This window comes from Rhinolophus ferrumequinum, chromosome 7, assembly GCF_004115265.2.
Source record: "Rhinolophus ferrumequinum isolate MPI-CBG mRhiFer1 chromosome 7, mRhiFer1_v1.p, whole genome shotgun sequence".
Lineage (NCBI taxonomy): Eukaryota > Metazoa > Chordata > Mammalia > Chiroptera > Rhinolophidae > Rhinolophus > Rhinolophus ferrumequinum.
Genome location: NC_046290.1, coordinates 950,039 through 1,020,482, shown reverse-complemented (window position 1 = coordinate 1,020,482; position 70,444 = coordinate 950,039). Strand labels below are relative to the sequence as shown.

General features: G+C 53.5%; 2 protein-coding genes across 4 annotated transcripts; one reads left to right on the top strand and one right to left on the bottom strand.

The window, feature by feature from the left end:
• Positions 1-28,145: 28,145 nt before the first annotated feature.
• On the bottom strand, positions 28,146-34,111 carry NDUFS6 (NADH:ubiquinone oxidoreductase subunit S6). Its single transcript, XM_033110912.1, has 4 exons — positions 33,928-34,111; positions 32,983-33,036; positions 28,976-29,098; positions 28,146-28,322 (listed from the first exon to the last, which is right to left on the bottom strand). The coding sequence occupies exons 1-4, from the start codon at positions 34,060-34,062 to the stop codon at positions 28,257-28,259; spliced, it is 378 nt and encodes a 125-aa protein (XP_032966803.1). The 5' UTR covers positions 34,063-34,111; the 3' UTR covers positions 28,146-28,256.
• A 138-nt stretch (positions 34,112-34,249) lies between these two features.
• On the top strand, positions 34,250-36,810 carry MRPL36 (mitochondrial ribosomal protein L36). 3 transcript variants are annotated; one of them, XM_033110914.1, is made up of 2 exons: positions 34,250-34,774; positions 36,383-36,810. In XM_033110914.1, the coding sequence occupies exon 2, from the start codon at positions 36,396-36,398 to the stop codon at positions 36,714-36,716; it is 321 nt and encodes a 106-aa protein (XP_032966805.1). In that variant the 5' UTR covers positions 34,250-34,774; positions 36,383-36,395; the 3' UTR covers positions 36,717-36,810. The 3 variants fall into 3 exon arrangements, with proteins under 3 accessions (XP_032966805.1, XP_032966806.1, XP_032966804.1); XM_033110915.1 differs by having other exon boundaries at positions 34,250-34,784; XM_033110913.1 differs by lacking the exon at positions 34,250-34,774 and adding an exon at positions 34,958-35,548.
• Positions 36,811-70,444: the final 33,634 nt, after the last annotated feature.

The following is a 70,444-nucleotide window of genomic DNA, read 5'->3' as shown; positions in this document are numbered from 1 at the left end:
GCCTTTACTCCACAGCAGCAAAGTGTCCACCTCTAAATGGACCCAAGAATCAAATGCCTGCTCAGCTGGCAACACACAGAGTATATGCACAGGTGTGTGTGCACACAAATGTGAACACCCACACATGCACACTCCCATGTGCCCTCACACCTGAGCATGGGGGTGCCCACATGCAAGAGTGTGCATCATTCCCCAGGCACGCACTCTGGCATGCGGGCACTCCCCTGCTCACACCCTTGCACACATGCACACACACAGTCTGCCAATAAAAGGGCGGGTGACTGGAGCGTTAAAATGCTGTGTGCCCAGACCCAGGGGGAGGGTCAGGGTTGGCCAAGCCTGTCGAGTGGTGCATCACAGCTCACACCCAAAGCCCACCCCGAGAGGACCATCTATGGAAGATAAAGGTACTGGTTTTGTTCGGACACTCGTACCAGCGCTGCTTTCCACAGACCAGCCCCTCTTGCTCTCCAGCACCATCTTCTGGACCTGGCTGGAAACTGCCCTCCCGACACCACCCTCAGGGACGCCGGACAGAGAGCTCAGAGTTACGCACACAAGTGTCAGCGACTTTTGTTCTTAGAATCGGGCAGTGCTGGGTGTGAGTGTACACTGAGTGTGTGTGCACTGAGTATGGGAGAGTGAGTGTGTGTATGTGTGTGTGCGTGTTTAGGTGTATGCATATGTGAGTGAGCGAGAGTGAGTGTGTGTATGTGTGAGTGTGTGTCAGTGAGCATGTGAGAGTGTGAGCTTGTGAGAGTGTGAGCAGGTCCATGTGTGTTAGGTATGAACACGTGAGTGTCAGCGTGCCTGTTTGCGTGACTGTGTGAGCAGGTGTGTGCATCGTGTGTGTGTGCATGTGTGAGCATGAGAGTGAGTGTGCACACAGACACGGGTACTGCGGGGGCTGAACACTGGGGCCTCGGCTCTCCTCACAGTCGGTAAGGGAGAGTCTCGTCACAAGAGACATTACCATCTTACGTAATGTAATAATGGATGTATAATCACACATGTGACTGTGTGCAGTCACGTGCATGCACCACGCACGTGTAATCACATGCATGTAATTGCATGTGTCATAGTGCAGATCAGCAGTGACGTAACCTGAACATGTGGCTGTGGTCTTTTAGCTACATGTGTGTAACAGCACACATGGGATCATGTACATGTGACAGCTCCATGTAAACACATGATTGCCTGGGGTTAATCCACGAGCGGCCAATCATGCAATGTAATCATGTGAGTCTGACCACGCAGTGTAATTACACACGTGTGATCACATGCGTGTAACTGCTCACGTGCCATTTTATCGTATTCTGGGGGGGCACACGGGAGTCCCAGCTCCTTGAGGGGAGGGGTCACACGAGGTGGAAGCACGGAGAGGGTCATGGAGCCGCCTCAGCGTCTCTGCCACCGGTACAGCACACCAGCTGAGCAATGGGACATAGCACTGAGATAATAAATCAACACCAGAAACCAAAGTGAGAGAGAACGCTCTAAACGCACAAGAACGTGCCTCTTCTCTTTGAACACCTAAAGGAGCCAGACAGCTGCACCCAGCGTCCCCTGAGGATGACCTGACAGATCTCCGTCCCCCTGGGCCGCGGGACACTCAACGCCCGCCGCTCTAACAGCCCAAGGGTGTGGTGAGCAGCCCTACTGGTGGTACCACAATCTGCATGTGTCTTTATGGCACCGTCAGCAGGTGTCTTTACGGCACAGTACGACACTGCTCTCTGGCACGTGGTCGTCCCCCGAATTTTTGGCTCAATACCTGCAGCACCTCGTGATCTGAGCTCAGGCCGTGTTAACAGACAGGCCTCACTGTGATGGAAACCCGAGAAATTGCCACCCAGGAGGCGAGCAGCTCTGGAAACGCTGCTTTTTCACATGGGCTACAGGCCTGCATTTCATTTCGGGGATTGGAGCAGACACAGGTCAAGTCGCTCAACATGTTTATCAAAAGGAAACGATGGCAAAGAGGGTCTAGAGTGGGCTCTGCCCTGGGGGTTGGAGGGGAGGCTCCCCGTCCTGACTGATCCCAGACTCTGCCATTTGGGCTCCAGCACCACAGTGTGAGCCATCAGCTGTCGCTTCTGCTGAATCACTGAGAAAGACAAGACCCGTCTGATCAGCACCAGCCAATCGTGGACCTGTCCAATCTGGGAATGTCCATGGACGCCACTGTGCTTCCCACACTTGGGGACAGTTTCCACTTCCCCCTTACACAGGTGTCCTCCAGCTGGGTCCCGCGTCACACACACAGGCCACCACTGGCCGCTGGCCCGGTTAAGCAGAGAGGCCTTGGTGAGCAGGTTCTTCAGAACCACTGTGGGACAGCCTGACCTGTTCGGGCCGCCAGGGAACCGGAAGGCCCTGGGAAGCACGGGGGTGGGGGTGGGGGGGTGGCTGTCCGTCCTCCCGAAGGTTCAGTGCAGTTCACAGACGGCAATGCTGAATGCCCAGTGCGGGGCCAGCCTTCCGTCTCACACCCGCACGCATCCCCGCTTCCTCGTCAGAGAACAGACGGTGCGAAGGTGGCCCCGTGGTCACAGACGAAGCAGTCACCATCTTCACTCCTCAAGGACCCGGGACTTCTGCTGGGCATGGTCCCATCGTTTAGTCAGCCACCCAAAGCTGTGTGTGGTGGGAATGACTGCGAAAGCTGGGTTGGAGAGATCTCACACTTGTGTGAGGGCGCGGATCAATGACGGTATTATGGGGTAGTCATCAATAAGCTAGAGCAACGCTGCCGTCTGTCGAGACCCGGTTACCAGGGTAGTCGTCATCTCTCAGGTGGGAACACCGTCCGTGGCTTTTCAAGAAACAGTGATGTTGGGCCAGCAGCACCTAGAGGGGAGGGGACCCCTGTCAGTACTTGTCCCTCAGATCAGAGCCAGCAGGGCACCTGGGCACTGACGCCAGCATGGAGGGCACTGGCTCCAGCACCCTTCAGGATTCTGACCACGGATTTGTGTGTCATCCAGCAGAAGACGTGGGACATCTGTATACCTGCACCAACAGCTGTCAAGTGAATCTCAGGAGCTTCCCCCTGGAAAAGACACGTTGAAAACCCAAAAGACTCTGGGGAGGAGAAAGAGAGTCACCAGAGGGTCGTAGTCAGGAGGGCAGAAAACGTTCCCAGAGGCCTAACATCTCCGTTTGGACACCGGAATGTCAGTTTTTCAACTGTGAAATCATTGTAAAAGCAAGGATTCTCAGTGAAAACGGGCAAATACAAAATACCACTTTAAGAGCTCATTGCACAGAATTGTCAAATGCCACCTTCAGAGAGAAGAAAGAAAGCATTTCCGGTTGGACTCTGCACCAGACATGTTCTGTGCTCACTGGGTTTGCCTCTGTCTTGTCAACGATTGGTCTGTTTTTCTCACTGGTTTACTCCCACCCACCCCTACATAACAGAGGCTAGTTTTTATTCTTTTTAAATTTCTCACTGTTGTTCCTACAACAGTTAAGGATTTATGCCATGGTTCCCACAATATTCCAGGGCTTGGTTGATACAGTTGCTCTGACGTGCACATAGCAAACACATTTCCTGGTTCACTGCAATTTGTTACTTTTTTGACTGGAATTTACAGAATGTAATTTATTTATATTCGTAAGAACACATTTCCCTCCTCAGTTGCATATCAGGATATCACTTTTTAAAATCATTTTGATAAATTTTTAAGCCATAATGGAATTTATAATCTAGAAAACTTCTCTTTAAAAGACTGTAAATCACACCTCTTCTACCCTGAAAAATTGTTTTTGCTTTGCCAACACATGTGTAAGATATAAACAATAAAAGCTACCTTATAAAATATCGTCAAGGTACCTTTATAATGATATAAAAACCAGTAGTCACCTAGGTCGTTTTCATTGTTAAGAGGTGTCCAGGGATTAATTATGTGCACAGTGCAGGTTGCTTAATAAAACAGAAAGCGTTTTCCCGGCTTCAGAGCTGTCTGGAATCCTAGACAGGTGGAAGCTTTCCACCCACGTCTCAGCGCAGCGGGCCTCAGTGGGGCCTCAGTACGTATGAACAGTAAGAGCAAATTCTCGCCCACGAGTCACTTTCGAAAGCACTATGCAAGACTGTGCAGTGGCACTGACTCGTGCTCTCTGGACCATTAACTCAGTCCCCGGACTTGAAAGGACGTTTCGTTTCGCAGAACCTGCCTTCTGAACGCCGTGCTGGTGTTTCTGGGAGGCGGAGGGGCTGCGTGTGGTGTGAATAAATGGAGATTATTCTCACGTCTTTCATATGCAGGAGGCTGTTTATTTACAAATGAATGCAGAGCCCACCCTAAAGTCAGAAGGCTGCTCTTTTTCAGACACAGAAGTCGCATTTGCCCTTCCAGTATTCTAGGTGCTGTCTGGAAAATGCGAGAGCACAGGTTTAAATGAACCCAAGGTGAAGTCTACTCGTGGACCGCCCTGCACCATGGCTTCCTGTCTCTGTCATTATTTGGCACGCCCCCACATCTAAAGAAAACAGCTCCTTTTCTCCTGCACCCCCGCGAGGCCCCTCCCTCTGGGAGCGCTGTAGCGGCGCCTGCCGGGCTGCTTGGTGCCCCCTCAGTGGCTGCTCTGAGCCCCTTTGGAGGCAGATTCATGCGCGCACTCATGCATGCCTGTGGCTGCGTGTCTGCGTGTCTGGGAGCTGTGGTGGCGCTGACGGCGCTGACAGCGGGTCAGGCCCTGTTGGGCTGTCTCCTTGGGGCCCTGCCTGCCGCCCGCCCAGAGACCCCTCTGTGCCCTCCGGATGACAACACTCCCCTTTCAGCCTCTCCAAGGGTCAGCCAGATAACCCGTCCCAAGAGGCCTTATCTTTGTCCTTCCTCCCCTGCTGTCCCCTGAGAAGGGACAGAACCCAAAGGGCCCACAAAAGAGAGCCGGGTGCGGGGGTGAGGAGGAGGCTGTGTGGGAGCGGGGGCTCCAGGCCAGTGTGCACGAGGTCCTCCATGCCCACCGAGCCCGCTGGCCAGCCCTGCCCTCCTGCGGCCCACACCGCTTATCCGCGTCATTCATTCGCACTTCACACCGGGTCTTGGATCAGTCAGGATGACAAACAGGATGATTTCCTGGAAATGACAGATGACCTGCTCAGGGGACCTCAGCCTTCCCCAGCGGTGAGGAGATCCTGCAGGGCACAGCCATCCCGCCCACCCCACGGCCTGCGTGGCTCCCCTGTGCCCATGTGCAGGATTCCAACGCTGCACCTGACTTTCCCTGGTCCGCACTGGCCAGGGTCCCTCCCAGGGCAGCCCGCGGTGTCCAGGCCTTGCATGCCGTGTGGGGCATTGAGCATGTGCCCGGCCTGGTGACAGGTCACCTGGGGACCACTCGGCCCTCAGCTCCCGCGTGTGACCTGTGACCAGAGCTCTTAGTGCCCTGTGTGTGACCACAGCGGGAGTGGGGGGGTGAGGGGGGAAGGGCTTGAGGGACGGCAGGAGAAGAGGGCCTCCCTCACTCCCCTCACCATGGACACAGCCCAATATCCCCTCTGCTCTTTGGGCTGGTATTAGATTCCGCAAACAGGGGGGCTTAAAACAACAGAAATGTTTGCTTTCAGTTCTGGGGGCCGGAAGTCCAAGATCAAGGGGCCAGCAGGATTGCTTCCCTCCGAGGCTCCAGGCAAGGGTCCCATCCAGACCTCTGCCAGTGGCAGGTGGTTCCCTGCAGTCCTGGGTGATTCTTGGCTCACTGCAGACTCTGCCTCTGTCTCACGTGGCTTCCAGATTCCCTGGATAAGGTCACGTCGACCTTAGGGCCTCCTCTAATCCACTAAGGCCTAATTGGAACTTGATTATGTCTGCTGAGACCCCATTTCCAAGGCAGGTCAGGTTCACAGGCTTCACGTGGACATAAGTTTGGGGGTCACTATTGAACCCAGCCAACTTGCCTGAAGCCCTGACAAGCCCTTGAGGCCCTGAGCTCAGCCATCGTCAGCCTCAGGCCCTTCTCTCCACACCCCACGTGGGTACCACCTCCTGTCCCTCCCAAGGCCTCAGCAGGGTGGGTGCACGTCACCCCTGCTGAGGCCTTGGGAGGGGCAGGAGGTGGTGCCCACGGGGTGGGCTACATGTAGGTCGTCCCCAGGCTTCAGTCGGGACACAATCCAGCACCGCTGTGTGACCTCTCAGGGTTGATGTGCTAAGATCCTGGAGGGGGTTGTACACGCTGCAGCAGGAGTCGGCACCAGGTCTGTCTCCTGCACCACCTGTCCCACCGAGGAGGCAACTCCCACCTTCCCATGAGACTTGCTCCCCCGCACACCCGCCGGCCTCCCCACCGGCCCTCATCCACACACTGTTGTCTAGTCCTAAACAGTGTTTCCTTCCAATGACCTGCAGGAAGACAGGTGCTAAGTGCACCCCTGATGTCATTCTGTATGAGCCAGTTTGGGTGGCAGAGAAGACATGGAGCAAGGACAATGGTTCAACAAGGAACCAAGTGAACGTCTTGTTGCCACATTAGAGAGAGTAAGGGCGGTCATGTATTAATTAAAGAGGAGACTAAACAGGACAAACCTTTGGAACGGGAGACATAACATTTAAGCGTAAAATCAACATGGTGGGGGAAAGGTCGCCGAACATCAAGTGAGGCTTAACACTCATGCCTCCCATCTTCGTATCGATCAATATTACATTTTTCCAGGCTAAAATGCAGCAGCAGAGTTATGGCTGACCTTTCCCTCACCCTCTGCCCTGTACACAATCACAGCCAAAGAACAAATGACTTTATAAGCCACAGAATTTTTCTGATGCAAACCCCCTGTGAGCTGAAATCTTCCTCAAAATCTATTTCGTTTGAAAATAGGAAGAGGGAGCTTTCCCTCTAATCAGACACGGGAGGACGCCATCCCCCTGAAAAGGAAGTCAACACCTAAAAAGGGTCTGTCATCGCCACCAGTGGCACAGACAGGACTGCTGCGCTACCCGTCCTAAAACCTGACCAGGCAGTTCTACGAAGCCAGCCGCTGTCACGCACACGAGTGTCACATGCACGCAAATGTCACACTCACGTGAGTGTCACACGCGAGCTCCCTGCCTTTGTGAGTGGGGTCATCAGCCAGCACCACGGTTACCACGGCGATCAGGTCACACCTTTTCCATCTGAGAAACTATTTAGGTCACTGTTCAAAATACTGCCTATGAGCCGAGAGGAAGGCCCCACCTGGGTAGGAAAATCCGACACCGTCAGGATGGCACCACCCATGGGCTGAAGGGAAGACTCCAAACCAAACCAGTTTAGATTCAGACGGATTTGGCTTCACACCCTGAAAGGAGGCCTTTGACAGTTCCATGTTCGATGCCTCCGGGACCCAAGGACCTCCTTATTTCATCAGCGTATTGCACATGTTGGTTCTAAGTTCTGAGTCCTGGGTCCATGGTCCGCTCGGCCAGGCTCTCTGTCTTCAGGCTGCTGTCCCCAAAGCCTCCTTGGTAAGATGACAAGGACATGAATCACGAGAATTGATTTTACCAGGCTTTGTGAGTCACAATAAAATAAAAATAATTTCCCTGCTATGAAAACCACTTGGATTTCTGCAGATCTTAGGAGTGTCAGCTAACGCCACATAGAAACTGACGGTGTGACAGGATGGTGGCCTATGCCTTTGGCTCCTGTGGGTGAATTTGAAAGGGCACCCCTTACTTCCAGGGGACAGAGGCCTCAGGCCCGTGTACGGATGGGCAGAGAGTCCCCGCCTGGATGGAAGCCCACGGGCTGGAGCAAAGGGCACAACCAAACACCTTGGCCCTCCTGGGCCTCTGTCACCCTGGGGTCTGGGCCCAGTCTCTCCGTGGGAAAGTGAAACGCAGGCTGTGAGCCCAGGAGGTGAAGGGCAGTGCCTAGGTGCAGGCCTGAGTGCGTGACCCTCTGATAAAGCAGGACAGCAAGTGGGAGACATGGGTCCACAGAGAAACAGCATGAAGTGACCACATAAGATGGAGCAGGAGTGACGGGGCGGCCAATGGCCCAAGCGAGGGAGGGGTGGTCACCAAGGTTTGGTGGGGTGGAGTCTTGGTAGCTAGTGACTTTGTCTCAGGTAGGCTACTAGTTCCGGGCTGGCCGCTTGGCTTTAGCAAGGAGCACGGACCTCTCTCCATCCATAACTAGCACGTGGGTGCAATGGGCTCTGGGCTCCTGAGTCACTATGTGGAATCTGGTGCAATAACTGTGAGTCTGAAAAAAACACCCCTAGTTTTTTGTTTCTTGCAAATGATCATTACAGGACAAATTCAGCTTCGTTTAGCTAAGCCAGGTGTGAACCTCGTGAAAGTACCTTTTCTTTCAGGTCTTGAGGGTTGAGCGGCGTTGCACACAACAGCTTCTGGGACGTCCGCCATCGTCCCTGCGTCTTGCGGGCTGAGGCGAGCCCCTCAGGCTTCTCCAGAACAGCTCACGGAGAAGCTGAGCAATAATATGCTTTGTTAATTATGCAGATGTTACAGCCAACCAAACCACCACATGAACCTGGGGTCACTGCTGCACAGAAATGGTCCTCAGGGGTCACCTGACATCCACTGATGCCATGAACCTGGATCGAAAGTTGATGAAGACCCAGCAGCTGGACAGGAAACGAAGGGAAGGAAGAGTGGCTCCTGCCCTGGAGACTCCCACTAGGAAACACAACCCCCAAAAGCCACAAGGGCAAGGACAGGGAGCCCTGCACAGGGCACAGTAGGGGGCATAGTGGGACCTGACAGGGTACAGCAGGGACAGAGCACCCCAAAGGGGACCCACAGAACGCCCAGGAGGCAGAGAGAGGGTGGGAGCAGGACCTGGCATTTGGGACATGGAAGAGCTGAGACGTGCGGACAACCGGAAGCGCAGTGTGCTAGCTGTGCAGCCCGGGGCCCAGAGGGGGCCCCTCTGTGCAGGCAGGAGGGCTTTTTACACAGCAGAATCATAGGATGGCATCTGTCACCTGCTGCCCTAAGGAGAAGATGCAAAGCCCTAAAACAGGAAGTGCAGGGTTAGGGGTGGGGAGGGGCTCACGGTCCTCAAAAGTGCTGGCTTTTGTGGGTTGCCTGTTTTTAGGGTAAGAAACTGGGTTATCAGGTCCTTGGCCATCAAACCCTACCTGGCTCAGCAGGTTATCAAAGTCCGTGGAGCAAATAGTATTAGTGTGAAGACCAAGGTTCTGTGGGACCAGGCCATGGAAATAGCCAGCCGGGAAATCGTGACTCACTTGTGTGGGGTCTTTAATGATAAAAAGTCTCCACAGGTTTGTCTTTTTAGAGCCTCACAGCTTATTTCACCCACTGGTTAAAGAAAACAATTTGTCAATAAAAGGAGAAAACTTTAAATTGAGTGTTTCTTTTGTTTCTTTTTTTTTTTTTCGATTAAAAGTAAAAGTGAATGCTAGAAATCCAAATTATGAACATAAAAATACAAAGAAATGATGACAGTTTCTCTGGCACGGCATTTTATTTATATAAAATCGGGATTTAGTTGATAAATATTTTTGTTCAAGCCAAAAAAAATCTTCAGAATTTTTTTCTAAATTCTAAAATTCGATGGATTAGAATAGAACTAATTGTTCTATTTGCAAACTAAATGGGTCTTACAAATAATTATGTTTGGCAAGAAAATGTGCCTTAAAAAAGTAAAGATCTGGTATATCATGATTTTTCTTCTTTTAAGCAAAAAAAAAAAAAAATTCACACGAAAGGTGATGATTGGTTTGTAGTCCCTCATCCTTTGTGAGGCAGTATATGCGGACGTCCCATTCCTGGTCGTTAGGATGCAGGCAGGACCGCCTGTGACTAAGGTGTAAATGACAGAGGCCACCAGAGCACGAAGGGGCCATGTAAGCGTCCCAGTGCCCACCATTCGTACTCAGCAGCCAGCCAGAATCAGGACCTTTATTTACAATTATGGGACATTGAAGTGATGCTAAAGTCTAAACACTGATCAGACGTGACTAAACTCCTGCAGGTCTCCCACAAAGCTGCCACATTAGGGTCTGAGGAGAAGGCCAGCAACATTTCGTAGTTGGGATTGAAGAAAAAAAGAAAAATACACCAATAAACACAATTCCTATTAATGGCTGTATTCTATTTTTAGATGTGACATTTCACTTTGGGTGATGCAAACGGTGAGATTTCATGACACCAAGTTTTCATCTTGATTTTCTGCAGGACCTGTCATGACACTGGAGCGCCTGTCCCAGCACCTTTCAGGCCTGCCAATGCAGTCACACCATCCCCTTATAGAGCCGACCATGCACATGACTGCTGTGCAGTCTGCAGCCACAGTGGCCTCTGCCTAGAGAAGGAGGGAGGGATGGGGCCCAGGGAGGCGGACCTCTTTATTTCCCTTCCCTTTCCTTGTAAGCGGGTCTGCAAATAATTTCTCATGTTGGAAAAGACGCAGCTCAGGACTTGATTAGAGTCCCAATGGCCAATTTCCCCCAGACCCCGAGGTGGGATCTGACTCTCAACAACCTCCCTGCCCCCACCCCCAACCCAAAGGTGTCCCCACTGTCCCACTGAGCCGCCTCCTGTCCAGCCAGGACTGTTTGGGGACTCTAAGCCTGATTTGCGTTCTATTTATTCACAAACTCAAGTGCCTGCCTGGCTGCATGTACTTTCCTCTTTTGATAACATTATAGAATCTAAGAAAACAGATCGTGCACCCTTATTTTTAATGATCTAATGAAATCTCATTTTTAATCACCTGAACAAAAAGGTTTCAAGTGCATCAGATTGCCTCTCAAGGCCCGAAGAGGTATTAACGGGCTCCAGAACCAATTACCTACACTTCCTTTTTACTTATTGCAAATGTGACCTTTTGTTAGAATTTGATTGCGAGTTTCCTGCTGTGAAGTGAGTAACCATCCAGCGTTGCTCTGCAGAGCTCCCCTCGTCAGGGCTGCTGTTCATTTTAATTCCTCTGATGGCTGCAGGACAAGTAAGTAAGTGTCTGGGACCCGGTGCCATAATGAGAGGAACCCAGGGCCGTGTGGCCCTTCCAGTGACAGACCCAACACCCATGACATGAGTGGAGAACACCATCTGCCATCTGCCTGGAGGAAAGCAAGACCATGTTCTGCATGGGGCTCGAGAACCATGGGACCACTGCACAGATCCCGTTGGGGCTGAGGCGGGAGCAAGGGTGATGGACAGAGGAGAAACGGAGTCCGGGCCTAAGGGCATCCAGGTGGCAGCGACCTGAGAGGCTTGCAGGACCCGAGTATGGATGGAGCCCGTGGGGTCGGGCCAGCCCTGAGGATCAGAGGATCCCACAACAGGACGGTGTCATGCGGGGTGTCATGCGGGGTCTCTGGTCCCGCTCCCCACATAAGAACGCAGGACATGGTGAGGCCAAAAAGGAACACCCACAGAACCATGGCTCGGGGAGTCATGCCACTATATTCCCGCTGGCGGCTGGGTTGGAGACACAGGAAGCAGGAGCGATAGGATCCACAACCCGCCGTCCACTTCTCTGCCAACCAACCTCACTTGCTTAACTGCAATCTGCCTCTCTGCAATCTGCAATCCATAATCAGCGCTTCCTAGCTTAGCCACGGCGGATGTATCAGTGGCTAACGGCTAACCGCTAACAGCTGACGGCCAACTAGTCACAGTTGATGACCATCTACTACCCGAGCCACCACCTTTCCACGTGAGGCCGAGAGCCTGGAAACTGCACTCCTGGCTCTGCTCCCACAATAGGCTACGAGTCCCCTTCCTGCCTAGAGCCATTTCCTGATTTCCTGGGTGTGCTAAAGCTCTTGGCTTCATGGGCGTCCTTTCCTAGCTGCTCCCAAGTGTGCACAGCGGGCAGGGGAGGGGTGTTCATTTGGGGTGTTCAAAGTCATGTGAAGAGGAGGGCTGGGGGGCACTCTGGGTGGGGTCAGCTCCTAGGGAGAATACTGGAGACCAGGAGGGACCATGGGGCTGGTGAGGGACGCTTCCTGAGCCCACCCATACCATCGCAGCCTGGCCCAGGGCACCGACAGGTGGGCAGCCGCAGGGCAGGTGGGGAAGGGCCTGCAGGAGACAGAGGGCAGGACTGGACCAGCCCGCCTGTGGCTACTTAGCGAGCCATCTGTCTCCATCATGTCCTCAGGTGGCCGAGCAGGAGAGTGGGAAAGGGCCTCCCCACCTGGGAGCCAGGCTCTGAGCTTGGGCCAGAGGCTGCTGGACGCTCCTGAATCCCGAGAGGCTGGGCTGAGCCACGGGCTGCACTGCCAGGGCTCCATGTTATCAGCGGTCCGGGGCGAGCAGCACAGGTGAAGCCACTTCAACAGCACACATGTGTTGTCTCTCATCCTGGAGGCTGGTGGTCCTGAGGGCTGGCTCCTCCTGCAGCCTCGCTCCTGGGCGTGTGGAGCCGTGTTCTCCCCGTATTGTCACACGGTCGTCCCTCTGTGTGTCTGGGTCCTCATCTCCCCTTCTCATGAGGACACCAGTCTTACTGGATTAGGACCCACCCTAATGACCTCATTTAGCTTCAGTTACCTTTGTAAACAGCCCGTCTCCAAATACAGTCACATCCAGAGGTGCCAGGGGTCAGGACTTCACTATATAAATTTGGGAAACACAGTTCATCCCTAGCAGATGACACTGGGCACCACCGTCTGGCCCACTGCAAACACCCTGAGAAGGTACCACTTCCTGTCAGATCCTGTAACTACGGAAGAGAAGCACAACTCTGAAGGATAAAACCTTGTGTGAATCTTAGAAATGGACACGTGAGGGTCACTGAGCACTCCAACCCCCACTTCTTCTACACACGCAGGTTCTCAGGTGCATCAGAACAGCCCCCGGGGTGGGCCATGCTGTGGGCGTTGACGGCCTCCACACATGGAACACCTCGGCCCCCGGTTCTGGAACCCAGATGCTGGATGGCCTGAGCTGCCCACTGGACTCAGAGTCAGGTTGCCGTCAGGAAGCACGAAGCGGGCTGCCTCCAGGGCAGCTGCCTTTCCCTGAACTGGGGGGGTCGCTGAGGGTGCATCACTCTTCTCTCTAAGTCCGGCTTTTTACCCATGCAAATGAGTCCCAGGGACCCTCAGAGCAGGGTCTGGCCCCCACACCCTGCTCCAAGGACCCCCCCCAAGAAGTCCTCTTGCAGCCAGCACAATGAGGGGGGCAGGAGGGACATGGACGGGCAGGTCTCTGCTGCCACCTCCTGTGCAGTCATGTCCAGGAGGGGTGGGAGCCAGGACGAAGGTCCTCCTGGGCCTCTGCCTGCCCCACACTTCGTCTAGCTGTTGCCCGAGTTCATTGTGTCCAGCCCTCACGGCAAGTCCTGCGTGGGAGGGTCCCGCCTCTCCCGTGGTCAGCCTGCTGCACCCCCTGGACCTGGGCTCTGAATGTTTTGTCACTGTGGTTGGCAGTGTTGGTGCTGCTCAGGCTCACTCACGCTTCCTTAAGTCCAGTCATCGACCTCTTGGCTCAGTTCTCACATGGTGTCAAGCCTGTGGCTTGAACATGAATAGGGTGGGTGGGGGCTCGTGCCGAGAAGAGCTAATCCATAGCAGGTGGGATCTGAACTGTTTACTCTAAACCGAGACAGGTGACACCAATCTCTCGCTTGATTTTGCTCTTCGGGATATATTTTAAGCATTTGTAACCAGGGCTTTTAGAAGATTGTAAATTTTTTTTTTTTTTTTTTTTTTTTTTACAGAAATCACTGATTCGGACAGTACAGTTTGGTTAGCCTCTCAGAGCAGCAGGTGCCTTGTAAGGGAAAGGAGGATAAGAGAGTGACAAAGGTCCCCTTTGGACATCTTGCCCCGAGCCACACACACCAGGATGCATGAAACCCCAGCTGCTTCCTTCGGAGGGAGACCCGTCGACAGTCACAGCTGGGCTGCAGCTTGTGACAGCTCTAGGAGAAACCATTTCAGTCCACGTCCAGAGAGGGACCGAGACCCCAGGTGGCTCCAGAATCTGCAGGAATCAGCCGTCAGGACAGGAGGGCAGGGTGCCCACCACACTGCTGGAGACACACCCTTAGCAGGAAGGCAGGCTGGCAGCCTGGAGACTCAGGAGGACCCCACGCGAGGGGGCAGAGAGAGATGGGCAGCCGGCACCCAGAGACGGGACGTCTGTGTGGTCAGTCCCGGTCAGCGGGGTCAGAGTGAGCACAGGGACAGGCCACGTCGCAGCCAGAGGAGCAGAAGGCACAGCCGGCCAATGACACTCATGCTCAGGGCACAGCCCGGTGAGGATGAAAGGCTGTGAGCGCCCTCTTACCCGCAGGCAGTTTCCTACGGAAGCAGGAGACCCTGAGCCACAGCTGCAGGCGGAGGGGCTTCGGGGGGATGAGGTGACAGGCAAGCCCAGGCAGATCTCTCTGGGTCAGAAGCCGAGGCTGGGTGGGGGCGGGCAGCGGAGAGGGAGGGGCCTGGCAGGGGCCTGCACAGGGCCTGTGGGCTGCAGCCCTTCCCAGACCACCTGCTTCTGTGTTCCAGCTAGCTGACCCCACCGAGTACCCCAGGGCCACACCTACCGGCCCTCTTCCCCTCTCCCAGGGCACGGTGAGGCCCCAGCCAGTGCAGCATTGGGAGAGATGCGTTTCTGGGATTTTCAGCGAGACAAGGGAGTGGGTTTTGCCCGGGAGAGCTTTACCCGGAGGTTTCCCCATGGAGGCCCTGGGGCTGCGGGGCTGAGCCTCAGCTGCATGGTGTCCAGCAGAGAACACACGCCAGGTCCCTGCTGACACAGCAGACAACCTTTGGTCGGGCACGGCCTCCAGAGCTCACGATGGCCATTTGCGCCGCAGAACAAGCCAGCTCCTTAACGAAGCCGCCATAACTCACCGTGAGCAGAAGGCACGGCGCACCCACACTTTCCAATGCAACTAAATCAGCAGGGGCGGCAGCGCAGGCAGGCCTGTCTGGGGGAGAGCCCACCGCCCACAGCCCGTGCGCGCGGGGGAAACAGAAACCTGTCCAGGAAGCACGGCGCCCACACCACAGCTGTGCTGGACAGTTAACTCCTTCCACGTGACAGGACATGAAGAAGTGAGAGGATGAGCAGGTGGCCCTCGAGGGTTACAGCCGCGAGTCGTCATCTGGACGGGGAAAGGCCGCTTCCTGCGAGCTGAGGCTCCTGAACAGGAGGGGTGGTAGGGACCCAAACACAGGGTCCTGGTCCCCAGTGCCTCCTTCAGCTCTCTCAACTCAGGCCACATGCTTTAGAGGGGTTCTCGGTGGCGAAAGCAGCAGACTGTCTGCTCCCGGAGAGATGGGACTGTACTCTGACCCCCACAGACACTGGAGGGTGGGGACAGTACCTGCAAGCCTGGGTCCTTCCTGCTGCCCTGGGGACAGCCCCACCCACCCCTTCCAGGCCTGGACAGGGATGCAGGAGCAGCTGTGTCCAGATGCCCTTTCCAGCAGCCCAGGAGCCAGGCTCTCTTAGCTGTCCCTGCGATGGTGAGGGCACCTGCCTGTCAGCCCTCAGACCCTCACCCTCTCCCATCCTGCACTATCTGGGGTGGAGCCGCCCTGGGGACAGGGAGAGAGAAGGGCTACCTCCCCCGCCCCCATCTGGGGCGTCAGCTCCTCCCAGGCTGCAGCTTCTTCCATAGGGGCCCAGGTGGCGGGTGGGCCTGGTAGGAGCACACACCGCCTCCTTGTCCGGTTTCAGCCCTCCCACCACCATCTGCGATCAGTTCTCGTCTTGCATGTCTCCCTTTGGAATCTCAGGATGGGTTGGATTTTCACTGGACTCCGACTGGGACACCAGCTGAGTCACGGCCTCCTTCTGCCAACGGCCTGGCTAACCTGCCAACACAGGGGGAGAATTTCAATCCGGAGAAGAGCAGACACTGGTGCAGGTAAGCTGGCCTCAGGAGCCCATGACATAGGGCGCAGGGCTGCGAGACCACCTTGGATTAGCCAACAGCCAGCAGGGCACCCAGATCTGGGCGGGGCCGCCTGGAGGACGCCCGCTGAGCCCAGACCATTGCTATCCAAACATGGCCCCAGGCCACTGTAGTGGGAGTGTTTGTCACACAGCATTACGGTGGGGATTTGGGAATTGAGAGCTGATACACTATTTGAAAGGATGTTCTCCTTCACAGAAGATGCTGGCCCAGCCCACACTCAGCCGACAGGGCAGCAGGCTGCTTGGTGCGGGAAAGAAACGGCACTGCACACAGAGGCCGGGAAGCCGAGTGTCATGACACTGACTCTGGCCCCGCGAGGAAGTGCACTCCAGTGACCCTTCCGTTGCACTTCAAGGGGCCTTGACTTATTAAATCCCACAGGAGGTGTTGTTGATGAAGGCAGGTACTGGTCACAGTAAATAAAGTGTGCCCAGGCCAAGCAGAGTCACCCAGGACCAGTACCAGACCTATGAAATCGCAGCGAAGTGCTTTTGGGGAAATAAATTAGAAGCTTTATGATAATTACATTTACGTTAAATAAATGACCGCATCGCGAAGTGCTAACCAAATTAGTTACATGAGTTAGTGAGAATGTGGGGACTTACAGAGAGGTGATGGCTGAAGGTGCTGGCCAAACCCAGGCTTACAGAGTGTGATGGCCGGCCTCTGGTTTGTAGGTGGACAGCGAGTGGGCATGTCCTTTGCTTCTGTCACGTACGTACGGAGACCTTATCGATGTGCTTCGTGTGAACACAGTGAAACCCCACCGTCGCCCTGAGTTCAGAGGACAGACTGGCGTTCTCCTGTGAGGATGCCACGGCATGCCCGGCTATGACTGCACACTTGCTTTCGGAGAGCATTTGCTCTCCTGTGCGACAGGCTGTGTTGGTCACGACGGCCAGGCGCTCCTCTAAGCACTGTGTAGGTGTTAACTCATTCAGGTAACTGAGAAAGAGAGCCCTTCTAAATGCGCAAAACAATCAAGGACTTCAAAGATTCAGAGTTTTGCTTGTTTTTGTTTATTTAGGGCTTGAGTGGCAATTTCAACGACGTGACATCCTTTCTCAAAGACATTTCTCCTTCCGAGAAATGTGCTTTGTTTCATCTTCTCCTGGCCTCACTGCTACACCAGAGTGAGTTTCCAGACTGCGTCACTTTCTGAGCCGCAGTAAGGAGATGTGAGCTGACATCACAGCTCCCCTGAGGGGCGGCCACCTTCTGAGGGTATGATGGTGGGCGACGCGCCCGTTTTCAAGAAGCCGGATCCTCCCAGGGCATTGAAACGAACACTTGTCCACCATATGCTCTCTGGGGAGAAGGTGGGGCAGAGCAATGCCTCAGGCACCAGTGGTGACAGCAAATACCCAGCCCAGTGGGCCCAGCTGCTGTTGGCCCCATGGCTTCTGGCACCTTCCGTGGTGTATCACCAACTACTGGCCACTAGGGGAGGCCCCACGGGCTCTAGGACCCTCAGAAGCTGCTGCCCTTCAGCCTCTGGCCTGGTGGTCAGCAAGGTCAGCCAGGAGCAGTGGTTTCCAGAGAGCCTTCTAGAACATTTCTGGAGGCAGCTTGCTCTCATGGGGCTGGCAGCTCAGATTGCAAAGGTGTTTTTAGTGTCAGCCAAGGAAGGTGATGCGAAGTACGAAATCCTGGTTCGGAGACCATTGTGGGTGTATGTGAATATGGCATGTATACATGTGTGTGCTGTGTGTGTGCACAGTGTGTGTGTGTGTGTGTGTGTGTGTGTGTGTGTGGATGCTGTGTGGTGTGTGTGACACAGAGGGAGAGTGACAGGGAGAAATTTTAAATCAGCCCTCAAGCTGATTGTTTGAGCCTAGTGATCTTCAGTGCCATTTACCATATTTACACTCTGGGGGTTCATGTATGAGCCCTCCACACACTCAGGCAAATGAGGCCCCCACAACTCACCATGCTGCGTGGGGCACATGGGGGTGTGCTGGCCGCAGAAAGGGCACTGCTGAGACTGATGCCGGGAGACGACTCCAGCCAGCAGCTCAGGGACAGCCCACCAGGCCAGCTGGGTGTTGGCAATCTGTCCCCGTGCCTCTGGACACATGGGAGATTCCTTGGGTACTGCAGCTCCCTCGTCTGTAAAGTGAAGACACTCCTACAGTGATGCAAGTTCTTTATAAAAGCCACACTTGCCTAGGAACCTGAGAAAACACAGATAATAAGAATGATAAGGGACATCGTTTGGAATTTTTAAGGTCAGTGACTATGATGGGAAGTGTTGATTTCATTTGTTTTTTGTGGAACTCAAGTAAAATAAAACATTATGAATTAGCAACGCCCTCAGATCTGCTGAACAGCACAGCTGAGATAAGCATGTTGTGAGGTCAGTTAGTAACGTCCGCGCAGTGCACGAAGCCTGGGTACACCGAGGCAGAGGCTCCTGCTCCACCCTCCACAGCCTCTCCTCTCTTTATAGAGCATTTCCTCTGAACTGCACAGGAAACCTCCCCTCACAGAGGAGGCAAAAGACACAGCCTCCCATCTGTCAGAGACTCCAGAGGGCAGGACCAGGGTTAGACGCTGCTTCATCATTTAAGTCAAAACACGTCACCCAAACTCAGGAGCCTGGGGCCCAAGTTTCTCAGATGTTTGTCTGTGTGATGACTTGTCTGATCTCTGCTCACCTCACTGACTGCAATCTCCACTGGGCAGGAGATGCCTCCCCAGTGTGTCAGGACCCTATATCACAATCGGCGGTCTCCAGATATCTGGCCCTGTGTTGTTTATTCATGTCACTGTGTTCTTTGACCAATACACGCCCATGGAGACCGACCAAGGATAATGCCCACCATTCTGCTTGGCTTCGTCTGAACATTGAGTTCAAGACTGGCACTGAAGATCACTAGTCTCAGCAATATATTTTTAGTTTCATAGACAATAAAGGCAAACTGGAATGTAAAACACAGCTCTCCCACCAGCCCTTTAGCAGAGGAACTGTTTCTTCAAAAGATTCAGTGTGATTATTTCCGGTCAAGATGGTGAAGTACATAAACACTGTGCTCACCTCCTCTCAGGACCACAACAATTACAACTAAACCACAGAACAACAACCATCATTGAGAATCACTTGAAGTCTAGCTGAACCAAAGCCCTACAACTGCAGACATATAGAAGGCACCTCAAGACTGGGGGTAGGGGCAGAGACACAGAACAGGTTGGTCCCACACCAGCATGTGACCATTAAAAATTGGAAGGTTATATCTCAGCTGCGGAGGTCCTCCTGAGGAGTGAGAGGTCCCAGCGCCACACTAGGCTCCTCAGCCCAGGATTCCAGTGCCAGGGAGAGAAGTCCTCATAACTTCCGTCTGTAAAAATCAGCAGAGATTGTGACTGAGTGAGACGGAGGGCAGCTAGTGTCCCAGGTTCCTCTTAAAGGGCTCGAGCACGGACTTACTCACTGATGGGCTCACTTTCTCTGAGCTCCAGTGCTGGGGCAGCGGCTCAAAATGCACCAGGGAAATAGAAAGAGGAACTGAGTTGTCTGGATGCAGGGCAAGAGCTGATGGAGCAGCTTTGCTCTGGATGGAGGAGCTGGTGAGAGCCATTGTTTCTTTGTTGAGCCCGGCCTCTCCCTGCGTGCAGACGAATGTGGGTCTTAGAGCTGAGTCTCCATCAACCTGGCTAACACTGTTCACCCTGCCCTGGTGATTCCTGGAGACCCCACCCCACCCATCATTCAGGCACACTCAAGCCTCTTCCAGTGGTTTTTCCAAACAAATGGCCTGCCTTGGCTCATGCTGCAGACTTTCCTCAAATCTCTCAAAGGTTCACAAACCTCAAACAAGCAGCATCTGGCTTTGGCATGTCCCATACCTACAGTTGAGCAGCCCTAAGCCTGGATCTAGCAACAGTTGGCCTCAGTTCACATTTGGCCTCCTGAGACCATTCCAAGCCCAGCACAGGCAGTGGCCATCTGCAGATTGCTTTGCGGTACATGCCAGGTGGCGCCAGGCAGGGCACAGGCTGCAGCTGAACTTGGCCTGCGGTAAGGTCCCTCCCAGGAGACCCCAGGCCTGGCACACCCAGGGGCAAGCTTCAGTCCAAGCCAGAGCGTCACCCAGCCACCTCTGAGGAAGACACACCCAAAGGGCAGACTGGACAGGCACAGAGCTCTGTTACAGTGAATCCTGCTCTGTAAGGTCAGCCTTTGCACAATAGCTCCTACATTGTAGTCACAGCCTATCCTCACAACCAATTGGCCTGAGGGTCAATCTCATCCATTGACATGCAAACAGCAACTAAGGCTCAACTACAACAGAAGGGCACACACAACCCATACAAAGGACACTCCTGGAGCACCTGGCTTAGGTGACCAGGGAGACTGCGCCACTGGGTCCCACAGGACACCTACTACATAAGGCGACTGTACTAAGACCGGGAGACATAGCAGCTCAACGTAATACATAGAAACAAACACCGGGAGGCAGCAAAAATGGGGAGACAAAGAAACATGTCCCAAATAAAAGAATAGAACAAAGCTCCAGAAAAAGAACTAAAGAAAATGGAGATAAGTGATCTACCCGATGTAGAGCTCCAAACACTGGTTATAAGAAAGCTCTCAGGGAGAACTTCAACAAAGAGATAGGAAACATAAAAATGGAGACAGAAAAGGAAAAAAGAACCATTCAGAAATAAAGTATATAATAATGGAAATGAAGAATATATAGGGAATCAATATAGATTAGATGAAGCAGAAGACTGAATCAGTGATTTAAAAGATAAGATAGGATGAAACACCCAAACAGAACAGCGCAAAAAAATTTTAAAAAATGAGGGCAGTTTAAGGAGCTTATGAGACAACATCAAGTGTACCAACATTTGCCTTATAGGGGTACCAGAAGGAGAAGAAAGAGAACAAAGAGCTGAAAACCTATTTGAAGAAATAATGACTGAAAACTTCCTTAACCTGGTGAAGGAAATAGACATACAAGCCCAGGAAGTGTAGACTCCCAAAAAAGATGAACCCAAACAGGCCCACACTGAGACACATCACAATTAAAATGCCAAAGTTTAAAAACAAAAAAGAATCTTAAAAGCAGCAAGAGAAAAGTAGTTAGTTACCTACAAGGAAGCTCCCATAAGACCGTCAGCTGATTTCTCAACAATAATAGTCAATATAGTCAATAATAAAGAAATAACTACGTGTAGTACCAGGTGGGTACTAGTCAGGGAGATCACGTCTCAAATTATGTAAATGTGCAACCACTATGCTGTACACCTGAAATTAACATAAAATAATATTGATCGTCTACCATAATTGAAAAATTAAAAAGGGGAGAAAGGTGAAGAGAAATAAGAGGTCCAAATTTCCAGGTATAAAACAGATAAGTCATGGGGATGTAATGTACAGCACGGGGAATATAGTCAATAATATCATGACAGCGTGGTACGGGGTCAGATGGTGGCTGGACTTAGCACGGTGATCACTTTTTTAGGTATAGAAATGTTGAATAACTATGGTGCACCCCTGAAACGTAATATTTGTTAGCTATGTTTTAATAAAAATCTTGAGAAAAAAAAAGATTCAGTGTGTCCAAGAAGACAAAGAAGGGGTTGTGGCCCCAGTGGGGTGCACTGCACAGACCCCCATGATGGCTGCCAAGGGCAATGGGTCACAGGGTGCCAGGACCACAGGACAGAGAGAAGCACGTCCAGGGCTGCCACACACTGCTGGGCAGGAGGAGGTGGCCCAGGTGCCAGACAGCACCTTCCCGTGGACACAATCACCGCACCTGGAAGGTGACCTTAGGCTGACACACATTGTTCAAAAGCACGGCTGTCCCAGAGTCAGTCCTCAGCAGTCTGCTCCTGGCCCTGGCAGCTCTGCTGCAGCCAAAACCCAAGACCTACCTATACAATCAGAGGGACACAATAATGTCACATGTCAAGTAAAATAAGTAGATGTGGACTGCACTGCTATCTGACTCTGCCAAAGAGCCCAAAGGGAAAAGCCAGAGCAGAGGCCCCAGGACACCGGGGGCAATGCCCTACCCGGGCCACGGCTTTTCTCTGTGGCCTCCCTCCTGGAGGTGACTCATTTCCCAACCTTTCACTGACTGCGCCAAGTTCCCTGAGTGTTTGAACCAAACCACCGTCTGGAGATCGTGGGCCTGCTTCTGACTCTGCTATTTCTGATTTCACAGTTGAGACAATCCTATCGCCCGCCGTGTGACCTGATTCCCTCGGCCTCCCCACGTCCTGCTGCAGACGTGATGAGCAAAGGTCCTGTGGTCCTGCCCGTCTGCCCTCGTCCACGTCCGCCAGGCACTGGGCTCAGGCCGCAGACAATGTAATGCCCACAGCACCCTCAGAGGAGAGGTGTTTATGATCCACATGTTAGACCAGGAACTGAGACCCACAGACATGACAACTGTCACACTGGTCACCATTAAGCCAAGCTCTACCGTGGTGTTGCGTGTCGTCCAGGTCCCCAGTCAGAAGTTAGGGTGGCGCTCCTGGGCCAACCTCCCTCCCTGGTGGGAGAGGTGGGTTTTAAGGCCATCTGGCCAGGAGCCATGTGTGCTGTGAGTGTTCCTGGAAAAGAAGCAGGCTGTCCCCACTGACTGCTGTCCTGCACACAGTTAGTGTGACAACAGCCATAGACAAGAAGGTGCCAGGATATGGGCCACACACCCCCAGGCCTCCCCAGACGCAGCACGTCTTTCAAGGCTGCAAACAGGCTCTCTTCACTGGAGTCACTAAATTATGAAAACGCCAGAAATCCCCAAAGAGAGAGATCCAATAATTATTGCAAAACAGGAGAAGGAATTGAATGTGCATAAAAAAAGCCCAGAACTTGAAGGCAGATGGCTGAGATAATTTTCAATATTGGATCTGCCCGGTGTCTGTCTTCCCTTTTTTATTTCCTAAGGTCTACACGGTGACATGACAGCCCCCAAAGCAGACCAGCTACGTGGAGATTAAGTTGTTATAAGAGTTCTTAAGACTCCTAATTCATATTTTATAAGACTCTGTGCATTTGGAGAGTGATCAACTGAAATTTAATTGGGTTAGACGTTATCATTTTAAATTTTAAATAACTGCACAAAAATGAAATTTAAAATCTGCCCGTGTCTAATAAATTAGTACTGTAATACTGATATTAGCCTCTGAGGAACCATTCAGCATGAGTAGAGGGGCTGCCAGCGGGGCCGGCCATCAGTCAGGCAGGGACGCCAGGGCTGTGCTGTCAGAGCATCACCTCAGTTCACAGTCAGATCCCCCGATGATCCAGAGCACCAGTGGCTCCGTTTTATGAGAAATGCCAAAAGAAAATGCTGACTAGCTATGCAAGTCAGGCGCAGGCAGGCCCATCCAGGAGGGTCCCCTCGTGGACCCCTGGCCAGGCCAACCTTCCCCAGGTAAGGAGGTGCTTCCTGAGAATCGGCCTAGGATATGCCCAGTCTGCCGGAGGCTGTGTCCTCGTGGAACCCAGCACCCCTGTGGCCGTGGAGCTCTGTGGGCAGGGAGTAGCAGGGACCGGTCTTCAGTCACCGCCTCTGCGCAGGCCTCCCCGTTGGTGACCCGGACTGGACGTGCTGCTGTGCTGGCCAAAGGAAACACCTCGGGGTGGGAGGGGAGGCAGCAGGTACTGCCAGACGGCAGCCCCGCAGGGTGTCCCATTGAGGGACACTTGGAGAAGGGGGCTGGGGGTGTGGGGGCGAGGGGGGTTAGGACTCCAGGCCTGCGTGGGGTCAAGGCCAGGGCCAGCCTCCTGCAGTGGCCTCCCGCTGTTCTCATCCTGCAATGGAGCTGCTGCGACTGGAGTCTCCCCAACCGCCCTCCCTTTCCCGGGGCAGGTTTGAGCGGAAGCACTATTTCCACATGGCAGTGGCCTCCCTGTCACAGATACATCAGGGTGTCAGCGACCCGCTGGGACCCAGGGGCCTCGGTTATGCACCACTGCCCTCTGGTGGATAGGCCGGGGCTCGCGGCGCCCACACTCAGACCCCGGCCCAGGTAGCCGGTGCTGGCGCGCAGGCCAGGGCCACGGAGCAGGTGTCCGTGCGCAGCGGGGCGTCTCCTGCGCCTGCCTTTCGGGCAAGGATGGGTTTGTATTGCTCTGTCCCTAAGTTATATCAGAACCCCAGGTCAGACGTTTACAAAGCCACTCTGGCTGTTGGTTGGAGGGGCGAATCTGGGGAGACGAGGACGAGACCCCACGAGGGCGCACAACCCCGCCCACAGCGGGTGCGTCACAGTCACTGGAGCTATTGGCGTGGAGCATGTCACACAATGTGAAGTGAAATGCTCCCCTCCAATCAGTCCTCAAAGAATCACTTCCGCCCCGGACGTGCAGGCGCGCAGGCTTCTCAGAGGAGCGGGTCATCTCACCCGCGGGTTGGAAGAGCGGCCATAGAGCTGCGAACACTCCGCGGCTCCGTTCACCGGAGGATGACCCTCTGGCCGCGTCCAGGTGCTCTCTGCATCCTCTCCAGAAACCGTCAAACACACGTTTTCATGTGTATTATGTTATCACAGGGAAAGTAATGTCTGTTTCAAATAAAGCGCTCCAGGACAAGCACTGTCACAACACTGCCAGTGTGACAGACTCTCCCGGATAAAAGGCAAAACAGCTGCACAACGTGGGTCCAAGAAAAACCTGAAATTAATCATAATGAACGTCAATTATAATTTTATATGTACATATATACAGTCATAAGAAGCGGAGTACAGCGTAAGGAGTAGAGACAGTGGAACTGTAACGGCTGTGTGCCATGTCAGAGGGGTAGTAGTTGGGGGAGGCGGTTATCACTTTGTGAGGGGTGCAAATGATACCTGTCTAACTATTACATTGTTTTCTGCACCTGAAACTAATTTTTAAAAAAAAGAAAGCTTTTCTCCTCCTGCGAAATCGCTCCAGCGTCCCAGAGGAGGCAGTTGTGTGTTGTGGTCTTCCGCACTCCTGGTCACAGGAGAAGACATGAGGAGGCGCTGTCAGCGGTGATGGGGGAGGCAGGGTCTGCTCATCCCAGCCACCCAGCCCCGCACAGAATCCTCTGGGGTGGGGCCAGGCCCCTCACTTCCACACCCCCACGGCCGTGCCTAGGTTTGGCCCGAGAGAGAAGCCCCAAGACTCAGCACTCCCAGTCTTTCCCACCCCTCCAGGGACCACCTGCCCCTCAAAGGAGCCCCCACTCCCATACCTCTTCCCACTCGGTGCCCTTCCTCTCTGTGTCTGCCCCTGAAACACCTTGGGTGGCTTTTGTCCCCTTCTCCTGGACTCCAGGGCACCCCCTGCACCCCACCAAGTGGAGAGGTCCTGACAGGGACAGATCTGACCTCACAAGCCGGCCCCCCCGCACACCCAGCTTTCTCCTGTCCACGCTCATGTTTCCGTACCCCGTTCATTCATGGTCTGTAATGATGTCTGTACTCGATGCCCAAAGGAGAAATGAGAGGGACTGTTGGGCAGGTTTCCCAATTCATTATCTGTCCCCGGTGGCTTCCCAGGCTTCAGGCATGGGCAACTGCAAGCACATGCTGCCCCACACCCCAGTGCTGCCCGCCACCCTCCCTGCTGGCCCCTGCTGACGTCCAGAGTCTGGAAACCACGAGTACCTGTTCCTGGACATACATGGCGAACGCTGACGCTGCTGGCCAGCTGGCTCAGTCCTCAGGGACGTGTCCTCTCCCTCTCCCCTCACCAGCGTTATTATTGATTTCCTGGAGAAAACAGATTAGGTGGGGTAGAGAGTCACTTTGCTAAAAGGCTTGCTATAAAGATGATCCTTCGACAGGATCCATTGGTCGAGAACGTTCTCCTGCCCCCTGCGCATGTTTGTTACAATGCAGCCGTCACAGGACATCTGCAGACACATGCAGCCCCGTCTGAGCAGCCCCTACATGCAGGGACGCCCATGATGGCTGTGTCCACGGCCCTGACCAGCTCAGAACATACTGTCTTCCTCTCAGCTGCCAGTACTTTCATAGGGACACTTGTGATTGCAGAACGTGGCTCGTATTGACTCCAGGAGCTGCGGCAAAGGCGCCCTCCCCTGGGAGGCCCAGGGGCACAGGTAGCAGGTGCGGGGACAGAGGGGAGGAGAGTGCCTGACTACCTGGACCGTGGTGGAGTCCGCTGCCAATGGCCCTGTGACTGCAGGCAGGCTTCCTGGGTGACCATGCACCTGGGACATCTCCCTTAGCGGGCACAGACTGGTGTGTTTGAAACTGGTCTTTTTTGATGCAATAATGCACTTTTCTTTGTAAAAGTCAAGTGGTTATAATTTTTACTTCTATTTTCAGCGAACCCTGAAGAGGAAAGTGAGCCCACGTGGTCTGGGGGGCATAGGTCTGCGCTGAGAACAATCCTGCTGAGGTCCCAGGGGTCCAGCCGGCCATGCCACTAATACAGGCTCCGGAGCTGCACCTGACCAGGCCTCCCCGTTGGCCCACCTGTAAACCGGAAATAACATGGCCGGCATGCTCGTGGGGACAGACAGTGGGGGACACCCAGTGCCTGCTGGCAGTCCCCAGGTCAGGGCCTTGCTGGACTCAGACATTGTCCCTCAGAGCTGCATGATGGCCCCACACCCCCCACGGGTGGGACCACTTCTGGGGCGGAGCCTGGACTTGGCCGGGGGACCCCAATCTCCTCTGCTGTGCCCCCTCCAGCTGAGGAAATAGCGCGTTTGAATGCCCCCAGCCTAATGGGTTCATCTGCTTCCATTTGGCTTCAGAAATAAGTTATTTCATTTTTATGTCTCAAGATTAACTGGTAGGTGCAACCTTTTGACTTTCTTGTGCAAATTACTCAAGTTCTTGTGTCTATTCAGACTTTTCCATCAAGAGGAAGGCTCCTCACTTGTCTCCTGGCTCCCGGAGGGCAGCTGTCCCCTGCACACACTGCAGAGTCCCAGAGGAGGCAGCGAGCAGTGATACTTCGTCTTGGCATCAGGCCCAGGTCAAGGCACCTGGTCTGAAGGGCCGGCCGGGGCCACAGAGCCCACCTGGCTGCACACCTGATGAAGGTCCCCCAAACAGGCCCCTCCCTGAGTCTCCTGGGCCCTGGCCATGCAGGCCCGGCCTTTGTCTCACCCACTACAGGAATGGGAACTTGGGGGAGGTCACAGGAGGCCCTGCGAGCATGGAGGCACACACTGCACTGCTGGGTGCACATGGGGAGCTGGAGGGAAGCCTGGAAGACGCTTCCTGTCTCCAGGGCGACCGAGGCCCACGACCTCAGACCTCTGGCTCGTGTGGGGGGTTCCTTTCTGTGAGAAGCGCCCAGCCCCAGGCATTGCATGGCTAGCCCTGGACTGCCCGGTGTCTAAACCACCAGCGTCTGTGGGACAGAGGAACTACAAATACTGTGAAACCAGTAACAGGCACAGTAGTCAGCCCAGGGGCCCTTCCCCATGTGGCGGGCCCGCTGGCACCCCTGGCATGACCAGACAGACGAGGGGGCCCAGAGGTGGCCTTCGGGATGGCACTGAGCACAGGCTGTTACCCCTCAGTGACCTGAGCACCTCACCACCTCGGTTCATGCTGTGACACCTGGGACTGTCACCGGGCTGTCCACACACCCGCAGACTGGAGTGCCAGCAGCTGTGGGACTGCTCCTCCCCGTGGGGGCAAATCTGTGACATCAGGTGAGCGGTTCCCTGACATCAGGCGCCCCAGCCCCAAAGCCACAGAGCCTTGCTCCAGCCCCCCACAGCTCCCATTATCCAAGCACAAAGTGGGAGTTGGGGGGAGGACTGGAGCCCTTCTTTTGTGGGAAAGTGCATTCCGATTTCCTAACAGTCTCGGGGACCAGTGATGCTCAGAGGGGAAGGACCAGAGCTCGCCCCCCGGATGACATCATGCCGGACCCCTGCACAGAGCGGCGCAGAACCGGGAGGCCGGGGCTCCGCTGCACGATGGAAGCCCAGGCACGGCCACTGCATCTGAGAGCCACTGCTGCCTGGTCACTTACTGCAGACACGGCGTCTGGACCTATCGTTTCTAAGGACAGACTGAAGGACGGAGGTCTGGTGGTGGATTTGGGACGCCACCGTGTGTGACCACAGCAGTTCCAGGTTTGGGAAATATCAGGAATTGAAACTGTAGCTGAAGGGATAACTGTAGAATTTTCTTCCTGTTTCTCTCACCTGCCGGGGTGGTCACATGGATTAAAGGACATGCTACAGAAGCATCGGGCACACGCAGGGGGGGGGGGGGGGGAAGATCCTGCTTCAGTCTGTGCTTCTAAGTGACGCCGTTTTCAAACGTCTCTTCTGTGAAAGAAACACACTTGAGGGCGGCCGTCCTGGAGAAGACGCTTTATTGGCACCAGGACACGCTTGCACAGCGCGAGCATCTGCCTGTTTCACACTAACATGTAAAAGGACGCGGCCGAGGCCCAGGCCACTGGCTGCCTAGTGGTGCTGCTGTCGGAACTGGAGGCCGCAGTAACCGCACGTCCCAGTCTTCGTTTCTTTGTCCTGAAAAAATCCAAAAGATCTCTTATTTCCATGTTCAACTTGAAACCTAAACCAGTTACACATGGGACACCGAGAGCGTGCACGAACCCTAACTGGACCGTTAGCCAGAAGCCCACCTCACGCTTCACGGCTGAGCCGCGGACGGTGAGTGCCCGGCCCCGGCCCAGCTCCAGCTCCTCCCCCAGCGTCGGGTCAGCTCAGAGGACCGCCGTGAGCACAGAGCACAGACAGTGTCGGCACAACAGCCACGGCTTCCCTCGCTCGGTCCCTCCCGGAGGGCGGGCTCTCACCCTAAGCATCCCAGCCCGCTCATGCCACCAGAAGGGGCGCCCTGGGTGGTGCGGCCGTGCCCTTCCCCATGCACCATGTGCCCAGCTGAGCCTTGGCTGGCGGACCCCGGTGTCTGACACCCCCCGTGCTCCCCTCTAGGGCTCTGACGGTGTGCGTATCGTGAACAAGGGCCTCAGAACGCCAGCAGCTCCGCACAGCGCACGGCATATCGTGGTGCCCGTGTTCAGCCCTGCCGGGGGGCTTGTGACGAGATCGAGTGCGAGCAGGTGCTGTCAAGGCAACACTGCAAGGGCCACCCTGTGAGCACAGCCGGGACGGGACGGGACAGACGGCGAGCGCTGGGAGGCAACGCGTCACGTTACCAAGTTGATGTAGACCTTCGGGTGGCCCAGCGCCCCCCCGCCGCCGTCACACGCTATCACGCGGCTCCCCACGTCACTCACGGGCTGCTCGGCTATCAGGTCAATGGCAAAGTTCTCATTCACCTGCAACGGGAAGTGAGTCTTGTACAGACAAGTACAAAACCTGGACAATGTGGCGAACTGCAGATACAGGTAGACCACCCCCATATCCCAGCACCGCCAGCCAGGCAGCATTATACTCATACATTTTCATTTAAGTGTAACTGTAGGTCTTCAAAACACAGGAATAATTTGACGAATGCACGTGTATACACACACATTTAACTTTTCACTGGGACACAGTTTCAAAACGGCAGTTCAAACACCCTGGCTTGGCAGATGGTTTCTCTTACGGTGCCCTGCGGTGGCAGGTTGGGGACCCTGGACGGGAGACCCATCTTGGTCGTACCTGCCGGCTTAAGGCTGATCTCGGTGACCACAGGAGACGAAACACGTGACACGGAAAACTGTACAAGTGGCGCATCAGTGTATGTGTAAAGGACTGAAGCCGGAGCCGCGGTCCCCAGCGGGCCTCAAGCCCCGCTAGGCTCGGCCACATGGTCACCAGCCCCACGCCTGGGGCTGTGGCTCCCAGCGCTGCACATCCCGTGATGAAGCCCCGTTTGCCTCCCCCACGCTCTCTCCCTTCTGGAGCTTCTACTGTGATCACAGTCGCCCTCTGTGTCCCACACATGGCCCACGTCCCAAGGATGATGTCGCCTGAGGCACCTCTTCCCATCATTAACTGGCCAGAGTACACAACAACATCAGGACCACATCTATGAAAGCCACGGAACACACCACAAAGAACAAACAGTCAGAGGGGACACCGCTCTTCCCTTACAGGACCACGGAAAGCTAGCACAAGTAGGGACGGCTGAATGGAGAAAGATGGGGCCTGAGGCTAGGAAGCACATTCGTCAGCGTCACCCGAGGTTTCTGAGATTTGGGCTCGGGAATAACCTTAGTCCTTCTTTGTCACCACACGTGAGAACCGCTCTGCCCACTCGGCCCTGGCCATCCAGGGCCATGGGGCTTCCATCCCCGACTGCCCCAAATCCCACCTCCCCCAGAGACCTACTGCCCTCAGGGAGACAAGAAAACAAAGATTAGGCATACATAAATCTTTACACATGGAGGGCGGGGGCGTTTAATTTTAATAAAACTTGAAAATAACAAGAGCACAATCAAGCTCAGTGAACTGTTTGTCCCAAGCCGGCTGCCTCTGTCTAGAGGACACACAACGCAGTGGCAGAGCCCTTCACACTCACACACGGAGAAGGCCTCACTTGCCACCAACACAGACGATGCCAAACACCCCCCACCAGCTCAGATGCCCTGAACCCACGGAATGTGGACATTTTGGAAAGGTCTCAGGATTTTCCAAAAGCTTTGTCAGTTACAGATTAGGATTTTAGCTTTTCCTTAATGTTCTAGTTCCAGAAACACAGCAGGAGTTACTAGGAAACGCAGCCCGTGACACAAGCACAGCAGGCGTGCAGACAGCTCCTCTGAGCGGTGTCTCTCTGCCGACGCCCCCCACGCCCTTCCACCATGCCTCTCAACGGGCTACAGTCAGTGGTGTCCTGCTCAGCTCCCCTGCAAACGAAGCCACGCGCCATACAAATGAGGCCTCATGGTATAAATAGCACGATGTCTACCTCAGTGACAAACATGACACAAAGGCCCATCACACAGTCCAAGAGCCTGGCTGTCTCCTGTGGGAAGGGCCCTGTCACTCAGGACTGCAGCTCCAGGGCGACCCCGACTCCCATGAGTAACACCTCCTTCCCGGGACCCAGCTCAGCCACACGGAAACCAAGGAAGAGCCCAGGGCTCCGGCCACGGCCCAGCTTCTGATTCAGATTAAGACATGGGCTGCACGAGCCGCCTGGCTCCAGAAAAGGACAGGAAAAGGACTTCCCGAGAAAATCGGTGCAGAAAACACGCCAATGGCCCACACACTTTGCAGCAGCTATAAATGCAGTGTTCGCATATGCACGTGGTATGTCACACACTCTAAAGTGTCCCACCGCTGTAAAAATAAGCCTCCACACGTCACTAACATAATAATAATAATAATAATAATAATAATAATAATGAACCTATTTATCTCTTGATCAATTGATATGGGCAAAAAGACATTCAGGTTTAAATTATTCATCTGTCAGTAAGCTGTTCTATTTTTTTTAAACTTATGTTTTTGGAAGTGACAGTTCCTCTGAAAAGTTTATTCCCTTATATCAAACTAAGATTAAATCCATTAAATACAAAATATATGATTCTATGAAACATTAAAACTAGTATAAAAAGGAAATAACCGGGGTGGCCAATTAGCTTAGTTGGTTAGAGTGCGGTGCTAATAACACCAAGGTTGTTGGTTCGATCCCCACATGGGCCACTATGAGCTGCACCCTCAAAAAAAAAAGAAAGAAAGGAAAAAAGAACGAAAAGGAAATAATCCAGTTGAATAATCAATACTTTGTAAAATATTGACCCTGTTCATGGAAATTTGTAAGTTTGGAATAAACAAAAAGCCCCAGTTCAGTTATTCTGAATACAAGGTGTTTTTAACTGTGACACCAATAATAATACTTAAATACATTTGTTTATACACACATGTATAATTTTTAAACCATAATAAAAACTGAAGTTCTCCTCCAAATTAATTTTAAACTACGTGAGTTTGGACAAAATTCTCAAAGGAGGGATGAATGGGTGGAGCACAGAAGGTTTTGAGGGCAATGAAACTGCCCTGTTTGACTGTAATGGTGGATACAAGCCAGGCACTGGTGAACACCAGCGAGTACACAACTCAGAGTGACCCTCAGATAAACTAGGGACTTGAGGTGATACTATTGTAACAATCCTCAGCAGGGATTTCAATGAGCACTTGTAACAAATGTAGCAGATGTTACCAAACGCCAAATGTTAACAATAGGTTGCTATGTGCAGGGGACAAGGGGCTATCTGGACATTCTGGGCAATTTTTCAGCATACCTAAAGTCTTCTAAAACAAGAAGAACGTCTCTTGGAAACTAAACTAATTTTAAAATACTACTAAACACCCAATTTTTGCTGTAAGAATGAAAGCCAGAGTAGAATGCCTACTTGCTGAGCACCTTTCACAACCTGAAGACGTGCCCCTAGACACTCAGGATGCTGAATAGGAGAAGGCCCCAGAGACCCCACGCTGGGATGGGGGCAGGGATTGCGGCCAGCTCTGGGCGTAGGTGAGCTCACAGAGAGTGAGGCAACCCCACCAATACTTTAGCAGCTTCAACAACTCTGATTCTGTTTGGTTTTGTTGCTCCCAGTTGCCCCCTGCTATGGCAATCAGAACACAGAAGCCACAGTAGAATCTCCAGCAGAGAGGAGTCTGTGACAGACCCAGGTGCTTGCTAAAACATCAGAAGAGCTGAGACAGGGAGCTGGGGGCCAGGCCACAATGTCAGCCACAGGGCAATTTGCTCCGAGCTGCTCCATCCAGTGTTCTGAACTCCGTCTCCACAACTGTCCCGGCCCCCACAACACCCACAAAGTAGAAATGGAGTAGAAAATCAGACTTTGGGAATGGTAGATGCAATCAAGATGGGGGGTGGGGGAGGAACGGGACACAATTAGGGAAAGCTGAGGCTTAAGAAGAATCAACTGGCTGATGAGGGGAAGGAGTGACTCAAAGGGACTACGGATGACGAAGCTTTAATCCGAGGGTCTCAACAGTATAAGGCACAGAAATGAAAGCAAAGAGTGCTGTCGTTTATACATAAACCAGAACTACACTTACGGGATGTGGTGTTACACACTGCAGAGAGGAAAAGAACCAAACCAGAAATAGACACATTTAACATTTAGAAAAACATGCAGACCTCCAGAGCTTCTAGGGTGCTCACAATTTGGGGAGAATTCTTTAAATCTTTCATATTAATAGTTCTTGTTGGTTATAGAAAGGTTTTATGATCTCTTACCTCTTTCTGACGACCTACAAATCGAATTTTCCTGTAGTCTTTACCATCATAAGCCTGAAAAGAAAAAGACCCTATGTGATTTTCACAAACTTAAGTCTGAAAGAGGTCCCTCAATATCAGTCATAAACATGACAGAAAAGTGTTTCCAAACATTTAGGCCATTCGTGATCAAACACGAGAGGGATAAAACATAGTTGTGTAAGCAGGGGCACTTTTCAGCAAGACACCTAAGCCGAGGAGGCCAATACCCTGACTCGGGAGGCAGCAAAGGGGGGGGGGGGCAGAAGGGACAAAGTCGGGCGCAGGAGGCGCCTCCCACCTTCTTCACGTCGGGCTGCCAGCTTAGCTGCCCCTCCGTCTACGGGGCGACGACACCTCAGTGACACAGGCACTCAGGGTCTCACCTTTTGGCTGGCGATTCCAGTCTAACAGTGCTTTTCTGTCTGGACTACAGCAGACTCTCGAGTTACGCGAGCGTGTTACCTAACGTCACACATCACACGAACATTGGAAGATCTGACCACAATCGGTAGTTTTCAGTCCGACGGGAAGAAGCCTCCCCACCGTGCTCAACACTCCCCGTTGGGGGACAGCCTCATTTTAGAGTGTGCGGCCGCGCTGCGGTTAAGACCACATCACCTGCCAGCACGTCGCCGACGAGGGCTCCGCGCCACCCGTTTCCCTCCACCGGGGTGAGTGTGGCGCCAGCAGCTCAGCCCGCGGCCGGCGGAACGCGGGCCTCGGGCGGGACTCAGCCGCCGCTTCTGCGCCACCACAGAAGGCCGCAAGGGCCGCCAGGCGAGAGCAGGGGCCGAGGGGCGTCCGCGGGCCTGGGGCGCTGGGGGACCGGGCGCACCGGAACACCCGGGCACCGTGGGCAGGGGAAAGACGGGGGCCGGGCCGGGGCTCCGCCCACTCGGACGCTCTGCGCGCCGCAGCGGTTACCTGGCCGGTGTGCGTCACCTTCTCCCCGGTCGGCGAGGTCCGCACCCCGAAACACCTGGCACCCGGCGGAAGGCTCAGCGCCGCCGCGCCGCCGCTCCTGCACAGCAGCCGGCAGAAGGTCACTGCCGCCGCCATCTTGCGGACTGACCCTTGACCTGGCGCGTCGACGCGCCAGCGCCGACGCACGCGCACAGCCTCCTCCAGGCCCGCGATGGCCGGGAGAGGCGCGCACGCGCGCTGCAATCGCGCAGGCGCGACCTGTTAGGTGCGGCTGCGGGCCGGGCCTGCCCCCGAAATAGGCGGGAAACTGCGCGCAACCTTAGCACTTAAAGGCTGCTCGGTGATTCTTACCAGGGGGAGCGCAGGGGAGGATGGAAAGTGCAGATGCACTGTTTGCACTCGATGGCAATCGATAGTCACGGAGGGGAGGAACATACATGTTTTGGGGGAAGAGTCCCTGCCTAGAGAGGACACTGGACGTGCATTCCCGTTGCGCAGGGCGCATTTCCGTGTGGCCGCGGGGACGGTCTGTTTAGGGATTTCTGCAGTAGAGCCCCAACGAAGCCACCAGTAAAACACAACCGTTGTCACAGACCCCGCCAACCGTGCCACCAGCCCTGGACAGGCCTACTGCTCCGAGTGCACCTGGGCAGGGCCCTGCTAGCGTCCCGGCGCCTCCTCGCCGCCTCCCCACCGTCGGTGCACGGAGCCGGCGGGATGGGCGACGGCAGCCGTGCGCAGCCTCAGCTCAGGACTGGGGTTCGGTCGCCTCCCGCCTCCCCTTCCAGGATTTGAGGGCGCCTACAGCCTGGACTCCTCTCCGGGGAGGTGGAGGAGAAGACGCAAGGTGAGGACAGGTGAGATGCCCTGAAAATCTCTCGGAAAAGAAAGGTGCCCACAGATGGGTGCTCGGCCCCCAGCTCACCCGGGCGGTGCACGCATCTGCAGCTCCCCTCCGTGTGCGCAGGAAGCAGCCGTGTGGGGTCGCGGACATATCCCCGGGAGGGCAGGTGTAGGGAGTTTAGGGAGTTCATCGTGCAGTCTGGGTGGTGGGTACACGGATGTCCCCCACAAAACTCTATCACTCCTCTGTTTGAAGCGTTGCCTGATGAAACGCTGGAGGAAAAAGGATGGTTAACAGCAACCAGTGAGGACCATTGTGGGTTTCCACTCGTTTCCTTGAGCCTCACCACGGTTTTCCTACAGAGTCCATGTAATGCAGGCATGTGGTTTTTCTAGATTTTGTTTTGACGTTAGTGTTTGTCACTTTTTTAAACGCCTACTTGGTTGTGACTTCTTTGCCATTCTAGATATATATTTTCCTTCCCATTTTTGCATCTCCCCAAGAACGCCCCCAAATCGTGGGCGCCAGGTGGCGGGTGGCGTTCCGGGCTGGGGGCGCAGGGGCCTGGGGAAGGACAGAGGGTGGGGGACGAAGCCTGCGCCCTCAGACCCCGCGCTCGAGTGGTTCGCACTCTACGCCCAGCATCCGGGAAGCTGCCACGTGACCCCGCCGCCATCTTTCTTTCTGGCGGAGACTCCTGGCGGCGGCATCCCCGCCCCACTGCGCAGGCGCGAGGCCAGGCGCGCTGCCGCAGGGACCCGCGCGGGTTCTTCCCAGGTTAGGAGTCCCTGGGGTCCCCAGGGGCTGGGGTCCCGGGAGGCCGCGGGGCGGTGGGGTTCTCGTCTCCCCCGGAGCGGCTCGGGGAGGGCGCGGCCCCGAGACCCCCGGCCTCAGTTTCCCTGGGTGGGCCGCGGTCAGAGGTCGCGGAGGGCGGCGTGGAGCCGGATCCGTCCTGGACCTCGCGGGCGTGGGCGAGCCCCGAGGAATCTAGCGGGTGTTGGCGCCGAGGCTCTCGGTGCCCGCCCTGCGCAGCCCGCCTGGGAAGCGGCCCCGCCGCGGTTCCGTGCAGCCGCCGGTCTGACGCCGTCCCGGATGCCGGGTGCTTTCTGCCCCGGAGACCTAGCCCCATGCTGTCCGTCATTAAACCTTAGCCGGGTGCGGGGTCGGAGGTCACAGAGAATTGGTGACCTCGCCTATGAGGATGTGGTCCCCCCTCCCAGACGTGGGCGCCGATCCTTCTTCAGTCCCTAAGTGGCCCGACCAGGAGCTCGGGGTGGGGGTCGCGGTGTCATTGCTACTTTCACTAGGCAGGGCAGGGCAGGGCAGGTAACCCCTCGCTCGACCTGGCTGAATTATTTCAAAGTGGGGGGGCGTGACCTACGCCCAAGGTCCCCTGCAGCCACGCCTGGGGCTCCCACAAAGGGCGGTATTGCAAAGGGCCCTGCCGGGTCGGTGCTCCTGTCTTCAGGCGGAGCGCGCTGATCTTTGTGGACTTCGGGGGGTTGCGCCACGGCCCGGAAGCGGGGCAGCCCGGACGCCTCGGCCTGGTGTGCGAAAGCCACAGTGGAGTCGGGAGACGCGCGAAGGAGCTCTCACAACCGTCTCTCGTAGGTTCAGCCACAGCATGGCGACTGCTTTCATAAGGAACATGATGGTTTCTGCCTTGAACCCTCTACTGCATCTGAGTCGTTGCTCCGCGACGCCCCGCGCGCTCTCCACGCTCCTGCTGCGTCCCCTTCCTGCTGGAGTTCCAGCGGGTGCAAAGCCCAGCGAAGCCACCTCACTTCTGTCCTTCCGCCTCTTGCCTGGCCTGCAGCCTGCCGTGGGGTTCAAGACCAAGGGCGTCATCCGGAAGCGCTGCAGGGACTGTTACCTCGTGAAGAGGCGTGGGCGGTGGTTTATCTACTGCAAAACGAATCCAAAGCACAAGCAGAGGCAGATGTAGCTCCTTTGTCTGTGAAATCATATGCAAAACTGCATCATTTCCTTGGGAAATGGTATTACTTTTTCAAAGGAAATAAAATGTAAATATTCTGTGGTCTAACGTTGTTGACCTTCAGAGTCTGGGGATTCTACTTTCCAGGCATCTCACTCTGTATCCAGATCTGATCCAGCCAGAGCCCCAAGTGGGAAACGCATGGGTTTATTTGACACAGAAGCTGAGCTCGTGCTCGGCAGAAAGGCAGGACAGAGGGAAAGCCGGTTTATCCCCCAAAATCAGAATGCCAGTTCTTTAGAAAGAACTAGATTCAGTCTGGAAGGCCTTCCTGTGCGGTGGCACTCAGCCCGGGTGTGCAGTCAGCCACGCTGCTCGGCTTCCCTAGGATTCACACTCCTCTCCACGTCCCTGTTCTCAGGCCGAGGATGAAGGCCTTGAGAGCAGTCCTTAAGTCAGGGGCCGTTTAAGTGTTTCTATGTGCAGGTGTTTGGGATATCAGTTACATATGTTTGCCATCCTGGGTGTGAGATGTGAGTGTGCACGTGTGTGGTATGGTACGTGTACATACGTGTGTGGGCATGGGGCCCCTCCTGTGAGGACGGCAGAGCTCAGCCGTGGGGAAGCGGAAGCCACAGGCCCTGGTGGGCTCCTGGCTCTGCAGAGTCCTGGTGTTGGGCCTTGGACAGGAGCTTCCCTTGAAGCCTGGAGTTTAAAGGGGCTGATTCTACTCACCCCGTCCACCCACAGGGTTCTTCTGAGAATGGATTTCTCGGTCACACTCTTGCTCTTAGCGGCTGCCACGGGGCCTGGCACACAGTAGGCACTCGGGATGACTGGACTCAAATGATAACGCCTGCTGTGTACGGGCAGCCCCTTCTCTCCCCGTATTCAGAACCCGCCCACCCTCCAAGACCAAGCCCACGACTTTGTCCTGAAGAAGTGGCTGATCGGTCCCATCCACAGGAGCCCAAATGCTTCCGGCACTGGAGTACAGATGCAGAAGTCGGTGCTGGATTTCTCTATGTCTTGAGCTGTCTCGCCCACGCGCATGCGCACACACATACACACACACACGCATATACCACAAACACATGCACGTCTTGATTATTTTCTCCTCACCTGTGAGGGTCTGGCCCTACACAGGTCACAGGGCTGGTGGTATGTGTCCACATGGGTGACTCGAGACCCTGAGGGACAGGCAGTCCTGGATGTAGTGAAGCAAAGAGGCCACGTCCACACGACCCTGTGACTACTGCTGGCAACCGGAATTCTAACAGGGCATCAAGGGATTTTTAAGCCATTCCTCTCTCCTGTTTGATCTAAGGTCATATATAGTATGTGCCAACCAGGCCCTCCCAGCTCATCCATTCCCGGTGCCCGATGGCCAGCATTTATAGCCCCACGATTCCAGCATGACGGAAGATTTGTTTGGGGCAAGGGCAGCAAACTGTGATCCATAGGCCAAGTCCAGCTCGACACCCATTTTGAAAATAGTTTTATTGGAACACAGCCATCTCCTTCCTGTCCGTAGTGTCTGCCTCCTAGCTGCCAAACCCAGACGTGGGTGAGGAGCTGCAATAGTCAGACTCTACGGCCTGAGAAACCTACAATATTAACTATCTGGGTACAAATTTAAGATGGAAAGTAAGGAAGAAATTAACTTATTTCATTATTGTATTTCAAGTGTACTTTTCACTAGATAATTTAGGAAAGAAAAAATAAGTGGAATGTTATTTTCCAGTAGCTGTTATAACAAATTAACGTATTTGTGGCTTAAGGCAACAAAAATGTATTCTCCCACCTAATGCAGGATGACCTCATCTCAAGGGCCTTAACCTACGATCCGCGAAGACCCTGCTTCCAAATGAGGTCATGTTCTGAGACATAAATTTGGGCGGGGATCGATACCCCACCCACTACCAGTGGTACAGAATAGTTTTGAAAATGGTTTTAATTTCAGTTGTTAATAGACAACGTATTCACTGTTGGAAGTGCCAACGTTTCCCTCTTGAGCCCCAGACCCAGTTTCTCTCCCCGGAAGCAAGCAGGATCCTCAGCTCCCAAAACACCCTTCAGTCACGTCCTGTGGCGCCCCCGACAAGCCCCTGCCGGTCCACTCGCTCCTTTTTACACACCTGCCCTACACCTGGGACGCATCTGGACGGTGGCTCATGCCAGTAGCCGTGGGCAGTCGTCATTCTTTCCCCAGGTCGCTCTGCCCCAGGTTTCTTCAACAAGTTGGAATAGGATATTAGTTTTGACTTAGAGCATTTTTTTGCATCTATATAAAAATTTTTTTTTCAATTTCTCTTTCCTTTTTAGATTTGTAAAGCATTTTCTCCTATGTTGTAATTAGTGGTTGAGATTTCCAGTTAGAGGCCAGTTATTTTTTTCTCCCAAGTTCCTACTTGTCAGTTTTCTGTTTAAAAAACATGGAAAAAACGAGAAATTTACAGAACAAAGAGCGCTGTTCCGCATTGCATGCATGAGAAGTTAGTTGACTTTGGCTGTGTGGCTGTTCAGAGCAGAGCTGCCAGGAAGCCAGCCCCTACCAGCCTCAGGATCCCGCCAAGCAGCTCCCACGCGTGGGGTTCAGGCGGATTTCCGCCGCTGGCCTGGTCAGAACCATGAAAGATTCATTGTCTTTTCCTCAGAAAACGATGCCTGTTTTTCCTTACATAGTGAAGCCATTATACTAAACATAACATGAATTACTGTGCAGAAATCCTAGCAGTTCATCTGAGTGAGTCTTTCTCCTAAGATTTTGTCTGGAGGTGTATTGTTCTTTCAGTGGTGAATAGAATGTAGTGACCTATTGTAAACCGAAGCCGTAGTTTTTCACTTTTAAGTTTTAACAGTTTCTACCTAACGTGTTTGTGTTGTTTGAGCTAGGATCAAGGAGTCCTGTCTGGCAAGTCAATCACACTCTGTGGTTCTTCATTTATTTATCCATTCACCCAAACTTATTAAGCTTTTCTTTTGCATCACGCCCTGTGCTAAACCCATGGTATGTATGCGTATGGAGTCATACAAGAAAACAGTCCTGCCTGATCACCTGACGACATAAAATCAGCTACATATTGTGCCCCCTGCAAGAGACGGGGCTGGAAATAGCAGTGGTTTAAACAAAATACGCAGTGTGTTGCCCACTTTCGCCAAGGAAGGACATCAGATGGCACTCTCCATGTCTGGGTTTCCCGGTCTCCGTCCTCTCCATCACCAGCAATTCTCGGTGCTTGGTTTCAGTTTTCACGGCAACCTCATGGCACAAAATGGTGGCTGGAGCCACAGCTATTACATCCAACATTCCAGGCAGTCGGACAGGAAAGGGCTAGAGGACAAAGCAAATACCAGCTGCCCCTCATCCTTCTCAGCTTTTTAAGCAGCTCTCCTAGATTCTCCCAAAGGTCTGCCAGAGGCTGCCCCTCGCTGTGAAGGAAGGACAAGAAACGCTCCTGTCAGCTGCGTGCAGGGCTGGCTAGGGCTCTGCTGCTCACGTGCACGGGGAGGAAGGAAACGGATGCCCAGCTCTCAGTGGCTCACAACACTCACACCTGCATCCAGAATCTTCCATGCCTCCCATGGGATGGGACCCCCCCTTCTCCAATAACTTTCAGTAATTTTTTGTGATGTTCTAATACTTTTTATTGGAAGAGTTTCAGGTGGTTTTCTGGTTCTCGGTATTTTCAGAATTTGATGTGGATTCGTTCACGAAAATGCAGATTTTCCCGTTTGCTTTAGTATTTAGTGTACTATGGACTGAGGTCAGGGGTATTACTCTGGCTCCTCCAAAGTGGGCTTTTCCTTTTTCTTTTACCACATTTGAGCTCTGGCTCTGTTTGCTGAGAAATCAGCAGCATTGTCACTGCCAGGTGCTGATGTCACCTTCGCTGTCTGGGGACATTGTTACAAATGAGGGAAAGAAGGGTGGCTGGACATCATTTTAGTTCTCCCAAATCTCAGCTTCAGGAATAACCTGACCATTGAAAGAAAAAAAACACAATCTTTCTGAAGTTCCAGATTTGCAGAACTCCATAGCATGGGGTCAAGGTGTCTGGAGGAAGGCTGAATCAACCTCCCTCCTTTTCTCTCTGTTTCCCTCCCTCCTTCCTCTTCAATGCCTGAACTTGGTGTCTGGAGTCCGTCTCTATCTATGTATAAGCTACTTTATGGCTGTGTTCTCCCGCCTTCCTCTATTCTCTGAATGGTCACTTGCCCAGACTGCACAGGGGTGAGCTCACCTGCAAGCTGCGAATAGTAACAGCCTCATGGAAAGGTTGGATGATTCGAGGGGACCCCACACCCTCAGCGCTTCCCCCTTCCCTGGGTGGGGCTGGAGCCCGCCTGGCTGCATTAGTGGCAGTGAAGAGATGCAGAAGGGCACAAGGGTGATTCCAGGTAGAAAGGTAACAGAGGCTGAGACACAGCCTCTGGGAAACACGAAGGGAGAAAAATGCCTGGTGAAAAATGCAGGCAAAGGGATTGCCCTGGAAGTGTACTGGCCGGGGGCGTCGTGGCAGAGGCTCCAGGGCTGGCGGCTGTCACGCAGGGAAGGGCAGGTCCCACGTATTTGGGACACGTGCTGAAATGCGGGCTCCTGAATGGGCCTCCTTGGAGGACGCCAAGGCTGGTCCCAAGAGGTCATATGGCCGGAGTCTGAGCTGAGGAGGAGGGGACAGACCAGACGGTCAGTTATCAACCTCCAAATTTGAGAGGAGGAGAGAGAGCGCTGTAGGAGGAGGTGATGGCCCCTCAGCGTCCAGCCAGGGAGGATGTGTGACCAGCTGTGGTGATAAAGTGCTCCACAGGACATTGACGCCAAGCTCAGGAAATCCTGTCACAAGCCCTTTTACTTACAAAGACCATTAGAATGGCCATGAGTCGGTCACTGAGCACACAAGCAAGATTCTGGAAACGAGGGGAGCAGCCCAACATAGCCAAGCCGGGTCTGGGCAACCCGCAGGGACTGCGAGGTGAGAGTGGCCAGCATCCATCACACCGGAGCTGTGCTGCACAGAGCGACGCTTGCACGACGACTGGCAGAGTATCAATCAAACAAACACCCATGTGAGGATTTGGTGGCAATCCAGGAAAATAAGGTCTCTTCAGCCCGAGGGGACACACACTTTAAAACAAGAAGCACAGGCCAGCCCATCGGACAGAGGGGGAGCCTGAGGAAGGTCCCACTGGCATGGACCTCCCTGAGCTGGGTTGTCTCCACTTCCAGCAAGCCAAGGAGACCTCAGCCACCTGCAGCCACCGGTGACCACACAGACCCCCGAAATCCTGACGAGGTTCCCCCTGACCATGTGTACTGTCCAGTCACACGACAGCTGCAGTCCTGGACTTGAAATGGGGCCGTCGGTTTGCCATCCGCTTCCCTCTCTACCCCCGCCCCCATCTCCTAACTGACCGTGTCCTCAGCCACCTGCACACCGCACCTCCCACTCTGCACACAGACCAGCCCTGGGTCAGCAAGTGGTCACATCTTTCACAGCCATGGTGAGGAAACACCCAGACCTACCCCCGGCGTGGGGGGCGGACTGGGGTTGGGCCCTCTCTTGGCTGGGCGGTGGTGTCACCGCTCACACCTGACCCCGGGCTGCCGCCCAGCCTTCTCCTCCCGCCCGGCCCCCACCATGGCCTTGCCCTCAGACTGAGGTTTCAGAGAAGAAGCTCTTTTAAGGTGTTGTGTTTTTTTTAAATTCACACGGGTTTTAGGGCAAAAACTCTCCCCTTTCTCCTTGGAATACAACAGGATGAATTTGGAGATGTTTATCCAGAGCCTGTCAGTCAGCTGGGGGAAGCCCACAGTGAGGACCCCGGCTGGTGGGAGCGATTGGCGGGTTCTGTGTCTCCCCCATGAAGGTTTTCCTGCCGAGTCCTCGCCGTGTGTGAACAGACCACGCTTAGCCAGACCCCCCAGTTGTGCTCTTTTTAAATAAACCAGCATAAAGTAGGATTTATTTACATAATGCAATGACCCGTGAAGGTTACCATAACACCGAGGGACCATATTAACCGCTTGGGTGGAATTCATTAGAAATTAACTACCACTTAAATTAATATTCCCACAGTCGCAAGGCTGTAATGGCAGGAGAGGGGACCGTCCATCAGCAGGTAGTGACAGGGGACCTGTCACCACTGTTATTTGTAGGTGAGCATGTGAACCTCTGGAGCAGGCGCACTGGGCCAAACTCGGAGCCCCGCACGCACAAAGCCCCCAATGCTGTGAATAAGTCACCTCTCACACTGGGCGAGGGGCATGAAGCGACTCTAGCCATCCGACCCACACACAGGATGACCATTTTAAAACCCTCGTCGTGAAGCGTATGTCCTTCCTGCGGCCCCTTCAGGAACCTCTCGGAGCTCTGGGTGCAGATAAACTGCTCACACTGGTCCTCCAGGGACCTCCGGGGACCAATTACCCCAAGGGGCAGGGCTGAGCCTCAGTGAAAGGACCAAGCTGGCAGGGACCCACTGGGTCATCTGTAGAAGGGCAGAGTGTGTGTGTGTGTGTGTGTGTGTGTGTACACGTGTGTGTGTGTGTATTGTGGTATGGTGTGCATGTGTGTGCGTGTGCATCTGTATGTCCGCCTGTCCCTGTGTGTGTCCACGTGTGTGTTGTGCAGTGTGTATGTGTGCACGCATATGATTGCACATTTTGTGGTGTGTGCTCGTGCGTGGTATGTTTGCACATGTAGCATGCACATGTGTGCTCTGTGCGATGTGTGCACATGCATGTGCTGTGTGCATGCATGTGCACACATGTGTGAGAGAGCATGTGAGAGAGACAGAGAAAGGGAGCGGCATCACCCCTCTGGGAATCAGTGTGGAGCTGTGCTTGCTGGGACATCTGGGTTACTTGGTGGAGTCGGGGGTAGGGGCTGGTTGAAAGGCCCACTGCCTAGAAAAGAGAAGAAGAAAGGAGAAAGAAGGCAGAGATCTAGAATGTTCCTGTGCAAAATTCCTGGGCTACTTTCCCAGCTCCTTCTGAGGGAGCAGTGGGTACGCTTAGGTTGGAACCCCTGAGCCCCTCCCCACCAGGGTCAGCCCCATCTGGCAGCTTCAGCTGAAAATGTGAGAGTCTGCGGAGGCCTGCACGTGAGGCCCGTGGGCCAGGATGGGAAGGAGCCTGACCTCCGTCCCCTCAGGCTCCAGTGCCCCGCCCCCTGTGGGGTGGGTGCACACTGTGAGGGCCCCCCCCATGCCAGGGTCCGGGGTGCCTGTCTGTGCTGTGCCTGGGCCTCGGTCCCTGAAAGGACAAGCTCCAGGCCACCTTCCCATCCAGATTGGGCTGGGGGGAGGGGCGGGGGCTGGAAGCCAGTGAGGACTGGCCAGAGAAGTTAGGAAGACCCCCTGGAGTCTCCCCAGCAATGACCACGGGGGGGGGGGGGGGGGGGGGGGGGGCTCTGGGCTTAGAGATCCAGACGCTTGGCCCAGGGCCAGCAAATGGAGACCCATTTCTAGGGAGAAGACAGGAGACCCCCAAGGTCAGATTCCAGTCAGAGCATCTCCAGCCCGGGCAGTGCTTCCACACTGTCGCTCTCGAGCACCCAGCTTGTCTGGAAAGTGCAGGTGTGGGCATGCCTGCATGCCAGAACCAACAGGGACACACCCAGAGGTCAAGCTGGAGAGGACAGCACTGAGAAATCTCCAAAAAGGGAGTCAGGAGGGATTCCCGGGTACCCCAGGACCGACGGTGCTATGCTCACCTGAAACATGCCTTCGGGGACCCCAAACCCCGTCGCCCTGAATGTGATGCAGTGTTTGCCGTCTGTGCTCACGATCCAGGGGAGGATTATGGCTTTCACCAGATTGGCAGGAGGAGTTGTCACCCAGGCAGTGTCAGGTCCCCGAGGAGGGTGGCTGTTCTGAGGACGCCGTTTGCATCTCAGGATCTGAAGGCACAAAATACTCTGTGAGGGTCTGTCCAGGAAGCATCCTCGTGCCTTTCAAAGGAGCTTCTCTCCAATACTCACACGTCTCTGGGAAATCTGTAATGACACCTCCAATCAAGAAGCCCTAAAATGAGCTTCTGGCCAACAGCGTGTTTGCACATGTGTGCCATTGTGGGTGACGGCCCCATGCCTCCAGAGGCACAGCCATCGTTTGCTGCCCCGGCCTCTTCCTCCCCGACTCCCCGCGCCCAGGCGCACCTCTCTGGGCAGCACCTGGTTCCATGCGGCTCTGTCGGCCTGAGTGTGTGTTCGTCTTAATGCAAAGCTGTTCCCCCCATAGCCTGCGGCCACTGGAGTGATGCCGGTGTCACACACTAGAAAACACATTTGTTTTGTGTCCTCCAAGGACAAATGACAGACATGTAAAAGCGTTCCCCGCTTTTCTTTCAGGGAATACTGAGTTTACAATTAACTTCTGTCAGCGGAAGCAGCGTGTCCAGTGCCCGCTCACTGTGACTTCCCACTGCTCCCATCTAGAGGGGAAACGCTGCCTGGTGTTTGACACGTGTGATTACAAGTTTACAGAACCCACTTACGTGCCCGCTGTTAGTGCAGCTTCTCTTTAGGAAAAGCCACCTATTAGGAAAAAACAGGAGGAAAAAGGAGATGGGGGAACTGGTGACCCCCATGCAGCAGGCCTCATTTGTCCCCAGAGCTTACAGGACGGGAGCCGATGTCCCGCTCCATGACCCCAGGGGTGGGTCTCTCAGAACAGGAGGACAAGAGCTGGTCCTCTGCTTCCTCCCGGGAAAGTGCACACAGACAGCACTCACCGCGAGCACGTCATGCACATGTACCCACAAGCAGGTGTACATATGCACTCGTGTGCACACACACGTGTGTACACACCATGTACACACGCATGCACACCCACACGTCATATACACATGCACACATGCATGCGCACACACTCGCACCTGTACAAGCACCTACGTGTGTGTACACACGCATCTTGCCCTCGGGGACAAAGGGACTGCGTGCGACACACAGCGGTGGACAGAAGTTGGTCTTCAGTGTGCTTGGCGCTGTCTTCCCGCCTCCTGCTTGGCAAGGTGTGTGCTCACAGTGGGCTCCGTGTCACCAGTCCCCAGGAGAGACCTGGAGGAGATGGTTCTGTGTGCTCAGAGGCTCTGGGGGAAAGGTCCTTATCACCGCACTGCTGTGACTGGCCCAGATGTGTCCAGAGCGGGGGCAGAGGAGGGAAGGCACTGAGAGGGAGGAGAGTGGGGAGCAACCGCCGTCTGGGTTGCCACAGAGGTTAACAATAAATCCCAGGGAAAGAACAGGGCCAGAGCCGAAGGCCCTTCCTGCGGGGCCTGGGTGGGTGGGCCGAGTGGGAGGGGCGTCTCCTGGAAGGGGAATAACTCCTAGGTCCTGGATGCTGATGTGCCCACATCAGGGCGAGCCTGTGTGTCTACGCCCAGGAGAAATGTGAGAACTTGATGCTAGAGTGACCCCGGACGCTCTGAAATTGAAGAACGAAAACGGCGAGGTCTGTAAGAAGCATGAGGGTGCTGACCCCGCAGGCCACGGCCCTCCCGGCCTGGCCTGGCACGGTCCCTGCCCCCACGGCGCCCACACGGGCAGGGGTCAGCTCCACTGCTCGCTGACCTGATGGCCACCTGGGCCGCAGGCCTCTCCCCCTCAGCCTGGCCCCTCCCGACTCAACCACGTTCATGGTGTGGGTGTCACTCTTTCAGAGGGACCGCTCCACATAGCTCGGAAGAGAGACAGCCGTTAAATGGCTCTTGGCGGAGCCTTTGCAAATTAGATAATCTCTAATTTGTCATGTTTTCAGTTTTTGGAGTGTATTGCATTATTTAATAGTTTGAATTATAAACACAATTCATAGTCATTCAGAAAAACCACAGGTTAAAAATAAAATCAAATTATATGTAGTCTCACCCTTCTGAGGAGACCGATGTGGGTGTTTTGGAAACGGGGGTGGTTCCCATATGGCAACAAGCCCGTGTCGGAGGCGAGCTGCCCGTGCACTTTGCCGAGGGCCCACAGTGGCACAGCTCTTCTCAGTCCCCGAGGGTCTGCACCGCAGGGCACTGTGCTCTCAATGGTGACGTTTAGTAGGACTGACCTAGCGTTCAGTTTCTTTCACTCAGCACTTTCAGTTTTTAGAAGATAGATGATAGATGAACAGATAGGTAAACAGATAGGTACGTAGATGGATGGATGGATGGATGGACGGACGGATATAGACAGACAGACAGATAGACAGATGATGGATGATAGACAGAAAGACAGATAGATAGAGACAGAGAGACAGACAGGTAGATGATAGACAGATGGATAGACAGATAGATAGACAGATGATAGAAACAGGACAGACACACTGTAACTTGTCTATCCACTCATCCTTCGATGTACACCGGGGCTGTCTCCACCTTTTGGCTTCTGTGAACACAGGTGGAAATGCCCCTTGTTTAAGCCTCTGTGTTCAGTTTTCTTGGGCCCACCCCTGCGAGGCCATGTGCTGGGTCATACGGTAACTCCGTGTCACCTTCTGAGGCCCCACCAGTGTCTTCTCTGCAGCGGCAGCCCCATGTTACAGTCCCACCTGCCATGCACGAGGACACCAACTTCTCCAAGTCCTCAGCAGGGTCTTCTCGCTCTGAGCTGCCTGTGCAAGGTGAGGACTCCAACGGGACAATTCAGGAGGCAGGCACGACGGCCTGAGCCTCAGGAAGGTCTCCCGTTGGGTCCAGCCCCCATGGCTGTGAGGTCTCTGCGCCCACTTTGTGCACAAGCTGCAGGATGGACAAGGCCCAGGGCCCGCCCGGTCTCTCTCCCACAGGCGCAGCTGTGGGAGCCAGAGCTGTGCCCGTCCTCGTGGGCACTGAATCACCGCAGTGAAGCCCTTGACCTTGCGTGGTTGTGGCGCCGTGTGGTGGCTGGAGAAGCACCATGCCCAGTGGCAGACGAAGGTATGTGCTCGGCTCCTGAGCTGCTGGTCCAGATGTGGCTTCTATTTTCACAAGGTTTCACTTCCATTGCTTTTGTTACTCTTTAAAAGGGATTTTTTTCATCTTTCCCGCATTCCCAACCAAAATAATCTCTTAGCCAAACTGAGACACCTATTTTTCTCCTTCAGAAGAAAAAAATAAAGCTGCCCTAGTAAGCTGTCTGATTTTTCAGAATTTTAATTAAGTTGTATGTGTAGAACATGGAGCCTATTTTGAACAAGACCATATTTTCTATTTGTTTCCAGCGCTAGGGTCTTCTGTTTATCAGTGATACTATACTAAATTAACCCTCCCTATTCTGTTTACAAGTACATTATATTTCATTTACATGAGTAAATCATTTATGTATCCACAAACATAACAGATTTAATTAGGAATTAGTCTCCAGTTCAACCAAGAATCGTTCCCTTTTTTAACATGGTTCTGTTGTTCCTTCTAACCTGGTGACATAAGGAGGAAGTGATGACTGAGAACAAAACGATTTCAGAACTGTGTCAGCCTCATTCCTGGTGAGATCGTGTGGGATTGAACAGAAATTGAATTCTGGGGACTGATAAATAGTGGAAAAGCTTGTTTTCTCCCCAGTTATCTGAGTGCTCTGCAAACAATCCAACACAAAGCAGCTTGGGGAGAACGTCTGAGTGTGTACCTTGGGGTCCAGTAGTCCCCTTGGATTTCTGGGGACCCCCCCCATGCAGGGCCGTGCCCAGACACATGTCATAGAAGGGGGTGTGGACAGTTTGGACTTCTGTTCCTCTCGCATGTGGATTGCAGACCATGGCGGAGAACATGGAAGACCCTTCCGTCCCCTTCTCCCTTACCCCCTACCTCAAAGACAAAACAGGTGACACGAGCTGGCATGGCGTGGTGGTGGGAGTGGCGGTGGTGGAGGTAGGACGAGCTCTGGTCCCGGGGCTGAGAGGGGAAAGGACAGGACCTGTTACCTGACTCCTGGGGACACAGGGTCCTCCCACTGTGTCCGTGTCTACAGGTGGGGACTTGCTCTCCCTTCAGGAGATCAGAGGCGGCGACACAGCTGTTTCTCCATTTTCTTCTATGTGGAGTCGGCTACACTCAGTGTTCGCTCACCCTCCCGGAATGTTCAACGTTTTAGCTACTCAGGTTCATTTCAAACCAAGCGGGGGTGTTGTTTGTTCCAAAAGGAACAACACACAGCTGTGACATAAACACAAATAATCGGCTCTATGACATTCTTAATAAAAAAGTCATGTTGATTTTGTTGTAATGGCAAATTTATAGCATATTTTTCTGCTAAGTGAGAACAAATGCCGTCTGGGTGGGAGCATCGTTCCGTAAACCAAGACTGCCCTCTATGGACACAGGGGCTTTACGCGGACGCAGCCGGCGGCCTCCAGCTGTGGTGCCCCAGGAAGGGAAGGTGCTTCCTGAACTTCAACCTGGGGCTGAACCGGGGCCATGGTCCCTCCTGCGTCCTTTCTCACAGCAGCTCTCCACCCGCCTCCATCAGAGCCGGACCCCCAGATGGAGGCCATCATCTGAGGCCCTGGGGCCTGTAACTTCCCGGATCCCATGGGAGTTCTCAGGCCAAAAGGGCGACAGACTCTCAGGAAGAGGCAGAATTTGGAAATGCCGATGCTGCAGAGAGAAAGAGCCATAGGGGTTGTGAGAACAGAGCCAGGAGCACAGTTTCCAGGCTCTCGGCCTCACGTGGAAAGGTGCTGGCTCAGGTAGTAAATGGCCATCAACTGGGATTGGATGGCCATCCGCTATGGCTAGTTGGCTGTCAGCTGTAACCAGTGAGCCATTGGCCACTAATATAACTGCTGTGGCTACGCTAGCAACAATGGGGGCTAGCAAGAAGATGGTGGCTGAGCCTGCAAGAGCGGATTGCAGTTAGCAAGTGGGGTTGGTTGGCAGAGAGAAGTGGACGGCAGGTTGCGGATAGTGCGGCTCCTGCCTCCTGTGTCTCCAACCCAGCCACCAGCAAGACCATAGTGGTGTGACTCCCCTATCTATGGCTCCGTGGGTGTTCCTTTTTGGCCTCACCATGTCCTGCATTCCTATGTGGGGAGCTGGACCAGCGACCCCGCCTGACACCATGTATGACCGGGGTTTCCTCCACGTGCAGAGACGACAAGCCAGCCTCTTCTGCCCGTGTCCAAAGAGACATCCACAGTCAGGGAGACCCGGCGAGCGGGCGGGAGGCTAGTGGCAGTGGGCAGCTTTCCAGAGCTGCTGAGCACCGCCGTTTAACACTTTGCGAGGTGGAACCGCGATAGCCAGGGAGCAGGCGATCTGTCCAGACGCTGTGAAATGGGCAAGAGAGCAGAGCCTCTCTTGGGCAAGATTGGAACCTAATGTTGCCTTTTAATGCTTTTCAGTAAGACTTTGCCCTTCTCAGCATAAACACAGTGTCACCGGAATCGCGGGCAGTGCTCAGGACGCTCAGTCAACAGTGTGGGCTTTGCCAGTTTCTTTGGATAATTAAAAGGACCGTAGAGCCCGCCTTGGGTAAAACATCGGAAAGTCACTTGTCTTTGCGAAGGTTCCCTTGCCGGGCTGAGGCGGGCTCCAGGCTCCCCGCACACCAGGCCTGGCTTCCCTTGGTGCAGGGCCAGGAGTGAAGCAAGCGGGCAGAGAACTCAGTCTCAAAGGGCCAGAGAGCAGATCTATTCGGCTGGGCATCCATGGCTTCTGACTCAGGCCTGTGTGTCCGAGGGGACCCCTTTGATAGCAGCTGCCAGGTCACTGATTCCACCTGAGCCGCGTCCATACGCTGATCTGCTTGTTCTTGCATTTTTTTGTTAGGAGGTTGTGGGGGAAATCATAGTTTTAACGTTTCATGGGTTTTTATTGTTCTGTTTCTTTTTGGGGTGCCTTTGGGAAAAGATTGTAAGTGCGCTAGGCTCTGTGATACCAGCGCAGGTTCTAACATATTTGTAATAATTTCTTAGATCCCCTAGTTCTCTGTTTTGCAGAGTCGTCTGCTCTGCGCCTTTAACTCTCGCCTGCCGTTTGTGTTGCTCCTCGGGGGAGGCCCTGGAGGTGCTGATGCTGTTTGTGCTGTTGACGGAGGCTGAGCCCACGTGCCAGCGGCTCCGCTGCCTCCCGAGGACTCTCTGTCACTGAGAACCCCGGGCCCAGGCCCGGGGACACTGACGGGACAGGACTTCATCCGCTCCAGCCGCGCGCCAGCTGAGCGGGGACCAGGCAGCCCCCGTAGGGACCGCGTCAGGGGTGACGCAGTGGACTTTGTGAGAGGCCTTCTCCTGCTGCCTCCTGTGCTGCGGGATTACAGTCGCTGAGACTCCAGCAAGGCGAGTGACAAACTCCACGTGGCTGCCCTGCTCCCCGAGTGCCCTCCGCTCCCACTGGGGCCCTTGTGGAACAGGGACACCTCCATGTGCCTGTGGCAACACCCCCGCCTGGGAGGTTGTCTGGGGGCCTCGAGGCTGCCCTCACCCCTGCCAGCCCCGGGCTCCCCGGGGTTCCCTGCCTGGTTCTGGGCTGCACGTTCCACTCCGACTCCATCTGACTCCATTTTCCCTCATTGTTCAGGAACAAGCCATGACTCCTTCCAGCGTGGTTAAAAATTTACCGTTTTCTCAATATATTGCCCACTATTTGCAGGGATTTGGGGTGGGGAGGACCACAGGCACACACGCAACCTTCCAGCTTGACTCAGACTGAGGACACACGAGGCTGCCGGAAGCTGGCGCGGAGGCCTCTGAGCACTGGGCTGGGGGTGCACCTGGGATGGGGCGGGGTGGCGGGAGGCAACCTTCCGGGAGGAACAAGTGTCGGCTGCCCCTCGTCCTGCGGTAATGGCTATAAGGTTACCCGGAGCACACACGAAGCAACAATCTCACCAGAAGGACATTTTAAGGTTAATACTTTATAACAGCGAAGTTAGGAGGACTTTTCTTAATCAGAACAGAAAACCCAAAACCTTTTAATTTGTCGAGTTGTGTATTTTTGTGTGGTAAGGGCCCGCCATAGAAATACAGAGCGGTTTGACTGAGAACAAGTTCTGCAGATCGTATTGTATGGCAGATGAAGGGTTGGGCTCCTTAATATGCAAAGTCCTCTCACTTTTTATTTAGAAGAAGGCAGGGACCCCAGTGGAAAAATCACAGATAATAGGAGCACGTCATCCTCCACAGCGGAGGCACTAATGGTGGTAAGGGCCACCACACGGCTTAGGGACATGCAGCACCAACAGCCCAGCACCTTCTCCTGGACGGCGACACTCACAAAACTGCACCCCGGCGCTGAGCAGGACGCCGTCAGCCCTCGTGTGTGCTTCTGGCCAAAGAGAGTATTGAAAGAATCATTTTGAGAAGATAATCGGGCCACGTGTCCTGGATTGAAAGTGAATGTATTTTAGCCAGCAGTCACGCGTGGGGTCTTATCACACAGGAACGTTCTCACGTGCGTGTGATCGTACATGTGTCAGGGTGTCTCTTAGAACTCTGTTTACATCAGCAAAAGCTTGAAATAACTCTTGAAGTAACTATTTTCCTGTAAAGCGTGAGAACAGAGCTGGTAGAGTCAGCTCTCCAAACATCAGGTTAAACCACTTGAAACTGCAGATTTTCATGGTTTTGATGTAGAAACAGGCATTGTCAGAAGGCCCTGCTAAGCCATTAGCCATCAGAGAAAGGCAATGGCTCAGGAGCAGCCCAGATGAGAAAAGAAAAGAATGTCTGAACCACAGATGGGGTGTGGGTCCTGCTTTTGCTTAAAAATAATGAGACAGAAAAAGCCGACTCACATGTGTGATTTAAACCGTGCGTGTGTTTGCACACGCGCAGAGAAATGCAGAGAGATAATAAAGGGTTTCTAACTACGGACCTCAGGGAGACAGATTTGGGGGCTGGGAGGGAGATGGCTAACTTTTTCATTTCGTTATTTGACTTGCTACAGTGAGCATACACTGCTTTGGTAATTAAACCGTCAACTCACACAAAACAAAACAAAAACTAAATGGAGTGAGGAAGCCTTCCTAATGGTTTAGATTGCTCGGTCAGAAGGTGGGGTCCAAGCCAAGGGCAGAGTGCACACTTGTTTTTTCTTTAAGGAAAACAGAGAAATCCCTCTTGGGGGGGTGGGGGATTAGTTTGATTTGGGGCCAAACCTTCCAACAAAGACAGCAGGCGTCTCAGGAGAGAGGAGGGCTGTCTGGCACCTCAGAGATGATGAGTCAGCTGCAAAGACCAGCTGGAAAAAACCTCAGACTCCAAGGTTTGCAGTGAAATTGGGTTATATATTCAAAAGAGACCAGGGTGCCCTGTTGCCAGTGAAGTGAGCTCCAGAGCTGAGCAGGGTATGAGAGGCCCGGAGCAAGGGCCCCTCTCCCACCATGCCGGAGCTGAGGTGCTGGGACACCTGGCAGCCTGTGTTGGCAGTCTGTGCCATGGTGGCAGACGGGAGAAACAAAATAAAGAATCTGTCTAGCAGGGATGAGCACCCTGGAGGGAGCAAGGGAGGAAAGAGATGGGGACACTTTCCACTGTCAGGAGGGTGGACAGGCTCCTGGGAAGGTGCCCTTTGAGGGGACGCGAGGGGAGGAGGGAGCAGCAAGTGCAAAGCCGGGGCTGGGGTCTGAGGACAGGGTGGCAGAGGCTCCTGGCAGGTGAGGCCAGGGGTTGGGGAGGGGGTCAGAGGGGAAGGCACTGTGGGCTGCGGGGTGCGCTCTAAAGTTACGTGTGCAATCACCTCGGGAGCCTGGGGAGGAAAGGGACACAGCCTGCTCTGCAAGGATCCCTCTGGGCACTGTAATGGGGACATCCTGCGGACCAGGTGGAAGACAGGATGCTGGGGCCTGCAGGTGGGGCAGCCCGGGATTGCCCTTTGCCTTCTCTGCTGAGAGGGGTGCCCAGGAGGGCAGCCCCAGGGTCCTCAGCACTGGCCCCAAGCTCTCCCTCCCTCCCTCGCCCTCCGTCTTCTCTCCCAGTTCCCAAGTTCTGGCGGGCCTCCCTTGCTCCTCCCTAAGGAGAAGTTCCTAACATTCCCACGGAGGATAGTCAAAACACAACAGGTTCTCACGTCACTGGAAATAATGTTTTTCTCTCTGGGGTCTTGTCACCAACTTGGTACATAATTAGGTTCTTTTGTTTTAGCTTGTTTTCAATTTTCAGGATTGCATTTTCTTCCTTTTGCTCTAATTTTATTCCTCCTTTGTACAAAGCACAAATGACTTCAGCATGGCCATGCTCCAGGGTGGGAGACGTCCCCCACCCCCCAGGAGACTGTTGCTGACTTTCGTCCTAAACTCCCAGGGCTCCCTTCCTCAGCATGTGCCCGAATGCGTCATTTGCTGTTATAACTCAGGTCTTCCATTGCCCTGAGAGCCAGGCTGAGGTGGCCGCATCCAGCCCTGCTGGCCAGTGTGTGGTGTGCGGGGCAGCTGGGTCCGTGCTGGAAGCCCAGCTCTGGGGTGCTCCCACGGGCTGTGGCCAGAGCCCCCCAGCCTCCGTCTCTTCCTGTGGCTGGTTGGCCTCTCCCCGCCGGACGGTGGCTCAGCTCCAAAGTTGGTGACCTCGCTTTGAAAAGTCACCCAGACACGTGTTCTCTTTCTACACCACGTAAACCAGAGGCGGCCCTGTGGGCCCATCTTGGCATCCATCCCTGTCCTGCTTCACACCCTTCAAGCCGTGCCAATACGTAACCCTGAACGTGACTTACGCGGGGTGTCCTCAGCAAAGCTGTAAAATAGTTCCAACAGCGTTACTGGCTGCTGGGCCCAAGCGGGTGGCGCTTTTCCTGTGGGTGGGTCTGACGTTTCCTTGTGACACTGATTTGCGTTCCCTGTTCTCTCAGGGGCCCTCACCTGTCTGTGTGTTTATTCTATTTCCCTGGTGAATAACCACGTCCCTCGGGTGGCCTGTGAGTCATGATTGTTATTATTACTGTGGAGGTGGAACTGACGTGTGTATGGCATGTTAGTTTCCGGCGCACAGCGTGCTCATACAGCATTTATATAAACCCTGTGAGATTTTGCACGTCCTTCTATTGGGTCGGCTATACTTTTCCTGAACCTCAGTCCTTTGTTGTCTGCTTATGTCACAGTGGGGCTCATTTCTCTTGTTGTCACTCCCTTTTATAAGCCCTGAAGTTGGCTCCAAACAAATAACTGTGGTGGATGAAGCATGAGGCCTGGCCTAAAGCCCAATTCTAGCCGCTCTGTGCTGTCACAGAGGAGCAGTGTCCTGTGCCGGGAAGAGCCAGACTCTCTCCTGCTCTAACTGGGGGGCTGGGCCATGGTGCGGGCGTCTGGCCGGTGCCCAGGGGCCCATGACGTATAGATGCCGTGCTCGCAGCAGAGCATGAATTCTTCACCAAAGCCTCCATTTGTCTTCCGTGTGGAACACTTCTGAGCTTATGCAATATGAATGACGTTTTGTAATGGCCCTCGTGTGTGGGTCTTGGGGGAAAATGTTGTTTTCAGCAAGACAAAGCAATCTGCCGGTTCTCCTGATGGCCGCCTCCCCTCCACAGAATGCATCTAACCTGACACAGTCACACTAACGATCTCTTGTATTGTCTTTTATTGAACACAAAGTGCGGTATGCCGCCCAAGTCGCGTGTGGCCAACTGTGCTGGGATGCCCGGTCCTGGTGGCTGGAGAAGAGCCTAAGGAAGTGACAGCACATGGCACTTCCCAGTCCACAGGGGAGCCGTGGGCGGGTGGCTCCCCTAAGCCTCTCCTGAGACCGCACATGGGTGCCCAAGGATGCCCGGCCTTGGCGCCAGCCACACCCCTCCTGGCCCCCAGGTGCCCATGAGCTCGGGAGGTGTAACTATCGTAGCCCCGACCTCCAGACCCCCAGGACCTGATCTTCTCTCCCCAGCTCTGTGTGAGGGCTGGAGGCTGCTGCCCATCGGCCCAGCTCCTGTGCAAACCAGGCATGAAGATGGGTCAGACGGCCTTCCCGCCTGGCGACTGGTCCCCGCCATTGGCACCTTGCCTGCGGCTAAGACTGCGGCAAATGCCGGCGCGGTCCTCGCCAGCCTCGTTCTCACCGTGTCCCCGCTTCTGTGGGAGGCCCCCCACAGGGAGGAGCAGCCCAAATGTGTGCCCCCCTGACGAGGAGGCCTTTGTGCGCGTGGAGCTGGGCCCACGCAGTGACACATGTAAGGTGACACATGTAAGGTGACACACATGCGGTGACACATGTGCGGTGACGTGCCCAGGGGATTTGGAGGGTGGGAAGCCTGGTGGTGAGACGGCCCTGCTCAGGAAGCTACAGCAAGAGGAGAGGGGTCAGCAGATAGCGAGACACTGGAGCAGGAGGGGACCTGTCCCGAAGAAGGACGAGCTCCGGGGTGGAAAAGGAAGAGGGAGGGGGCGTGCTGCGAGCCCTGGTCTAACTGAGACACAGAGGTCAGGGGTCACCAGCGAGCCCAGCCCCCATCCTCTCCGTCCACACTCTGGCTCGACCAGGCTGCCCTCGCAGGGGTATTGCCGGTGTCCCTCGGGGTGGGGACGTGCTAGGACGGCCCTTGCTAGCTGGTGTGTGTCCCCAGAGTTGGGGCCCAGAGAACCCTCAGTCAGCATTCTCAGGAGACAGGGACAGTCCCAGGGAAATGTCAGCATTTCAAAGTAGCCTGCATTTTTCTCAGAGGAACAAAATAACCAGTTTTGTGGGGTCTGCAGATACCAGGGCACTGTTGAGAGATCGGCGTGGGGTCTGGAAAGGGGCTTGGAAGGTGGGGGTACCTGGGTGTGTGTGTGTGTGTGTGTGTGTGTGTGTGTGTGTGAATCCTGCACGCGGATCACGAGTGTGGATTCTGTGTGAATCGTGTGTGTGCTCACAGCCAGGCCTGCAGGGAGCTGTGTCACCCATCTGCCACTTGGCGCCCTTTGTCTCCTCTTACTTGACACTGTAGCTGTCTTGAACGCTTCCAGGAACAAGGACAGACAGGTGATGTCGTGGGGACACTTCTGTGGAGGCCCCACCTGGGTCCCACCTCCAGAGACCATCAGGTGAGCGAGGCTCCATCTCGAACGTGGCCCAAGTCCAGACCCCCACTTACCCATGGGACCCTCAAGCCATCAGCCGGGCTGTCGTGCAGGGTGGGGAAGGAGAACTGCGCCCAGCGAGGTCACTCACGCTTCTTTCACTCGGGCACAGGCCCAGGACCACGGTTTGCACCCAACCTGTGAGTCCCACAGGGACACAGAGGCCCAGTCATCAGCCCCATGTGTCCCCCTGGTAGTTGTGATGTGAATTTGGGTGGGCAATGGGAGCTAAACGCCCCTGTGTGTTGTATGGCTGTGACCACCTGCTCGGGGTGGAGCCCCCAAACCTGCAGAGTGACACCCTTCTGAGGTAACGTAACATTCCAGTTCCCCGTTGCTCCCAGACTCAGTGGCTTCCGACACGCCGCAGCTTCTGTGGGTTAGGAAGCGGCGTGGCTTCACTGGGTCCCCAACGGCTGCAGGAAGAGTGGGCCGGGCCTCGTCCTCGCAAGGTTCTATGGGGGCAGGAGTCACTTCCAGGCTCACTCCATGGCTGTTGGTGGGGTTCACATCCTCGTAGCAGGTGGACCGAGGCCGGGGTGCCTCACTGGCTGCCCTCTGGTCCTACACGTGGCCTCGGCACTGAAGGGCTGGCAACACAGAGAAGATACAGTGCCAGCAAGACCCAGGTGGTCTTCTGTAGCTCCCTGGCCTCTCCGCATCTTCCCTGACTCAGGACTGGGTGAGCAGGAGGCTCACAGAACGGACGAGACTCACCCTTCAGCCTGCTGTGGCTCAGCACCGCTTTCTCAGGTGGTGCAGGTTCTGCCCGTCCAGTGAGTGGTCCGATGGGGCTGCCTGTGCCTGGCTCAGGGGTGCTGGACGCTGCCCTGTTATTTCATCCCAGAGAGAAAACACGCACATTCTTGCAGCCCACAGCTGCATAGCACCCTCGGGCATCAGAGGAACTGTTTGCCCACCGTGGGTCACTGGGCCATGCTTCCCCTCCAGAGGCGTCTGCCTTCACCTCTCTGGACATGCAGCCCCTCCTCTGCCTCTGGGAGCAGACCCAGGACAGTGGGACTAGCCCAGCACGAGGTCGAGGGTGAGAACCAGCTGATCCGGAGCTATGCAAGGCCAGTGAGCCTGCTGTCCACAGAAACGCCCAGTGTTCTGGGCTGGGTGGTGCTGCAGGTCAGTGCCAAATGCTAGGTCTGTGGACAGAGCAGCTTGGACCAGTGCTCCAACTCTTTCTCAGCACCTTTGCCAGAAGTCCAAGCTGACCTGACAGCGATCAGGGCCCCACGCACCCTGCGTCCCCATGAAGCGGACCCCACCGCAGAGCCTCCAGGCCCCAGAGGCTGCAACAGGCCTGAGTGGGGCCACGCCTCACCCGAAGGCCGCCGGCGCGGCAGGGCATTGGTGCACATGCCCGGGGAGTTAATGCTCCTTGTTGGCTGCAGGCCTCCGCTCCCGCCGCGGGCCCTCTCCACAGAGCTGTGCACGTCCTCAGGACATGGCAGCCCCACGAGGGCCCTGGATTCCAAGAGGAACAGCAACTCCAAGGCCCCTCCCCAGAAGGCGACAGACGGCCCCAGGAAAGGCACGCGCACCAGAGCCCAGGCCCCAGGCTGCACGCCAGGCGGTGGACCAGCAGCAGAATGAGAGGGCTCTGCCTGGGGCCCGGAACTGTCAGTCCTGGGGGGACACTGACAGGAAAGCGGGAGTGAAATAGGAAGGAGGGGAGGAAACAGCGGGGTGAGGGGGCCGTGCTGAACCCCGTGGGGTCCTGGAGGAAGGAGCCCCAGCCCTCTCTGCTCCAGGCCGGGGGCAGCACCAGCCCGGCTCCCACAGATGCTGGCGCCTCGGGAGGAAACGGGCCTGTGCCCACCCCTCCCCGGCATGTCCCCCCCTTCACAGCTTCCAGGAACCCCCACCCCCAGTGCCCTGGCCCCTCTGGGCACCTGGTCCTCACTAGTGATCAGAGTCCCACACATGGGGTTAGCCCAGCCAGCTGGCTCCACATGCCCACGGCAGTCCGTGTCCCTCACCTGCACCAGAGCTCCAAGCTGTCCCCAGGGGCTGACACGTGTCCCACCAGAAGTGTAGCACAGCCACTGTCACAGAAGACACGTAGCCCTGAACAGTAAGATGTGGGTGAAGGTAAGAGTTCAACTATGAAGTCACTAAGGGATCGCACAGAGCTGCCCCCCCACTCCCGCTCTCCCCCTCCACCGCCCCCCCACCGACACTGCAGGGGGCGTGGTGGGGAGAAAGTGCTGAGAAAGAGCTGGAAGCTCCCCTCCTCCCGCCCACCCCCAGGGTGTCTTCTGAGATGCCTCTTACGTGGGGGGCGGCCGGGGGGGGGGGCCTCAAAAGCCCATACTTCACCAGAGGATGTTATCAAGCCCATCTCACACGTGAGAAAACGGAAAGTCAAAGAAATTGGTGGCCTGGCTCCAGGTCAGGACCCAGATTTCATGCGTACTGGAGACACAACCAGGTCCCCACATGCCCAGGGACACGCGGGGCGATGACGCTCAGTGCGTCCTGGCAGCTCAGGGTCCAGGCAGCAGCCTGCACGGAGCGGGGCGGTGGGACGGCCCCGGCCCCCACCATCGTGCACTGTACCGCCGCAGCCAGCGGCCTGGATGCTCAGAAATCCAGTGGGAGCCCCATGAGCCAGTGTCCGCCCCAGCCCGGTTCAGCTACAAGCAGGCTCCTTCCGTTCAGGGGCTGCTCCGCCCAAGCTGGACGGAGGAGCTTCAACGCCCCCGCCCGGGTCCAGGCTTCGTTCTGGGCTCCTGCTAGCTCAGGCCTGCCCCCCCACACCCCGTCTGTGACGCCGCCTGCAAAACCACACAGCCCACATCTGTCTTCCCTAGCTTTATTGTTTTTTAAGAGAGAATGGAAAGGAATTAAAAAAAAAAAAGGAAAGAAAGACTGAGGAGGAGATGTGGGAGATAAAGGCACATGTGGGTGACAAAGAAACTATGACATAGTCAAATTTTATTAATGGCTCACCCATATGCACCCCAGGGTAATTAAGTATTCACAGGTGAAATTAGCTGATAGGAGTGGCTGTCCTGGCAAATCCAATGAGCTCCGATTACATCAATACTTTTCAACCAGTGTCCCTGGTTATCAAACCATCAAATAAATTTGTTCGCTCTCTTCCTTTGGGGGGAGAAACTTTAATTATCCGGCCCTAGCGTGTGGCAGGCCGTTAATAAAACCTAGTTATCAGGCCGCAGCTTTGGCAGTTTTGCTCTTATCCATCTTTTATCTCAATAAACATTTGGGAAATGTCCTTAAAATTATTATAGATACTTTGCCCCTGCCCCACAATAAGAATTTCTAAATGGAACTCGCTGCGTTTGACACAGCACGCGAGGCGTCGCGTCCACCCGCCGGCCCCGGCGAACGTCCTGAGCTGGGAGCCCCGTGTTGATGGATCTTCGACCTGCGAATGCAGATAAGGGAACCGCCCGCCGTTCTCCTGAATGCTATTGACACCGTCTGTACGTTATGCATGCGTCCCTTATTTTCATGCCACATAGATCAATGACAGGTGGAAGAACGGAGCGGCCAGTAATGACACAGAGCAGCCTCCCGGTCTTTCCCTTCTCAAGGTTCAGTATCCGGATGGTGTTCTTCAGTAAAAGAAAAACTGCTTGAAAAACCACTTATTGTTCCATTTCCAGTGAGTGAAGGTCATTCTAGAGAGACTTCCAAGACGGGTCTTCCCTGCCTGCTGCCTGCAGAAGTACACCTGGCTGTGGTGCGGGCTTGCTCTTGGAGACTCGGTGTTCCAGACGGCATCTGCATAGCCCACACCAGGCAGGTGACGGAAAAACACACCTACGGCGCGTGCCGTGACCTGTCGCTGTGTCAGCAGCACTTACGCGGTGGTTACCATGGTTCTACCGCGGACATGTGGAGGCACCCCCACTCCCAAGTGCCACGTGTGAAGATTGCACCAAACTCACAGCCTGTCCGTGCGCTGGCGGGAGAGAGGACACTCCGGCAGCGCAGACGGGTGGGCAGACTGCAGAGAAGCGGCCTTTGTTGTTTCTGAACAATGTCCGGAGCAATTTCGGCTCTGAATGAAGGGCTCATTTGGTTTCCTGCCCCGACTCCATTCTCTCAGCAGTTTTCTCCAGCACTGTATTGAGGTGAAAGAAGTGGAAACGTGGATATTTACCAAACAGAACATATTCTACGTGGCCCAGGCAGGAGGCTGCAATCCGAGTGGCCCGGGCCAGAGGCTGTCCGTCCTTTGCCAGGACAAACCAGAAGCGGCAGCTCCCAACTGAGGCACGTGGACAGCAGACGGAGCGGTGGGAGTGCTTTCCTTTCCTGTCCTTCACGCAGACGTCAGAGGTGGGGGCACCTTCTTGTGCTGCCTTCACACCACGCTCAGACGTCAACAGAAATGTACTTGTCACGATTCTGGAGGCAGGACGTCCAAGATCAGGGCATCATGATGGTTCTAGTTCTGTGGACACGACAGTCATGTTCAAACACCATCACACAAAACTTCAGACTGCCTTCCCCACCCACCCACCCGAGCTCAGACAGGGCTCTGGGCCCGTGAGTGGATCGTTTCCAAACCACTTTGCTTGGTCCCGGCTCGTTTCCCCCGGAGACCCCACCAGGTCTACAGCTGTGGCTCTGATCACCAGCGTGACTCCTGACGGCCTATTTCTCTCACCATCATCCATTTAACAAACACTTAACACTGAGGATTTTTTTTTTTTAATTTATTTTTAGTTTATTGGGGTGACAATTGTTAGTAAAATTACATAGATTTCAGGTGTGCAATTCTGTATCACATCATCCATAAATCACACTGTGTGTTCACCACCCAGAGTCAGCTCCCCTTCCATCACCATACATTTGATCCCCCTCACCCCCACCCCCCACCCCCCAACCCCCTTACGCTCTGGTAACCACCAAATTACGTTCCCCAGATTAATTTTCAAACCCCGTGGCCATCCTGTGGTCACCAACTGCCCTCCAATCCCCTCACCCTCCCCCCCACCCCCCCACCCCTCCCGCCCATCTAGCAACCCTCAGTTTTTCCTCATTGTCTCCCAAACTGTTTCTGATTAGTTCATTCACTTATTCTTTTCTTTAGAATGCGCAAATAAGTGAGATCATATGGTACTTATCTTTCTCTGTCTGACTTATTTCACTTAACATAATGTTCTCTAGATCCATCCATGTTGTTGCAAATGGTAAGATTTCTTTCTTCTTTATGGCTGCATAATACTCCATTGTATAAATGTACCACAGTTTCTTAATCCAGTCATCTACCGATGGGCATTTTGTTGTTTCCATGTCTTAGCTATTGTGTATAGTGCTGCAATAAACATAGGAGTGCATAAAGATTTTTGAATTGAAGTTTTGGATTTCTCCGGATAGATACCTAGGAGTGGAATTACTGGATCATAAGGTTGTTCCATTTTCAGATTTTTGAGATACCTCCATACTGTTTTCCATAGCGGCTGCACCAGTCTGCAATCCCACCAACAGTGCACAAGCGTTCCCTTTTCTCCACATCCGCGCCAGCACTTGTTGTTTGTTGATTTATTGATGATAGCCGTTTTGACTGGGGTGAGGTGGTATCTCATTGTGGTTTTTATTTGCATTTCTCTGATGGTTAGTGAGGTTGAGCATTTCTTCATATGTCTGTTTGCCATCTGTATGTCCTTTTTAGAAAAATGTCTCTTCAAGTCCTCTGCCCATTTTTTAATTGGATCGTTTGTTTTTTTGGAGTTGAGTTGAGTGAGTTTTCCATAGATTTGTGATATTAATCCCTTATCAGATATATCATTGGCAAATATCTTTTCCCATTCAGTAGGATCCCTTCTTGTTTTATTGATGGTTTCCTTTGCTGTGAAAAAACTTTTTAGTTTGATATAATCCCACATGTTTATTTTTTCTCTTAGTTCCCTCGAGCGAGGGTGTATATCAGTAAAAATCTTACTCCGGGTAATGTCTGAGAAGTTTCTTCCTATATTTTCTTCTAGGTATTTTATGGTTTCAGATCTTGCATTTAAGTCTTTAAGCCATTTTGAATTTATTTTTGTATATGGTGTAAGGAGGTGGTCCAACTTCATTTTTTTGCATGTGTCTGTCCAGGTTTCCCAGCACCATTTATTGAATAGACTGTCATTACTCCATCGTACATTCTTGCTTCCATTGTCGTAGCTGAGGATTTTTTTAACTTAAAAAGGAAAGCACTGCTTGGGGAGCGCAGTTCCCTTCCCGAGAACGACTCCTTCGCCCTAATTTCTCGGACCTTCACTTGCTGATATCGAGCAGCAGAATTTGCATCTCTTCTGTCCCCTGAAGGGTTCCTGGCTCCAGGGCAGGGTCTGAGAGGGGCCGGGAGGGGGCCACAGGAGGGAGACCCCTGGGATGGGCAGACCCAGGCTGGAGGCCCGCGGCCAAACCTGGGGCTAAGTCAGAGTGGAGTCTGGACACTGAGGTGCCCCAAACCCAACATGGGCACAGCGGAGGCCAAGAGAAAGTGAGGGATGGAAGTTGCCCTCAAGGCTCACACCCAGGGCTCCAGGAGGGGACAAGGTTTGCACCCAGAAGTGCTTCCCTCGCCCTCATCCCATACGACCCCACAGCCCCCTTCAGGGCCTTGCTCAGAAGTCACCCTTCATAGGGGCCTGTGGTGACTTCGTCACCAGGCATGGAGCCCCTTTACAGCTTCAGTGTCAGATGAGGGAGATGTGGGATCAGAAAGCAGCCCAGAGAGGATCAGGGTCTGGGGACAGGTGGAGGCACGGGTGACCCTCTCCGTCAGCACAGTCAGGCCTGGCATGTCCCTGTGTCCTGGACGCTCGTGCCAGGCTGAGCACAGATGTTAGCGCTTCCCTGGTCCACAAACAAATCACCCTTCCCCCTGGCCTCAGACGCAGCCTTTTTAGTCACAAGGCTGTATTTCCGCTCCATCTTCCTGACAAGGCTTCCTTTTTAATCAATCTGACTTACAATAGCGGTGCTTGTGGATTAGAAGGAGGTGTATTCTGCTCTGGCTTTGCTGGCTGGATCCTGGAAGTGCCATGTTTGCAGTGAGTTTCGGCTGCGTTCTGCAGCCCATCACTTCTCATTCCGCACTTGTATCCACTCTGCTCGCTGCCTGCTATCTTCGGTAGTCATATAATTAACGGGCAGAGGCTTTTTTCCTTGGCTGCATGAGGTGAAAAATGCTAGCTATTTCCACACTTCAGAGACCCAGCTGCTACAAGCATTAAAATTACTTAAAACATAAATGTATGGCACAGTGATCACAATGGATTGTGTTATTGTAAATGAATTGCACTGTAAATTGCTGTTTTAAATTAAAATAATGCTCATTAGGAATGGCAGGAAAGAAACATAGAAGGAAGCTTTCATATAATTGTCCCCAAAAGCCTGTTCCTCTAGGAAGTGATGGCAAAGGATGTGCCAGAAGCAGCTACTACTTCCTGGCTGCGTGGGGTTTGCCCACGGACTGGGGCTCACTTCCTCCTCCCCCTTCTCCTCCCTCCAGTCTGGCCTGTGTTTATGGAGGATGTAGGCAGTGAAAGTGCAAAGGTGAGTAAGACGCCGCCTCTCCCTCAGACCACACAGGGTCTATTGGAGGACCAGCTGCCAGGCGGGTAGTCACAGGGGAGGGGCCGTGATGACGGCACAGTGGGTGTCCTTTGAGCGATGGAGAAGGAGGAGGAATATTTGAGGACACACAGAAGAGACAGGTACCTGCCTGCTTCATCTGAGCAGCAGATGCCGAGAGCAACAGGAGCCCAAAGTCTTGGCATTGAGAAGGGCTTCTGTGAGGTGAAACTTGCCTTTCTCCAGCACTTTTGGAAAATGGTTGTCTATTCTCTACTCGGACACTTGCAGTGGTGGAGACCTTGCCCCTTCCTGAGGTCTCTCCTTCCACGTGGGGACACAGATTCAGGTCTTCTGTCAGCTAAACAGTCTGAAAAGCGTGCCTGCAGTTTGGACGCCTCACCCTGGAAATGCCCGGTGACTTCAGGATGACTAAGTGTGGCTGGGTTCTGGGCGCACATCCTGGGCACCGTGAGCGTCGGGGGGGCCTGTGGACACGAGCAGGAGGGGCCCAGGCCAGGACGTGCGTATGTGTCGATAATGCAGACACGGGGGGCCGGGGGGAGGCATGTATAGAACCGGGACTCAGTTAGAGGCAATGCAGGCTTTTGGGAGCGCTGGTGTGGAATGATGCTGGAAGAGTTTGAGGAAGATTCGTTCACTCTGATACTGGATGGAGACCCTGGAAGTCATCTGATCCATCGGCGCCCAGGCCGGCAGGCAGCCCCCGCTAAGACTCCTGCCGTGTGACTGCGCAAACGCTCCCACCCACGACGGCATCACTCCAGCACCCAGCAGGGCTGGGCCACCTCCCGCCTCTCAGCCCAAACAGCCCCTGCACCCCCCCCACTGCCCCCCACCCATGACAGTCCCCTGGTCCTTCCACATCCTGCTACCCTTTCCGGGTAATTCATCACACATCAGTCCAGAAATTTAGATGTGACAGAGGGAGGGAGAAATGCTCATTTCCACACCCCCACACCCCCACATCTATGTACTGACTGCTCAATACCAGATGTGGTCCGAGGTCCCAAGAGCGCAGAAGAAAACACACGCCACTCGCCCAGAGGAAGCCTGCGTGAATGACAGGATGGACCTGTGAAAACATGCGCACAAACCAAGAGCCCAGAGGCCACGACCTGGGGCTGTAAGGGACAGTGGGACCCCAGTGCAGTCAGCACTGCAGCCTGAGGAGAGACGTTCCCAAAGCCCTCACAGGGAAGTGGACCCTCAGACGTCATCTTGACAGATGTGTAGGGCTGGCCGGCCCTGGGGGACGGGCAGGAAAGTCTTTACCAGCAGAGGAAGAAGTGAGACTTCTTCTGTACAGGAAGAGGTGAGAAATGCAGGAGGTGAGGAGTAGCAAGTGCCTGGAGTTCCAGAAGGATGCAGCAACTTTCCATACGTGCTGCAATTCCTTCCTGAACCTGGGAGAAAGGACAGAGAGGAAACCGATGGAAAACAACTTAGGTGTGTCTAGCACATTTGGGGGGGCTGAGGGAGTTCCAACTTCATACCCGCAATTTTCTCTGGAAAGAGTAGAAGTCGTGAGGTAAGGGGGTCAGGAAGAGCACCCAAAATACAACAAGCATACTCTTAAAATAATAACCTCTTTATTCTTTACTCACAAATAATGCAAGTGAGATACATTGGTGAATTAAAAGGATAAGGTCTCTGGTGTGCACTGTATCCGGAGAGAAGAAAAAAGAATATTCTGAACAGCAGGGTAGACTGAAGAACAACATTGAAATGGTGGCTTTTGAGAGACAGAAATCATTTTGAAAAAGGTAACTTAGGCGTTTATCGCATTATTCACATTTGTCTGAAAATAAATCTTTCACTCTTAAGATGAAACTTGAAAACTTCTTGGATATTTTTTCTGGGTGTACAAATAAAGGTTGACAACTATTTAGTCTCAGCACTTTGAAGATGTAATTCCATCGTCTCCTGGCTTCCATATTCACTGTGGGAGATGTCAGTTTAATTGTGTTAGTTCCTTGGTTTATTATCTGCCTTTTCTCCATACTTTTAACATCTATTTGTTTTAAAATTCACTATATTGTATTTGGGTGCAGATTTCTTTTTTATATACTTTGATTTGGATTTGTGCTTCTGATTTTAAGGATTCATGTGTTTCCTCAGTTTTAGATAATTCTCAGCTATGAACTCCCTGTATGTTGACTCTCCCTCATCCTCTCAATTATCTTCTTTGTGAACTCCAACCAGATAACATATTAGGCCTTCTTATTTCATCTTTAATATCTGTCAAACTCTATTTCACATTATTTATTTATTTGTCTCTGTGTTGCATTCTGGGTAATTTTTTCCGGTTAATCTTCTAGTCCACTTATTCTCTCTTCATCTGTTTCATTTCTGCTATTTAACTCATCTATGGAGGTTTTATTTCTATTGTTATATTTTTTCTATTCATGAAAGTGTATATGACTATTTTGTTTCCAGTATATATGATTATTTTCAGTTCCCGTCTATAAAAGTAAGTTTTATATTATCATGTTTTATTTTGTCACAGCTTGATTGAGGATTAGTTGACCTACAATGAACTTTATATACCATGTTTCCCTGAAAATAAGACCTAGCCGGACAATCAGCTCTAATGTGTCTTTTGGAGCAAAAATTAGTATAAGACCTGGTCTTACTTTATTATAGTATAAGACTGGGTATGATATGATATAATATAATGTAATGTAATACAATATAATATAATATAATATAATATAATATAATATAATATAATATAATATAATATAATATAATAATGGTTATAATATAATATAATATAATATAATACCGGGTCTTATATTAATTTTTGCTTCAAAGGACGCATTAGAGCTGAATGTCCGGCTAGGTCTTACTTTTGAGGAAATACAGTATTTAAGTGTACAACATGACACATTGACAGATGTATGCAATCATGAAACCATTATCACAATCAAAATAATGAACATATCTTCGGTTTGTGCTTTCACTTACTGATGGACATTTGGCTTGTTTCCAATTTGGGCTATTACCAAAAAAGTTGCTCTAAGCATTTAGATATAAGTTTCATGTGGACCTATGCCTTCATTTCTACTGGATAAATACCTAGGAGTGAAATGGTTGCATCATTTGGTAGATGTATGTTTAACTCTAATAAACTTCCACAGTGGCTTCTGGTGAGTTCTTCCAAATCTCAAGCAAGAAATTATGCTATTTCTACACAACTGTTCTATAAAACACAAAAGGAAAGAATTTTCTCCCAACTCATTTCATAAGATCAGCATTAACCTGATACCAAAACCATACAAAGTCTTATAAGAAAAGAAAACTACAGAAAAAAGACTCATTGATATGGATGCAAAAATTCTAAAATAATTTAAACAACTTAAATCCAGTAATATAAAACAAAGATAATATGTCATGACCAATTTCATGCCAATACTGCAAGATTAGTTTAACATTAAAAATTCACCACAGTAACTCAGAGAAGAGATATCACAGGACTTCAACATATGAACGGGGGAAGGCACAATTTAATCTGTGATAAGATGCCAGACATTGAGAAGTTTATTTTGTGAGGTGGTAGATACTTCTGTATTTCTCTGAATGTTCTTGAGCTTTGTTCAAGGACAAAGTGGAGTTTCTTTGAGGCAGACCGATCTTTCTGTGTGTTGTTTTGGGGACTGTTTTGGCAGGACCTGAGTGCTGTTCAATCCAGGGCCAGTTACCCTGCACTGCAGAGGTAACACTCTTCTATGCTATGTGCTCTGCCCTATGCCCCAGAAACCTGGCACTTCTGAATTTGCTTGCTGGGAGCAGTCAGCCCCCAGCGCTGTGTGCATGTCTGACATTTTTCCTCTAGTGCTCTCAGGAGGCTCTTTGCCTGGCCTCATGCAGGACTCTCACACATAGACACTGATCAGTACTTTGCTGGGCACACAGTGGCGACCTCATACAGCCATTCAGAGCTCTCTCCACGTCTCTCTTTCTCCAGGCCTCTCCCTGCAAACTCCACTGCCACAGCTCTTAGCTCTGCGTCCTACATGCCCGCCTGCTGGGCTGTGCCTGTGTTCCCTCTTCCTGTACCATGGCTGCAAGCAATCTCAAGGCAGGAAGCTGGAGACATTTTAGGGCTCAACTCATTTGCTTCTTGTCCCTCACGGACTGCTGTCCTGCACTGTCTGATAACTGGTGCCATTACGGTCTTTGCTCTCCTGTTAAAATTCTTTCTGAAACCCCATCCAGCAGTAATAGAATAGAATAGAATAGAATAGTAATAGAATAGAATAGTAATAGAATAAGTAGATAGAAGTTGCTAGAGGCACACGAACCCAACAAGACACAACTTCATCATGGCAGCCCTGGGCCATGCCTTTTGATTCTGGGTGTGAGATTTGGTTCCAGTTTTCAGTCATCTTTGGAACTCTGACGGCTTACCTGGAGATCAGTGACAAGGAATTCTGTTCCCAGCTTATCTGGTAATGATACAGACGTGCAAGTGTGGCCATTGTGCATTTGCACAGAGTAACCCAGCTGGTAAAATGAAGAAAGGATGATGGAGCTAGTGGAGGCGAGGAGAAACGTGTACTGGGGTCCACTGGTTGTATTGATTCCAGGGGGCTTGCCTCCCCAGGACAGATGACTTCCACCCTGCACACATCCTGGGTCCTCACGGCCTCACTGAGGGACCAGAAAGGTCCTCCCAAGGGGGCCCCAAATGTGAATCTCAGACAACAGTGTGGCTTCTGTCATATGCTTTGGGGAGACACATTGTGACACATGAGCATCTTGCAGGTAACAGCCAGTGACACACTAAGTGGTGTGTGCTGCAAGTGGGAAAGCCCAGGTCCTGCCAGTCCTGAGAGTGAGGGGTGCAGGGCTGGAAGCTGTGGGTACCACAGAGCTTACTCAGAAGGAGAGAGGGGACATGACTGGCAGGTCCTCACCTGGCTTTTGGCAGAGACAATTCCAGCAAGGGGCGTGGGGTCATCCCCACAGCCCACTGTCCTCTGGTCATCCTCGAATGCCCTGGTCCCTCTGCCCGTCTGAATGCAGCCACTGGACAGGGCTCAGGGGAGGAGAGCTGGATGTGACGGGCGCGGATGGATGGCGGCAATTCCAGCCTACTCAGCCTTTTGCTTCTTCCAGATGAAAATCAGCCCCTTCAGATAACCTCCCGAGTGCTAACATCTGACGAGAAGGGACAAGTGATTAGGTTGGGACAACAGGAGGCGAGCTTACAAAGCGACAAGTCTTTGCTGACTTTGAATTTCGTGACTAAAGCAGTCAGCAGAAACCACACTCAGCCTTGTTTCATCAATCACGTTGGCCGCCTCTCCCTCTCCAGGTGGGCGAGACCCAAGCGAATCCAGCCAGGCGTTGACACACTCACCATCTCCACGCAACTGCACATTCTGGTTGTCATTTCATGATCAAGAGTGGCCAGATTAGCTTGATTCCTTCAGTCCCCACTCAACTCCACATAGGGAGACACACAGTGACAAACCACACAGACACATGGACACACAACAATCACATATCACACACATACCATATGCACAGCACACGCGCAAACACACACACACACACCCAACCACGTATACGCAGAACATGGCAAGATGATAATAAAACGAATAAACTTTGTTTCTGAGAAACTTAGCTACAAACATTAGCCCTCAAATATATTTGTTTTCCAAAAGCATTTTCCATACATCCTATTAATGTAAACTTTTTTTTCTCCGTAAAGAGGAGAATAAAACTTCACAAGGGGCTCGGGCTCCTCCTGCTGAGGAGGGTGGGGTTTGTTGAGAGCAGTGAGGGTACCCTGTGCCCTCCCGCGTGGGGACAGCAGGTGTCTGAGCCCAGAGGACACGGCTGAGTGTGCAGGACACATCGTGCTCTGGCCCCAGTGCCCCCAAACAGGGGAGCCCCTGTCTCAGGCTGTGGGGTCTCCTTCCTGGGACCCTCAGACCTGACCCTCTGCCTCTGGAAAGATCGCTCCGTACAGGTCGCTCGTCACACCTCAGGGTCCAACAGCTTCCCTCCCACACCCTGTACCAGTAGAAGTCCCACCTTATACACCGGGTGTTTGGGGCCTCAGGGAATTGAGAGGTTCAGCTCATTGAAGGGACAAGTCTCCATGTCAACTCTGGGAACTTTCCAGGATGGGCAAACAAGGAAATGTTTTCCATGGTTGCTTGGGCATAGCTCGCGGAGGAAGAGCCATTTGTTACAGCA

Coding starts and splice junctions, on each gene's coding strand:
- MRPL36 (XM_033110914.1), top strand. CDS start 36,396: ATGGCGACTGCTTTCATAAGGAACATGATGGTTTCTGCCTTGAACCCT.
- NDUFS6 (XM_033110912.1), bottom strand. CDS start 34,062: ATGGCGGCGGCAGTGACCTTCTGCCGGCTGCTGTGCAGGAGCGGCGGC. Junction 33,037..33,927: donor AGGTGACGCACACCGGCCAG/GTAACCGCTGCG, acceptor TTTTCTTTTCAG/GCTTATGATGGTAAAGACTA. Junction 29,099..32,982: donor TTGTAGGTCGTCAGAAAGAG/GTAAGAGATCAT, acceptor TTCCCGTTGCAG/GTGAATGAGAACTTTGCCAT.